Raw genomic sequence first — 72,089 nt, forward strand, 5'->3', positions numbered from 1 at the left:
CATCAGAACATATCTTCAAGCTATCAGCCCAAAAAAAAGCGCCGCACCACCACCGGGTGGGCTCGCACCTCCAACTTTTCGGTTAACAGCCGATCACGCTAGCCAATTGCGCCACGGAGACAGTCCTGCTTCACTCTCACCACCATCATAACATATCTTCAAAGCTATCAGCCCAAAGAAAAAAAAGCGATGCACCACCACCGGGTGGGCTCAAAACTCCAACCTTTCGGTTAACTGCCGATCGCACTAGCCAATGGCGCCACGGAGACAGTCCTGCTCCACTCTTACCACCATTAGAACATATCTTGAAAGCTATCAGCCCAAAGAAAAAAAAGCGCCGCACCACCAACGCGTGGGCTCGAACCTCCAACATTCCGGTTAACAGGCGATTACGCTAGCCAATTGCGCGACGGAGACAGTCCTGCTCCACTCTCACCACCATCAGAACATATCTTGAAAGCTATCAGCCCAAAAAAAAGCGCCGCACCACCACCGGGTGGGCTCGAACCTCCAACTTTTCGGTTAACAGCCGATCACCCTAGCCCATTGCGAAACGGAGACAGTCCTGCTTCACTCTCACCACCATCATAACATATCTTCAAAGCTATCAGCCCAAAGAAAAAAAAGCGCCGCACCACCACCGGGTGGGCTCGAAACTCCAACCTTTCGGTTAACTGCCGATCGCGCTAGCCAATGGCGCCACGGAGACAGTCCTGCTCCACTCTTACCACCATTAGAACATATCTTGAAAGCTATCAGCCCAAAGAAAAAAAAGCGCCGCACCACCAACGCGTGGGCTCGAACCTCCAACATTCCGGTTAACAGCTGATCACGCTAGCCAATTGCGCCACAGAGACAGTCCTGCTCCACTCTCACCACCATCAGAACATATCTTAAAGCTATCAGCCCACAGAAAAAAATCGCCACACCACCACCGGGAGAGCTCGAACCTCCAACTTTTTGGTTAACAGCCGATCGCGCTAGCCAATTGCGCCACGGAGACAGTCCTGCTCCACTCTCACCACCATCAGAACATATCTTCAAAGCTATCAGCCCAAAGAAAAAAAAGCGCCGCACCACCACCAGTTGGGCTCGAACCTCCAACGTTTCGGTTAACAGCAGATCGCGCTAGCCAATTGCGCCACGGAGACAATCGTGCTCCACTCTCACCACCATCAGAACATATCTTCAAAGATCAGCCCAAAAAAAAGCGCCGCACCACCACCGGGTGGGCTCGAACCTCCAACTTTTCGGTTAACAGCCGATCACGCTAGCCAATTGCGCCACGCAGACAGTCCTGCTTCACTCTCATCCACCATGATAACATATCTTCAAAGCTATCAGCCCAAAGAAAAAAAAGCGATGCACCACCACCGGGTGGGCTCAAAACTCCAACCTTTCGGTTAACTGCCGATCGCGCTAGCCAATGGCGCCACGGAGACAGTCCTGCTCCACTCTTACCACCATTAGAACATATCTTGAAAGCTATCAGCCCAAAGAAAAAAAAGCACCGCACCACCAACGCGTGGGCTCGAACCTCCAACATTCCGGTTAACAGCTGATCACGCTAGCCAATTGCGCCACGGAGACAGTCCTGCTCCACTCTTACCGCCATCAGAACATATCTTAAAGCTATCAGCCCACAGAAAAAAAGCGCCACACCACCACCGGGAGAGCTCGAACCTCCAACTTTTCGGTTAACAGCCGATCGCGCTAGCCAATTGCGCCACGGAGACAGTCCTGCTCCACTCTCACCACCGTCAGAACATTTCATCAGAGCTATCAGCCCAAAGAAAAAAAAAGCGCCGCACCACCACTCGGGTAGGATCGAACCTCCAACCTTTCGGTTAACAGCCGATCGCGCTAGCCAATTGCCCCACGGAGACAGTCGTGCTCCACTCTCACCACCGTCAGAACATTTCTTCATAGCTATCACCCCAAAGAAAAAAAACGCTGCACCACCACCGGTTGCGCTCGAACCTCCAACCTTTCGGTTTACAGCCGATCGCGCTAGCCGATTGCGCCACGAAGACAGTCCTGCTCCACTCTCACCACCATCAGAACATATCTTCAAAGATCAGCCCAAAAAAAGCGCCGCACCACCACCGGGTGGGCTCGAACCTCCAACTTTTCGGTTAACAGCCGATCGCGCTAGCCAATGGCGCCACGGAGACAGTCCTGCTCCACTCTTACCACCATTAGAACATATCTTGAAAGCTATCAACCCAAAGAAAAAAAAGCGCCGCACCACCAACGCGTGGGCTCGAACCTCCAACATTCCGGTTAACAGCCGATCACGCTAGCCAATCGCGCCACGGAGACAGTCCTGCTCCACTCTCACCACCATCAGAACATATCTCAAAGCTATCAGCCCACAGAAAAAAGCGCCACACCACCACCGGGAGAGCTCGAACCTCCAACTTTTCGGTTAACAGCCGATCGCGCTAGCCAATTGCGCCACGAAGACAGTCCTGCTCCACTCTCACCACCATCAGAACATATCTTCAAAGCTATTACCGCAAAGAAAAAAGCAACACACCACTCCCGGGAGGGCTCAAAACTCTAACCTTTCGGTTAACAGCCGATCGCGCTAGCCCATTGCGCCACGGAGACAGTCCTGCTCTACTCTCACCACCATCAGAACATATCTTCAAAGCTATCAGCCCAAAGAAAAAGAAGCGCCATACCACCACCGGGTGGGCTCGAACCACCGACCTATTGGTTAACAGCCGATCGCGCTAGCCGATTGCGCCATGAAGACAGTCCTGCTCCACTCTCTTCACCATCAGAACATATCTTCAAAGCTATCATTCCAAAGAAAAAAAACGCCGCACCACCACCGGGTGGGCTCGAACTACCAACTTTTCGGTTAACAGCCGATCACGCTAGCCAATTGCGCCTCGGAGACAGTCCTGCTTCACTCTCACCACCATCATAACATATCTTCAAAGCTATCAGCCCAAAGAAAAAAAAGCGATGCACCACCACCGGGTGGGCTCAAAACTCCAACCTTTCGGTTAACTGCCGATCGCACTAGCCAATGGCGCCACGGAGACAGTCCTGCTCCACTCTTACCACCATTAGAACATATCTTGAAAGCTATCAGCCCAAAGAAAAAAAAGCGCCGCACCACCAACGCGTGGGCTCGAACCTCCAACATTCCGGTTAACAGGCGATTACGCTAGCCAATTGCGCGACGGAGACAGTCCTGCTCCACTCTCACCACCATCAGAACATATCTTGAAAGCTATCAGCCCAAAAAAAAGCGCCGCACCACCACCGGGTGGGCTCGAACCTCCAACTTTTCGGTTAACAGCCGATCACCCTAGCCAATTGCGAAACGGAGACAGTCCTGCTTCACTCTCACCACCATCATAACATATCTTCAAAGCTATCAGCCCAAAGAAAAAAAAGCGCCGCACCACCACCGGGTGGGCTCGAAACTCCAACCTTTCGGTTAACTGCCGATCGCGCTAGCCAATGGCGCCACGGAGACAGTCCTGCTCCACTCTTACCACCATTAGAACATATCTTGAAAGCTATCAGCCCAAAGAAAAAAAAGCGCCGCACCACCAACGCGTGGGCTCGAACCTCCAACATTCCGGTTAACAGCTGATCACGCTAGCCAATTGCGCCACAGAGACAGTCCTGCTCCACTCTCACCACCATCAGAACATATCTTAAAGCTATCAGCCCACAGAAAAAAATCGCCACACCACCACCGGGAGAGCTCGAACCTCCAACTTTTTGGTTAACAGCCGATCGCGCTAGCCAATTGCGCCACGGAGACAGTCCTGCTCCACTCTCACCACCATCAGAACATATCTTCAAAGCTATCAGCCCAAAGAAAAAAAAGCGCCGCACCACCACCAGTTGGGCTCGAACCTCCAACGTTTCGGTTAACAGCAGATCGCGCTAGCCAATTGCGCCACGGAGACAATCGTGCTCCACTCTCACCACCATCAGAACATATCTTCAAAGCTATCAGCGCAAAAAAAGCAACACACCCCACCCGGGAGGGCTCGAACCTCCAAATTTTCGGTTAACAGCCGATCGCGCTAGCCAATTGCGCCACGCGGACCGTCCTGCTCCACTCTCACCACCGTCAGACCATTTCTTCAGAGCTACTACCCCAAAGAAAAAAAAAGCGCCGCACCACCACCGGGTGGGCTCGAACCTCCAAACTTTCGGTTAACAGACGATCGCGCTAGCCAATTGCCCCACGGAGACTGTCGTGCTCCACTCTCACCACCGTCAGAACATTTCTTCAGAGCTATCACCCCAAAGATAAAAAAGCGCCGCACCACCACCGGTTGGGCTCGAACCTCCAACCTTTCGGTTAACAGCCGATCGCGCTAGCCAATTGCGCCACGAAGACGGTCCTGCTCCACTCTCACCACCATCAGAACATATCTTCAAAGCTATTACCGCAAAGAAAAAAGCAACACACCACTCCCGGGAGGGCTCAAAACTCTAACCTTTCGGTTAACAGCCGATCGCGCTAGCCCATTACGCCACAGAGGCAGTCTTGCTCCACTCTCACCATCATCAGAACTTATCTTCAAAGCTATGAGCGCAAAGAAAAAGAAGCGCTGCACCACCACCACCAGGTGGGCTCGAACCTCCAACCTTTCGGTTAACAGCCGATCGCGCTAGCCGATTGCGCCATGAAGACAGTCCTGCTCCACTCTCTTCACCATCAGAACATATCTTCAAAGCTATCATTCCAAAGAAAAAAAACGCCGCACCACCACCGGGTGGGCTCGAACTACCAACTTTTCGGTTAACAGCCGATCACGCTAGCCAATTGCGCCTCGGAGACAGTCCTGCTCCACTCTCACCACCATCAGAACATATCTTCAAGCTATCAGCCCAAAAAAAAGCGCCGCACCACCACCGGGTGGGCTCGCACCTCCAACTTTTCGGTTAACAGCCGATCGCGCTAGCAAATTGCGCCACGAAGACAGTCCTGCTCCATTCTCACCACCATCAGAACATATCTTCAAAGCTATTACCGCAAAGAAAAAAGCAACACACCACTCCCGGGAGGGCTCAAAACTCTAACCTTTCGGTTAACAGCCGACCGCGCTAGCCAATGGCGCCACGGAGACAGTCCTGCTCCACTCTTACCACCATTAGAACATATCTTGAAAGCTATCAACCCAAAGAAAAAAAAGCGCCGCACCACCAACGCGTGGGCTCGAACCTCCAACATTCCGGTTAACAGCCGATCACGCTAGGCAATCGCGCCACGGAGACAGTCCTGCTCCACTCTCACCACCATCAGAACATATCTTGAAAGCTATCAGCCCAAAGAAAAAAAAGTGCTGCACCACCACCGGGTGGGCTTGAAATACCAACTTTTCGGTTAACAGCCGATCACGCTAGCCAATTGCGCCACGGAGACAGTCCTGCTCCACTCTCACCACCATCAGAACATATCTTCAAAGCTATCAGCCCAAAAAAAAGCGCCGCACCACCACCGGGTGGGCTCGAACCTCCAACTTTTCGGTTAACCGCCGATCACGCTAGCCAATTGCGCCACGGAGACAGTCCTGCTTAACTCTCACCACCATCATAACATATCTTCAAAGCTATCAGCCCAAAGAAAAAAAAAGCGCCTCACCACCACCGGGTGGGCTCGAAACTCCAACCTTTCGGTTAACTGCCGATCGCGCTAGCCAATGGCGCCACGGAGACAGTCCTGCTCCACTCTTACCACCATTAGAACATATCTTGAAAGCTATCAACCCAAAGAAAAAAAAGCGCCGCACCACCAACGCGTGGGCTCGAACCTCCAACATTCCGGTTAACAGCCGATCACGCTAGCCAATCGCGCCACGGAGACAGTCCTGCTCTACTCTCACCACCATCAGAACATATCTTCAAAGCTATCAGCCCAAAGAAAAAGAAGCGCCATACCACCACCGGGTGGGCTCGAACCACCGACCTATTGGTTAACAGCCGATCGCGCTAGCCGATTGCGCCATGAAGACAGTCCTGCTCCACTCTCTTCACCATCAGAACATATCTTCAAAGCTATCATTCCAAAGAAAAAAAACGCCGCACCACCACCGGGTGGGCTCGAACTACCAACTTTTCGGTTAACAGCCGATCACGCTAGCCAATTGCGCCTCGGAGACAGTCCTGCTCCACTCTCACCACCATCAGAACATATCTTCAAAGCTATCAGCCCAAAAAAAAGCGCCGCACCACCACCGGGTGGGCTCGAACCTCCAACTTTTCGGTTAACAGCCGATCACGCTAGCCAATTGCGCCACGGAGACAGTCCTGCTTAACTCTCACCACCATCATAACATATCTTCAAAGCTATCAGCCCAAAGAAAAAAAAAGCGCCGCACCACCACCGGGTGGGCTCGAAACTCCAACCTTTCGGTTAACTGCCGATCGCGCTAGCCAATGGCGCCACGGAGACAGTCCTGCTCCACTCTTACCACCATTAGAACATATCTTGAAAGCTATCAACCCAAAGAAAAAAAAGCGCCGCACCACCAACGCGTGGGCTCGAACCTCCAACATTCCGGTTAACAGCCGATCACGCTAGCCAATCGCGCCACGGAGACAGTCCTGCTCCACTCTCACCACCATCAGAACATATCTCAAAGCTATCAGCCCACAGAAAAAAGCGCCACACCACCACCGGGAGAGCTCGAACCTCCAACTTTTCGGTTAACAGCCGATCGCGCTAGCCAATTGCGCCACGAAGACAGTCCTGCTCCACTCTCACCACCATCAGAACATATCTTCAAAGCTATTACCGCAAAGAAAACAGCAACACACCACTCCCGGGAGGGCTCAAAACTCTAACCTTTCGGTTAACAGCCGATCGCGCTAGCCCATTGCGCCACGGAGACAGTCCTGCTCTACTCTCACCACCATCAGAACATATCTTCAAAGCTATCAGCCCAAAGAAAAAGAAGCGCCATACCACCACCGGGTGGGCTCGAACCACCGACCTATTGGTTAACAGCCGATCGCGCTAGCCGATTGCGCCATGAAGACAGTCCTGCTCCACTCTCTTCACCATCAGAACATATCTTCAAAGCTATCATTCCAAAGAAAAAAAACGCCGCACCACCACCGGGTGGGCTCGAACTACCAACTTTTCGGTTAACAGCCGATCACGCTAGCCAATTGCGCCTCGGAGACAGTCCTGCTCCACTCTCACCACCATCAGAACATATCTTCAAGCTATCAGCCCAAAAAAAAGCGCCGCACCACCACCGGGTGGGCTCGCACCTCCAACTTTTCGGTTAACAGCCGATCACGCTAGCCAATTGCGCCACGGAGACAGTCCTGCTTCACTCTCACCACCATCATAACATATCTTCAAAGCTATCAGCCCAAAGAAAAAAAAGCGATGCACCACCACCGGGTGGGCTCAAAACTCCAACCTTTCGGTTAACTGCCGATCGCACTAGCCAATGGCGCCACGGAGACAGTCCTGCTCCACTCTTACCACCATTAGAACATATCTTGAAAGCTATCAGCCCAAAGAAAAAAAAGCGCCGCACCACCAACGCGTGGGCTCGAACCTCCAACATTCCGGTTAACAGGCGATTACGCTAGCCAATTGCGCGACGGAGACAGTCCTGCTCCACTCTCACCACCATCAGAACATATCTTGAAAGCTATCAGCCCAAAAAAAAGCGCCGCACCACCACCGGGTGGGCTCGAACCTCCAACTTTTCGGTTAACAGCCGATCACCCTAGCCAATTGCGAAACGGAGACAGTCCTGCTTCACTCTCACCACCATCATAACATATCTTCAAAGCTATCAGCCCAAAGAAAAAAAAGCGCCGCACCACCACCGGGTGGGCTCGAAACTCCAACCTTTCGGTTAACTGCCGATCGCGCTAGCCAATGGCGCCACGGAGACAGTCCTGCTCCACTCTTACCACCATTAGAACATATCTTGAAAGCTATCAGCCCAAAGAAAAAAAAGCGCCGCACCACCAACGCGTGGGCTCGAACCTCCAACATTCCGGTTAACAGCTGATCACGCTAGCCAATTGCGCCACAGAGACAGTCCTGCTCCACTCTCACCACCATCAGAACATATCTTAAAGCTATCAGCCCACAGAAAAAAATCGCCACACCACCACCGGGAGAGCTCGAACCTCCAACTTTTTGGTTAACAGCCGATCGCGCTAGCCAATTGCGCCACGGAGACAGTCCTGCTCCACTCTCACCACCATCAGAACATATCTTCAAAGCTATCAGCCCAAAGAAAAAAAAGCGCCGCACCACCACCAGTTGGGCTCGAACCTCCAACGTTTCGGTTAACAGCAGATCGCGCTAGCCAATTGCGCCACGGAGACAATCGTGCTCCACTCTCACCACCATCAGAACATATCTTCAAAGCTATCAGCGCAAAAAAAGCAACACACCCCACCCGGGAGGGCTCGAACCTCCAAATTTTCGGTTAACAGCCGATCGCGCTAGCCAATTGCGCCACGCGGACCGTCCTGCTCCACTCTCACCACCGTCAGACCATTTCTTCAGAGCTTCTACCCCAAAGGAAAAAAAAGCGCCGCACCACCACCGGGTGGGCTCGAACCTCCAAACTTTCGGTTAACAGACGATCGCGCTAGCCAATTGACCCACGGAGACTGTCGTGCTCCACTCTCACCACCGTCAGAACATTTCTTCAGAGCTATCACCCCAAAGATAAAAAAGCGCCAGCACCACCACCGGTTGGGCTCGAACCTCCAACCTTTCGGTTAACAGCCGATCGCGCTAGCCAATTGCGCCACGAAGACGGTCCTGCTCCACTCTCACCACCATCAGAACATATCTTCAAAGCTATTACCGCAAAGAAAAAAGCAACACACCACTCCCGGGAGGGCTCAAAACTCTAACCTTTCGGTTAACAGCCGATCGCGCTAGCCCATTACGCCACAGAGGCAGTCTTGCTCCACTCTCACCATCATCAGAACTTATCTTCAAAGCTATGAGCGCAAAGAAAAAGAAGCGCTGCACCACCACCACCAGGTGGGCTCGAACCTCCAACCTTTCGGTTAACAGCCGATCGCGCTAGCCGATTGCGCCATGAAGACAGTCCTGCTCCACTCTCTTCACCATCAGAACATATCTTCAAAGCTATCATTCCAAAGAAAAAAAACGCCGCACCACCACCGGGTGGGCTCGAACTACCAACTTTTCGGTTAACAGCCGATCACGCTAGCCAATTGCGCCTCGGAGACAGTCCTGCTCCACTCTCACCACCATCAGAACATATCTTCAAGCTATCAGCCCAAAAAAAAGCGCCGCACCACCACCGGGTGGGCTCGCACCTCCAACTTTTCGGTTAACAGCCGATCGCGCTAGCAAATTGCGCCACGAAGACAGTCCTGCTCCATTCTCACCACCATCAGAACATATCTTCAAAGCTATTACCGCAAAGAAAAAAGCAACACACCACTCCCGGGAGGGCTCAAAACTCTAACCTTTCGGTTAACAGCCGACCGCGCTAGCCAATGGCGCCACGGAGACAGTCCTGCTCCACTCTTACCACCATTAGAACATATCTTGAAAGCTATCAACCCAAAGAAAAAAAAGCGCCGCACCACCAACGCGTGGGCTCGAACCTCCAACATTCCGGTTAACAGCCGATCACGCTAGGCAATCGCGCCACGGAGACAGTCCTGCTCCACTCTCACCACCATCAGAACATATCTTGAAAGCTATCAGCCCAAAGAAAAAAAAGTGCCGCACCACCACCGGGTGGGCTTGAAATACCAACTTTTCGGTTAACAGCCGATCACGCTAGCCAATTGCGCCACGGAGACAGTCCTGCTCCACTCTCACCACCATCAGAACATATCTTCAAAGCTATCAGCCCAAAAAAAAGCGCCGCACCACCACCGGGTGGGCTCGAACCTCCAACTTTTCGGTTAACAGCCGATCACGCTAGCCAATTGCGCCACGCAGACAGTCCTGCTTCACTCTCATCCACCATGATAACATATCTTCAAAGCTATCAGCCCAAAGAAAAAAAAGCGATGCACCACCACCGGGTGGGCTCAAAACTCCAACCTTTCGGTTAACTGCCGATCGCGCTAGCCAATGGCGCCACGGAGACAGTCCTGCTCCACTCTTACCACCATTAGAACATATCTTGAAAGCTATCAGCCCAAAGAAAAAAAAGCACCGCACCACCAACGCGTGGGCTCGAACCTCCAACATTCCGGTTAACAGCTGATCACGCTAGCCAATTGCGCCACGGAGACAGTCCTGCTCCACTCTTACCGCCATCAGAACATATCTTAAAGCTATCAGCCCACAGAAAAAAAGCGCCACACCACCACCGGGAGAGCTCGAACCTCCAACTTTTCGGTTAACAGCCGATCGCGCTAGCCAATTGCGCCACGGAGACAGTCCTGCTCCACTCTCACCACCGTCAGAACATTTCATCAGAGCTATCAGCCCAAAGAAAAAAAAAGCGCCGCACCACCACTCGGGTAGGATCGAACCTCCAACCTTTCGGTTAACAGCCGATCGCGCTAGCCAATTGCCCCACGGAGACAGTCGTGCTCCACTCTCACCACCGTCAGAACATTTCTTCATAGCTATCACCCCAAAGAAAAAAAACGCTGCACCACCACCGGTTGCGCTCGAACCTCCAACCTTTCGGTTTACAGCCGATCGCGCTAGCCGATTGCGCCACGAAGACAGTCCTGCTCCACTCTCACCACCATCAGAACATATCTTCAAAGCTATTACCGCAAAGAAAAAAGCAACACACTACTCCCGGGAGGGCTCGAAACTCCAAGCTTTCGGTTAACAGCTGATCGCGCTAGCCCATTGCGCCACGGAGGCAGTCTTGCTCCACTCTCAGCATCATCAGAACATATCTTCAAAGCTATCAGCGCAAAGAAAAAAAAGCGCTGCACCACAACGGGTGGGCTCGAACCTCCAACCTTTCGGTTAACTGCCGATCGCACTAGCCCATTGCGCCACGGAGACAGTCTTGCTCCACTCTCACCACCATCAGAACATATCTTCAAAGCTATCAGCGCAAAGAAAAAAGCAACACACCACTCCCGGGAGGGCTCGAAACTCCAACCTTTCGGTCAAAAGCCAATCGCGCTAGCGCATTGCGCCACGGAGACAGTCTTGCTCCCCTCTCACCACCATCAGAACATATCTTCAAAGCTATCAGCCCAAAGAAAAAAAAGCACCGCACCACCACCGGGTGGGCTCGAACCTCCAACCTTTCGGTTAACAGCCGATCGCGCTAGCCAATTGCGCCACGGAGACAGGCGTGCTTCACTCTCACCACCATCAGAACATATTTTCAAAGCTATCAGCGCAAAAAAAAGCAAATCACCACTCCCGGGAGGGCTCGAACCTCAAACTTTTCGGTTAACAGCCGATCGCGCTGGCCAATTGCGCCACGGGGACAGTCCTGCTCAACTCTCACCACCGTTAGACCATTTCTTCAGAGCTATCACCCCAAAGAAAAAAAAGCGCCGCACCACCACCGGGTGGGCTCGAACCTCCAACCTTTCGGTTAACAGCCGATCGCGCTAGCCAATTGCCCCACGGAGACAGTCGTGCTCTACTCTCACCACCGTCAGAACATTTCTTCAGAGCTATCAGCCCAAAGAAAAAAAAGCGCCGCACCACCACTCGGGTGGGCTCGAACCTCCAACCTTTCGGTTAACAGCCGATCGCGCTAGCCAATTGCGCCACGAAGAAAGTCCTGCTTCACTTTCCCCACCATCAGAACATATCTTCAAAGCTATTACCGCAAAAAAAGCAACACACCACTCCCGGGAGGGCTCAAAACTTTAACCTTTCGGTTAACAGCCGATCGCGCTAGCCCATTGCGCCATGGAGGCAGTCTTGCTCCACTCTCACCATCATCAGAACATATCTTCAAAGCTATGAGCGCAAAGAAAAAGAAGCGCTGCACTACCACCGGGTGGGCTTGAACCTCCAACCTTTCGGTTAACGGCCGATCGCGCTAGCCAATTGCGCCACGGAGACAATAGTGCTCCACTCTCACCACCATCAGAACATATCTTAAAGCTATCAGCCCACAGAAAAAAGCGCCACACCACCACCGGGAGAGCTCGAACCTCCAACTTTTCGGTTAACAGCCGATTGCGCTAGCCAATTGCGCCACGGAGACAGTCCTGCTCCACTCTCACCACCGTCAGAACATTTCTTCAGAGCTATCAGCCCAAAGAAAAAAAAGCGCCGCACCACCACTCGGGTGGGCTCGAACCTCCAACCTTTCGGTTAACAGCCGATCGCGCTAGCCAATTGCCCCACGGAGACAGTCGTGCTCCACTCTCACCACCGTCAGAACATTTCTTCAGAGCTATCACCCCAAAGAAAAAAAAGCGCTGCGCCACCACCGGTTGGCCTCGAACCTCCAACCTTTCGGTTAACAGCCGATCGCGCTAGCCAATTGCGCCACGAAGACAGTCCTGCTCCACTCTCACCACCATCAGAACATATCTTCAAAGCTATTACCGCAAAGAAAAAAGCAACACACCATTCCCGGGAGGGCTCGAAACTCCAAGCTTTCGGTTAACAGCCGATCGCGCTAGCCCATTGCGCCACGGAGGCAGTCTTGCTCCACTCTCAGCATCATCAGAACATATCTTCAAAGCTATCAGCGCAAAGAAAAAAAAGCGCTGCACCACAACGGTTGGGCTCGAACCTCCAACCTTTCGGTTAACAGCCGATCGCACTAGCCCATTGCGCCACGGAGACAGTCTTGCTCCACTCTCACCACCATCAGAACATATCTTCAAAGCTATCAGGGCAAAGAAAAAAGCAACACACCATTCCCGGGAGGGCTCGAAACTCCAAGCTTTCGGTTAACAGCCGATCGCGCTAGCCCATTGCTCCACGGAGGCAGTCTTGCTCCACTCTCAGCATCATCAGAACATATCTTCAAAGCTATCAGCGCAAAAAAAAAGCGCTGCACCACAACGGGTGGGCTCGAACCTCCAACCTTTCGGTTAACAGCCGATCACGCTAGCCAATTGCGCCACGGAGACAGTCCTGCTTCACTCTCACCACCATCATAACATATCTTCAAAGCTATCAGCCCAAAGAAAAAAAAGCGATGCACCACCACCGGGTGGGCTCAAAACTCCAACCTTTCGGTTAACTGCCGATCGCACTAGCCAATGGCGCCACGGAGACAGTCCTGCTCCACTCTTACCACCATTAGAACATATCTTGAAAGCTATCAGCCCAAAGAAAAAAAAGCGCCGCACCACCAACGCGTGGGCTCGAACCTCCAACATTCCGGTTAACAGGCGATTACGCTAGCCAATTGCGCGACGGAGACAGTCCTGCTCCACTCTCACCACCATCAGAACATATCTTGAAAGCTATCAGCCCAAAAAAAAGCGCCGCACCACCACCGGGTGGGCTCGAACCTCCAACTTTTCGGTTAACAGCCGATCACCCTAGCCAATTGCGAAACGGAGACAGTCCTGCTTCACTCTCACCACCATCATAACATATCTTCAAAGCTATCAGCCCAAAGAAAAAAAAGCGCCGCACCACCACCGGGTGGGCTCGAAACTCCAACCTTTCGGTTAACTGCCGATCGCGCTAGCCAATGGCGCCACGGAGACAGTCCTACTCCACTCTTACCACCATTAGAACATATCTTGAAAGCTATCAGCCCAAAGAAAAAAAAGCGCCGCACCACCAACGCGTGGGCTCGAACCTCCAACATTCCGGTTAACAGCTGATCACGCTAGCCAATTGCGCCACAGAGACAGTCCTGCTCCACTCTCACCACCATCAGAACATATCTTAAAGCTATCAGCCCACAGAAAAAAATCGCCACACCACCACCGGGAGAGCTCGAACCTCCAACTTTTTGGTTAACAGCCGATCGCGCTAGCCAATTGCGCCACGGAGACAGTCCTGCTCCACTCTCACCACCATCAGAACATATCTTCAAAGCTATCAGCCCAAAGAAAAAAAAGCGCCGCACCACCACCAGTTGGGCTCGAACCTCCAACGTTTCGGTTAACAGCAGATCGCGCTAGCCAATTGCGCCACGGAGACAATCGTGCTCCACTCTCACCACCATCAGAACATATCTTCAAAGCTATCAGCGCAAAAAAAGCAACACACCCCACCCGGGAGGGCTCGAACCTCCAAATTTTCGGTTAACAGCCGATCGCGCTAGCCAATTGCGCCACGCGGACCGTCCTGCTCCACTCTCACCACCGTCAGACCATTTCTTCAGAGCTACTACCCCAAAGGAAAAAAAAGCGCCGCACCACCACCGGGTGGGCTCGAACCTCCAAACTTTCGGTTAACAGACGATCGCGCTAGCCAATTGCCCCACGGAGACTGTCGTGCTCCACTCTCACCACCGTCAGAACATTTCTTCAGAGCTATCACCCCAAAGATAAAAAAGCGCCGCACCACCACCGGTTGGGCTCGAACCTCCAACCTTTCGGTTAACAGCCGATCGCGCTAGCCAATTGCGCCACGAAGACGGTCCTGCTCCACTCTCACCACCATCAGAACATATCTTCAAAGCTATTACCGCAAAGAAAAAAGCAACACACCACTCCCGGGAGGGCTCAAAACTCTAACCTTTCGGTTAACAGCCGATCGCGCTAGCCCATTACGCCACAGAGGCAGTCTTGCTCCACTCTCACCATCATCAGAACTTATCTTCAAAGCTATGAGCGCAAAGAAAAAGAAGCGCTGCACCACCACCACCAGGTGGGCTCGAACCTCCAACCTTTCGGTTAACAGCCGATCGCGCTAGCCGATTGCGCCATGAAGACAGTCCTGCTCCACTCTCTTCACCATCAGAACATATCTTCAAAGCTATCATTCCAAAGAAAAAAAACGCCGCACCACCACCGGGTGGGCTCGAACTACCAACTTTTCGGTTAACAGCCGATCACGCTAGCCAATTGCGCCTCGGAGACAGTCCTGCTCCACTCTCACCACCATCAGAACATATCTTCAAGCTATCAGCCCAAAAAAAAGCGCCGCACCACCACCGGGTGGGCTCGCACCTCCAACTTTTCGGTTAACAGCCGATCGCGCTAGCAAATTGCGCCACGAAGACAGTCCTGCTCCATTCTCACCACCATCAGAACATATCTTCAAAGCTATTACCGCAAAGAAAAAAGCAACACACCACTCCCGGGAGGGCTCAAAACTCTAACCTTTCGGTTAAAAGCCGACCGCGCTAGCCAATGGCGCCACGGAGACAGTCCTGCTCCACTCTTACCACCATTAGAACATATCTTGAAAGCTATCAACCCAAAGAAAAAAAAGCGCCGCACCACCAACGCGTGGGCTCGAACCTCCAACATTCCGGTTAACAGCCGATCACGCTAGGCAATCGCGCCACGGAGACAGTCCTGCTCCACTCTCACCACCATCAGAACATATCTTGAAAGCTATCAGCCCAAAGAAAAAAAAGTGCCGCACCACCACCGGGTGGGCTTGAAATACCAACTTTTCGGTTAACAGCCGATCACGCTAGCCAATTGCGCCACGGAGACAGTCCTGCTCCACTCTCACCACCATCAGAACATATCTTCAAAGCTATCAGCCCAAAAAAAAGCGCCGCACCACCACCGGGTGGGCTCGAACCTCCAACTTTTCGGTTAACAGCCGATCACGCTAGCCAATTGCGCCACGCAGACAGTCCTGCTTCACTCTCATCCACCATGATAACATATCTTCAAAGCTATCAGCCCAAAGAAAAAAAAGCGATGCACCACCACCGGGTGGGCTCAAAACTCCAACCTTTCGGTTAACTGCCGATCGCGCTAGCCAATGGCGCCACGGAGACAGTCCTGCTCCACTCTTACCACCATTAGAACATATCTTGAAAGCTATCAGCCCAAAGAAAAAAAAGCACCGCACCACCAACGCGTGGGCTCGAACCTCCAACATTCCGGTTAACAGCTGATCACGCTAGCCAATTGCGCCACGGAGACAGTCCTGCTCCACTCTTACCGCCATCAGAACATATCTTAAAGCTATCAGCCCACAGAAAAAAAGCGCCACACCACCACCGGGAGAGCTCGAACCTCCAACTTTTCGGTTAACAGCCGATCGCGCTAGCCAATTGCGCCACGGAGACAGTCCTGCTCCACTCTCACCACCGTCAGAACATTTCATCAGAGCTATCAGCCCAAAGAAAAAAAAAGCGCCGCACCACCACTCGGGTAGGATCGAACCTCCAACCTTTCGGTTAACAGCCGATCGCGCTAGCCAATTGCCCCACGGAGACAGTCGTGCTCCACTCTCACCACCGTCAGAACATTTCTTCATAGCTATCACCCCAAAGAAAAAAAACGCTGCACCACCACCGGTTGCGCTCGAACCTCCAACCTTTCGGTTTACAGCCGATCGCGCTAGCCGATTGCGCCACGAAGACAGTCCTGCTCCACTCTCACCACCATCAGAACATATCTTCAAAGCTATCAGCGCAAAGAAAAAAGCAACACACCACTCCCGGGAGGGCTCGAAACTCCAACCTTTCGGTCAAAAGCCAATCGCGCTAGCGCATTGCGCCACGGAGACAGTCTTGCTCCCCTCTCACCACCATCAGAACATATCTTCAAAGCTATCAGCCCAAAGAAAAAAAAGCACCGCACCACCACCGGGTGGGCTCGAACCTCCAACCTTTCGGTTAACAGCCGATCGCGCTAGCCAATTGCGCCACGGAGACAGGCGTGCTTCACTCTCACCACCATCAGAACATATTTTCAAAGCTATCAGCGCAAAAAAAAGCAAATCACCACTCCCGGGAGGGCTCGAACCTCAAACTTTTCGGTTAACAGCCGATCGCGCTGGCCAATTGCGCCACGGGGACAGTCCTGCTCAACTCTCACCACCGTTAGACCATTTCTTCAGAGCTATCACCCCAAAGAAAAAAATGCGCCGCACCACCACCGGGTGGGCTCGAACCTCCAACCTTTCGGTTAACAGCCGATCGCGCTAGCCAATTGCCCCACGGAGACAGTCGTGCTCTACTCTCACCACCGTCAGAACATTTCTTCAGAGCTATCAGCCCAAAGAAAAAAAAGCGCCGCACCACCACTCGGGTGGGCTCGAACCTCCAACCTTTCGGTTAACAGCCGATCGCGCTAGCCAATTGCGCCACGAAGAAAGTCCTGCTTCACTTTCCCCACCATCAGAACATATCTTCAAAGCTATTACCGCAAAAAAAGCAACACACCACTCCCGGGAGGGCTCAAAACTTTAACCTTTCGGTTAACAGCCGATCGCGCTAGCCCATTGCGCCACGGAGGCAGTCTTGCTCCACTCTCACCATCATCAGAACATATCTTCAAAGCTATGAGCGCAAAGAAAAAGAAGCGCTGCACTACCACCGGGTGGGCTTGAACCTCCAACCTTTCGGTTAACGGCCGATCGCGCTAGCCAATTGCGCCACGGAGACAATAGTGCTCCACTCTCACCACCATCAGAACATATCTTAAAGCTATCAGCCCACAGAAAAAAGCGCCACACCACCACCGGGAGAGCTCGAACCTCCAACTTTTCGGTTAACAGCCGATTGCGCTAGCCAATTGCGCCACGGAGACAGTCCTGCTCCACTCTCACCACCGTCAGAACATTTCTTCAGAGCTATCAACCCAAAGAAAAAAAAGCGCCGCACCACCACTCGGGTGGGCTCGAACCTCCAACCTTTCGGTTAACAGCCGATCGCGCTAGCCAATTGCCCCACGGAGACAGTCGTGCTCCACTCTCACCACCGTCAGAACATTTCTTCAGAGCTATCACCCCAAAGAAAAAAAAGCGCTGCGCCACCACCGGTTGGCCTCGAACCTCCAACCTTTCGGTTAACAGCCGATCGCGCTAGCCAATTGCGCCACGAAGACAGTCCTGCTCCACTCTCACCACCATCAGAACATATCTTCAAAGCTATTACCGCAAAGAAAAAAGCAACACACCATTCCCGGGAGGGCTCGAAACTCCAAGCTTTCGGTTAACAGCCGATCGCGCTAGCCCATTGCGCCACGGAGGCAGTCTTGCTCCACTCTCAGCATCATCAGAACATATCTTCAAAGCTATCAGCGCAAAGAAAAAAAAGCGCTGCACCACAACGGTTGGGCTCGAACCTCCAACCTTTCGGTTAACAGCCGATCGCACTAGCCCATTGCGCCACGGAGACAGTCTTGCTCCACTCTCACCACCATCAGAACATATCTTCAAAGCTATCAGCGCAAAGAAAAAAGCAACACACCATTCCCGGGAGGGCTCGAAACTCCAAGCTTTCGGTTAACAGCCGATCGCGCTAGCCCATTGCTCCACGGAGGCAGTCTTGCTCCACTCTCAGCATCATCAGAACATACCTTCAAAGCTATCAGCGCAAAAAAAAGCGCTGCACCACAACGGGTGGGCTCGAACCTCCAACCTTTCGGTTAACAGCCGATCGCACTAGCCCATTGCGCCACGGAGGCAGTCTTGCTCCACTCTCACCACCATCAGAACATATCTTCAAAGCTATCAGCGCAAAGAAAAAAGCAACACACCACTCCCGGGAGGGCTCGAAACTCCAACCTTTCGGTCAAAAGCCGATCGCGCTAGCGCATTGCGCCACGGAGACAGTCTTGCTCCCCTCTCACCACCATCAGAACATATCTTCAAAGCTATCAGCCCAAAGAAAAAAAAAAGCACCGCACCACCACAGGGTGGGCTCGAACCTCAAACCTTTCGGTTAACAGCCGATCGCGCTAGCCAATTGCGCCACGGAGACAGTCGTGCTCCACTCTCACCACCATCAGAACATATCTTCAAAGCTATCAGCGCAAAAAAAAAGCAAAACACCACTCCCAGGAGGGCTCGAACCTCAAACTTTTCGGTTAACAGCCGATCGCGCTGGCCAATTGCGCCACGGAGACAGTCCTGCGCCCCTCTCACCACAATTAGAACATATCTTCAAAGCTATCAGCCCAAAGAAAAAAAAGCGCCGCACCATCAACGCGTGGGCTCGAACCTCCAACTTTCCGGTTAACAGCCGATCACGCTAGCCAATTGCGCCACGGAGACAGTCCTGCTCCACTCTCACCACCATCAGAACATATCTTAAAGCTATCAGCCCAAAAAAAAGCGCCGCACCACCACCGGGTGGGCTCGAACCTCCAACTTTTCGGTTAACAGCCGATCACCCTAGCCAATTGCGAAACGGAGACAGTCCTGCTTCACTCTCACCACCATCATAACATATCTTCAAAGCTATCAGCCCAAAGAAAAAAAAGCGCCGCACCACCACCGGGTGGGCTCGAAACTCCAACCTTTCGGTTAACTGCCGATCGCGCTAGCCAATGGCGCCACGGAGACAGTCCTGCTCCACTCTTACCACCATTAGAACATATCTTGAAAGCTATCAGCCCAAAGAAAAAAAAGCGCCGCACCACCAACGCGTGGGCTCGAACCTCCAACATTCCGGTTAACAGCTGATCACGCTAGCCAATTGCGCCACAGAGACAGTCCTGCTCCACTCTCACCACCATCAGAACATATCTTAAAGCTATCAGCCCACAGAAAAAAATCGCCACACCACCACCGGGAGAGCTCGAACCTCCAACTTTTTGGTTAACAGCCGATCGCGCTAGCCAATTGCGCCACGGAGACAGTCCTGCTCCACTCTCACCACCATCAGAACATATCTTCAAAGCTATCAGCCCAAAGAAAAAAAAGCGCCGCACCACCACCAGTTGGGCTCGAACCTCCAACGTTTCGGTTAACAGCAGATCGCGCTAGCCAATTGCGCCACGGAGACAATCGTGCTCCACTCTCACCACCATCAGAACATATCTTCAAAGCTATCAGCGCAAAAAAAGCAACACACCCCACCCGGGAGGGCTCGAACCTCCAAATTTTCGGTTAACAGCCGATCGCGCTAGCCAATTGCGCCACGCGGACCGTCCTGCTCCACTCTCACCGCCGTCAGACCATTTCTTCAGAGCTACTACCCCAAAGGAAAAAAAAGCGCCGCACCACCACCGGGTGGGCTCGAACCTCCAAACTTTCGGTTAACAGACGATCGCGCTAGCCAATTGCCCCACGGAGACTGTCGTGCTCCACTCTCACCACCGTCAGAACATTTCTTCAGAGCTATCACCCCAAAGATAAAAAAGCGCCGCACCACCACCGGTTGGGCTCGAACCTCCAACCTTTCGGTTAACAGCCGATCGCGCTAGCCAATTGCGCCACGAAGACGGTCCTGCTCCACTCTCACCACCATCAGAACATATCTTCAAAGCTATTACCGCAAAGAAAAAAGCAACACACCACTCCCGGGAGGGCTCAAAACTCTAACCTTTCGGTTAACAGCCGATCGCGCTAGCCCATTACGCCACAGAGGCAGTCTTGCTCCACTCTCACCATCATCAGAACTTATCTTCAAAGCTATGAGCGCAAAGAAAAAGAAGCGCTGCACCACCACCACCAGGTGGGCTCGAACCTCCAACCTTTCGGTTAACAGCCGATCGCGCTAGCCGATTGCGCCATGAAGACAGTCCTGCTCCACTCTCTTCACCATCAGAACATATCTTCAAAGCTATCATTCCAAAGAAAAAAAACGCCGCACCACCACCGGGTGGGCTCGAACTACCAACTTTTCGGTTAACAGCCGATCACGCTAGCCAATTGCGCCTCGGAGACAGTCCTGCTCCACTCTCACCACCATCAGAACATATCTTCAAGCTATCAGCCCAAAAAAAAGCGCCGCACCACCACCGGGTGGGCTCGCACCTCCAACTTTTCGGTTAACAGCCGATCGCGCTAGCAAATTGCGCCACGAAGACAGTCCTGCTCCATTCTCACCACCATCAGAACATATCTTCAAAGCTATTACCGCAAAGAAAAAAGCAACACACCACTCCCGGGAGGGCTCAAAACTCTAACCTTTCGGTTAACAGCCGACCGCGCTAGCCAATGGCGCCACGGAGACAGTCCTGCTCCACTCTTACCACCATTAGAACATATCTTGAAAGCTATCAACCCAAAGAAAAAAAAGCGCCGCACCACCAACGCGTGGGCTCGAACCTCCAACATTCCGGTTAACAGCCGATCACGCTAGGCAATCGCGCCACGGAGACAGTCCTGCTCCACTCTCACCACCATCAGAACATATCTTGAAAGCTATCAGCCCAAAGAAAAAAAAGTGCCGCACCACCACCGGGTGGGCTTGAAATACCAACTTTTCGGTTAACAGCCGATCACGCTAGCCAATTGCGCCACGGAGACAGTCCTGCTCCACTCTCACCACCATCAGAACATATCTTCAAAGCTATCAGCCCAAAAAAAAGCGCCGCACCACCACCGGGTGGGCTCGAACCTCCAACTTTTCGGTTAACAGCCGATCACGCTAGCCAATTGCGCCACGCAGACAGTCCTGCTTCACTCTCATCCACCATGATAACATATCTTCAAAGCTATCAGCCCAAAGAAAAAAAAGCGATGCACCACCACCGGGTGGGCTCAAAACTCCAACCTTTCGGTTAACTGCCGATCGCGCTAGCCAATGGCGCCACGGAGACAGTCCTGCTCCACTCTTACCACCATTAGAACATATCTTGAAAGCTATCAGCCCAAAGAAAAAAAAGCACCGCACCACCAACGCGTGGGCTCGAACCTCCAACATTCCGGTTAACAGCTGATCACGCTAGCCAATTGCGCCACGGAGACAGTCCTGCTCCACTCTTACCGCCATCAGAACATATCTTAAAGCTATCAGCCCACAGAAAAAAAGCGCCACACCACCACCGGGAGAGCTCGAACCTCCAACTTTTCGGTTAACAGCCGATCGCGCTAGCCAATTGCGCCACGGAGACAGTCCTGCTCCACTCTCACCACCGTCAGAACATTTCATCAGAGCTATCAGCCCAAAGAAAAAAAAAGCGCCGCACCACCACTCGGGTAGGATCGAACCTCCAACCTTTCGGTTAACAGCCGATCGCGCTAGCCAATTGCCCCACGGAGACAGTCGTGCTCCACTCTCACCACCGTCAGAACATTTCTTCATAGCTATCACCCCAAAGAAAAAAAACGCTGCACCACCACCGGTTGCGCTCGAACCTCCAACCTTTCGGTTTACAGCCGATCGCGCTAGCCGATTGCGCCACGAAGACAGTCCTGCTCCACTCTCACCACCATCAGAACATATCTTCAAAGCTATTACCGCAAAGAAAAAAGCAACACACTACTCCCGGGAGGGCTCGAAACTCCAAGCTTTCGGTTAACAGCTGATCGCGCTAGCCCATTGCGCCACGGAGGCAGTCTTGCTCCACTCTCAGCATCATCAGAACATATCTTCAAAGCTATCAGCGCAAAGAAAAAAAAGCGCTGCACCACAACGGGTGGGCTCGAACCTCCAACCTTTCGGTTAACAGCCGATCGCACTAGCCCATTGCGCCACGGAGACAGTCTTGCTCCACTCTCACCACCATCAGAACATATCTTCAAAGCTATCAGCGCAAAGAAAAAAGCAACACACCACTCCCGGGAGGGCTCGAAACTCCAACCTTTCGGTCAAAAGCCAATCGCGCTAGCGCATTGCGCCACGGAGACAGTCTTGCTCCCCTCTCACCACCATCAGAACATATCTTCAAAGCTATCAGCCCAAAGAAAAAAAAGCACCGCACCACCACCGGGTGGGCTCGAACCTCCAACCTTTCGGTTAACAGCCGATCGCGCTAGCCAATTGCGCCACGGAGACAGGCGTGCTTCACTCTCACCACCATCAGAACATATTTTCAAAGCTATCAGCGCAAAAAAAAGCAAATCACCACTCCCGGGAGGGCTCGAACCTCAAACTTTTCGGTTAACAGCCGATCGCGCTGGCCAATTGCGCCACGGGGACAGTCCTGCTCAACTCTCACCACCGTTAGACCATTTCTTCAGAGCTATCACCCCAAAGAAAAAAAAGCGCCGCACCACCACCGGGTGGGCTCGAACCTCCAACCTTTCGGTTAACAGCCGATCGCGCTAGCCAATTGCCCCACGGAGACAGTCGTGCTCTACTCTCACCACCGTCAGAACATTTCTTCAGAGCTATCAGCCCAAAGAAAAAAAAGCGCCGCACCACCACTCGGGTGGGCTCGAACCTCCAACCTTTCGGTTAACAGCCGATCGCGCTAGCCAATTGCGCCACGAAGAAAGTCCTGCTTCACTTTCCCCACCATCAGAACATATCTTCAAAGCTATTACCGCAAAAAAAGCAACACACCACTCCCGGGAGGGCTCAAAACTTTAACCTTTCGGTTAACAGCCGATCGCGCTAGCCCATTGCGCCACGGAGGCAGTCTTGCTCCACTCTCACCATCATCAGAACATATCTTCAAAGCTATGAGCGCAAAGAAAAAGAAGCGCTGCACTACCACCGGGTGGGCTTGAACCTCCAACCTTTCGGTTAACGGCCGATCGCGCTAGCCAATTGCGCCACGGAGACAATAGTGCTCCACTCTCACCACCATCAGAACATATCTTAAAGCTATCAGCCCACAGAAAAAAGCGCCACACCACCACCGGGAGAGCTCGAACCTCCAACTTTTCGGTTAACAGCCGATTGCGCTAGCCAATTGCGCCACGGAGACAGTCCTGCTCCACTCTCACCACCGTCAGAACATTTCTTCAGAGCTATCAACCCAAAGAAAAAAAAGCGCCGCACCACCACTCGGGTGGGCTCGAACCTCCAACCTTTCGGTTAACAGCCGATCGCGCTAGCCAATTGCCCCACGGAGACAGTCGTGCTCCACTCTCACCACCGTCAGAACATTTCTTCAGAGCTATCACCCCAAAGAAAAAAAAGCGCTGCGCCACCACCGGTTGGCCTCGAACCTCCAACCTTTCGGTTAACAGCCGATCGCGCTAGCCAATTGCGCCACGAAGACAGTCCTGCTCCACTCTCACCACCATCAGAACATATCTTCAAAGCTATTACCGCAAAGAAAAAAGCAACACACCATTCCCGGGAGGGCTCGAAACTCCAAGCTTTCGGTTAACAGCCGATCGCGCTAGCCCATTGCGCCACGGAGGCAGTCTTGCTCCACTCTCAGCATCATCAGAACATATCTTCAAAGCTATCAGCGCAAAGAAAAAAAAGCGCTGCACCACAACGGTTGGGCTCGAACCTCCAACCTTTCGGTTAACAGCCGATCGCACTAGCCCATTGCGCCACGGAGACAGTCTTGCTCCACTCTCACCACCATCAGAACATATCTTCAAAGCTATCAGCGCAAAGAAAAAAGCAACACACCATTCCCGGGAGGGCTCGAAACTCCAAGCTTTCGGTTAACAGCCGATCGCGCTAGCCCATTGCTCCACGGAGGCAGTCTTGCTCCACTCTCAGCATCATCAGAACATACCTTCAAAGCTATCAGCGCAAAAAAAAGCGCTGCACCACAACGGGTGGGCTCGAACCTCCAACCTTTCGGTTAACAGCCGATCGCACTAGCCCATTGCGCCACGGAGGCAGTCTTGCTCCACTCTCACCACCATCAGAACATATCTTCAAAGCTATCAGCGCAAAGAAAAAAGCAACACACCACTCCCGGGAGGGCTCGAAACTCCAACCTTTCGGTCAAAAGCCGATCGCGCTAGCGCATTGCGCCACGGAGACAGTCTTGCTCCCCTCTCACCACCATCAGAACATATCTTCAAAGCTATCAGCCCAAAGAAAAAAAAAAGCACCGCACCACCACAGGGTGGGCTCGAACCTCAAACCTTTCGGTTAACAGCCGATCGCGCTAGCCAATTGCGCCACGGAGACAGTCGTGCTCCACTCTCACCACCATCAGAACATATCTTCAAAGCTATCAGCGCAAAAAAAAAGCAAAACACCACTCCCAGGAGGGCTCGAACCTCAAACTTTTCGGTTAACAGCCGATCGCGCTGGCCAATTGCGCCACGGAGACAGTCCTGCGCCCCTCTCACCACAATTAGAACATATCTTCAAAGCTATCAGCCCAAAGAAAAAAAAGCGCCGCACCATCAACGCGTGGGCTCGAACCTCCAACTTTCCGGTTAACAGCCGATCACGCTAGCCAATTGCGCCACGGAGACAGTCCTGCTCCACTCTCACCACCATCAGAACATATCTTAAAGCTATCAGCCCACAGAAAAAAAGCGCCACACCACCACCGGCAGAGCTCGAACCTCCAACTTTTCGGTTAACAGCCGATCGCGCTAGCCAATTGCCCCACGGAGACAGTCGTGCTCCACTCTCACCACCGTCAGAACATTTCTTCAGAGCTATCAACCCATAGAAAAAAAAGCGCTGCACCACCACCGGTTGGGCTCGAACCTCCAACCTTTCGGTTAACAGCCGATCGCGCTAGCCAATTGCGCCACGAAGACAGTCCTGCTTCACTCTCACCACCATCAGAACATATCTTCAAAGCTATTACCGCAAAGAAAAAAGCAACACACCACTCCCGCGAGGGCTGGAAACTCCAAGCTTTCGGTGAACAGCCGATCGCCCTAGCCCATTGTGCCACGGAGGCAGTCTTGCTGCACTCTCAGCATCATCAGAACATATCTTCAAAGCTATCAGCGCAAAGAAAAAAGCAACACACCACTCCCAGGAGGGCTCGAAACTCCAACCTTTCGGTCAACAGCCGATCGCGCTAGCGCATTGCGCCACGGAGACAGTCTTGCTCCCCTCTCACCACCATCAGAACATATCTTCAAAGCTATCAGCCCAAAGAAAAAAAAGCACCGCACCACAACCGGGTGGGCTCGAACCTCCAACTTTTCGGTTAACAGCCGATCGCGCTAGCCAATTGCGCCACGGAGACAGTCGTGCTCCACTCTCACCACCATCAGAACATATCTTCAAAGCTATCAGCGCAAAGAAAAAAGCAAAACACCACTCCCGGGAGGGTTCGAACCTCAAACTTTTCGGTTAACAGCCGACCGCGCTGGCCAATTGCGCCACGGAGACAGTCCTGCGCCACTCTCACCACAATTAGAACATATCTTCAAAGCTATCAGCCCAAAGAAAAAAAGCGCCGCACCACCACCGGGTGGGCTCGAACCTCCAACCTTTCGGTTAACAGCAGATCGCGCTAGCCAATTACGCCACGGAGACAATCGTGCTCCACTCTCACCACCATCAGAACATATCTTCAAAGCTATCAGCGCAAAGAAAAAAGCAACACACCCCCACCCGGGAGGGCTCGAACCTCCAACTTTTCGGTTAACAGCCGATCGTGCTAGCCAATTTCGCCACGGGGACAGTCCTGCTCCACTCTCACCACCGTCAGAACATATCTTCAAAACTATTTCCGCAAAAAAAGCAACACACCACTCCCGGGAGGGCTCAAAACTTTAACCTTTCAGTTAACAGCCGATCGCGCTAGCCCATTGCCCCACGGAGACAGTCGTGCTCCACTCTCACCACCGTCAGAACATTTCTTCAGAGCTATCACCCCAAAGAAAAAAAAAACGCCGCACCACCACCAGTTGGGCTCGAACCTCCAACCTTTCGGTTAACAGCCGATCGCGCTAGCCAATTGCGCCACGAAGACAGTCCTGCTCCACTCTCACCAACATCAGAACATATCTTCAAAACTATTACCGCAAAAAAAAAAGCAACACACCACTCCCGGGAGGGCTCAAAACTTTAACCTTTCGGTTAACAGCCGATCGCGCTAGCCCATTGCGCCACGGAGGCAGTCTTGCTCCACTCTCACCATCATCAGCACATATCTTCAAAGCTATGAGCGCAAAGAAAAAGAAGCGCTGCACTGCCACCGGGTGGGCTTGAACCTCCAACCTTTCGGTTAACGGCCGATCGCGCTAGCCAATTGCGCCACGGACACAATAGTGCTCCACGCTCACCACCATCAGAACATATCTTCAAAGCTATCAGCGCAAAGAAAAAAGCAACACACCCCACCCGGGAAGGCTCGAACCTTCAACTTTTCGGTTAACAGCCGATCGCGCTAGCCAATGGCGCCACGGGGACAGTCCTGCTCCACTCTGACCACCGTCAGAACATTTCTTCAGAGCTATCAGCCCAAAGAAAAAAAAGCGCCGCACCACCACCGGGTGGGCTCGAACCTCCAACCTTTCGGTTAACGGCCGATCGCGCTAGCCAATTGCCCCACGGAGACAGTCGTGCTCCACTCTCACCACCGTCAGAACATTTCTTCAGAGCTATCACCCCAACGAAAAAAAAGCGCCGCACCACCACCGGTTGGGCTCGAACCTCCAACCTTTCGGTTAACAGTTGATCGCGCTAGCCAATTGCGCCACGAAGACAGTCCTGCTCCCCTCTCACCACCATCAGAACATATCTTCAAAGCTATTACCGCAAAGAAAAAAGCAACACACTACTCCCGCGAGGGCTCGAAACTCCAACCTTTCGGTTAACAGCCGATCGCGCTAGCCCATTGCGCCACGGAGGCAGTCTTGCTCCACTCTAACCATCATCAGAACATATCTTCAAAGCTATCAGCGCAAAGAAAAAAAAGCGCTGCACCACCAACGGGTGGTCTCGAACCTCCAACCTTTCAGTTAACAGCCGATCGCGCTAGCCCATTGCGCCACGGAGACACTTGCTCCATTCTCACCACCATCAGAACATATCTTCAAAGCTATTACCGCAAAGAAAAAAGCAACACACCACTCCCGCGAGGGCTGGAAACTCCAAGCTTTCGGTGAACAGCCGATCGCGCTAGCCCATTGCGCCACGGAGGCAGTCTTGCTGCACTCTCAGCATCATCAGAACATATCTTCAAAGCTATCAGCGCAAAGAAAAAAGCAACACACCACTCCCAGGAGGGCTCGAAACTCCAACCTTTCGGTCAACAGCCGATCGCGCTAGCGCATTGCGCCACGGAGACAGTCTTGCTCCCCTCTAACCACCATCAGAACATATCTTCAAAGCTATCAGCCCAAAGATAAAAAAGCACCGCACCACAACCGGGTGGGCTCGAACCTCCAACTTTTCGGTTAACAGCCGATCGCGCTAGCCGATTGCGCCACGGAGACAGTCGTGCTCCACTCTCACCACCATCAGAACATATCTTCAAAGCTATCAGCGCAAAGAAAAAAGCAAAACACCACTCCCGGGAGGGTTCGAACCTCAAACTTTTCGGTTAACAGCCGATCGCGCTGGCCAATTGCGCCACGGAGACAGTCCTGCGCCACTCTCACCACAATTAGAACATATCTTCAAAGCTATCAGCCCAAAGAAAAAAAAGCGCCGCACCACCACCGGGTGGGCTCGAACCTCCAACCTTTCGGTTAACAGCAGATCGCGCTAGCCAATTACGCCACGGAGACAATCGTGCTCCACTCTCACCACCATCAGAACATATCTTCAAAGCTATCAGCGCAAAGAAAAAAGCAACACACCCCCACCCGGGAGGGCTCGAACCTCCAACTTTTCGGTTAACAGCCGATCGTGCTAGCCAATTGCGCCACGGGGACAGTCCTGCTCCACTCTCACCACCGTCAGAACATATCTTCAAAACTATTTCCGCAAAAAAAGCAACACACCACTCCCGGGAGGGCTCAAAACTTTAACCTTTCAGTTAACAGCCGATCGCGCTAGCCCATTGCCCCACGGAGACAGTCGTGCTCCACTCTCACCACCGTCAGAACATTTCTTCAGAGCTATCACCCCAAAGAAAAAAAAACGCCGCACCACCACCGGTTGGGCTCGAACCTCCAACCTTTCGGTTAACAGTTGATCGCGCTAGCCAATTGCGCCACGGAGACAGTCGTGCTCCACTCTCACCACCGTCAGAACATTTCTTCAGAGCTATCAACCCATAGAAAAAAAAGCGCTGCACCACCACCGGTTGGGCTCGAACCTCCAACCTTTCGGTTAACAGCCGATCGCGCTAGCCAATTGCGCCACGAAGACAGTCCTGCTTCACTCTCACCACCATCAGAACATATCTTCAAAGCTATTACCGCAAAGAAAAAAGCAACACACCACTCCCGCGAGGGCTGGAAACTCCAAGCTTTCGGTGAACAGCCGATCGCCCTAGCCCATTGTGCCACGGAGGCAGTCTTGCTGCACTCTCAGCATCATCAGAACATATCTTCAAAGCTATCAGCGCAAAGAAAAAAGCAACACACCACTCCCAGGAGGGCTCGAAACTCCAACCTTTCGGTCAACAGCCGATCGCGCTAGCGCATTGCGCCACGGAGACAGTCTTGCTCCCCTCTCACCACCATCAGAACATATCTTCAAAGCTATCAGCCCAAAGAAAAAAAAGCACCGCACCACAACCGGGTGGGCTCGAACCTCCAACTTTTCGGTTAACAGCCGATCGCGCTAGCCAATTGCGCCACGGAGACAGTCGTGCTCCACTCTCACCACCATCAGAACATATCTTCAAAGCTATCAGCGCAAAGAAAAAAGCAAAACACCACTCCCGGGAGGGTTCGAACCTCAAACTTTTCGGTTAACAGCCGACCGCGCTGGCCAATTGCGCCACGGAGACAGTCCTGCGCCACTCTCACCACAATTAGAACATATCTTCAAAGCTATCAGCCCAAAGAAAAAAAGCGCCGCACCACCACCGGGTGGGCTCGAACCTCCAACCTTTCGGTTAACAGCAGATCGCGCTAGCCAATTACGCCACGGAGACAATCGTGCTCCACTCTCACCACCATCAGAACATATCTTCAAAGCTATCAGCGCAAAGAAAAAAGCAACACACCCCCACCCGGGAGGGCTCGAACCTCCAACTTTTCGGTTAACAGCCGATCGTGCTAGCCAATTTCGCCACGGGGACAGTCCTGCTCCACTCTCACCACCGTCAGAACATATCTTCAAAACTATTTCCGCAAAAAAAGCAACACACCACTCCCGGGAGGGCTCAAAACTTTAACCTTTCAGTTAACAGCCGATCGCGCTAGCCCATTGCCCCACGGAGACAGTCGTGCTCCACTCTCACCACCGTCAGAACATTTCTTCAGAGCTATCACCCCAAAGAAAAAAAAAACGCCGCACCACCACCAGTTGGGCTCGAACCTCCAACCTTTCGGTTAACAGCCGATCGCGCTAGCCAATTGCGCCACGAAGACAGTCCTGCTCCACTCTCACCAACATCAGAACATATCTTCAAAACTATTACCGCAAAAAAAAAAGCAACACACCACTCCCGGGAGGGCTCAAAACTTTAACCTTTCGGTTAACAGCCGATCGCGCTAGCCCATTGCGCCACGGAGGCAGTCTTGCTCCACTCTCACCATCATCAGCACATATCTTCAAAGCTATGAGCGCAAAGAAAAAGAAGCGCTGCACTGCCACCGGGTGGGCTTGAACCTCCAACCTTTCGGTTAACGGCCGATCGCGCTAGCCAATTGCGCCACGGACACAATAGTGCTCCACGCTCACCACCATCAGAACATATCTTCAAAGCTATCAGCGCAAAGAAAAAAGCAACACACCCCACCCGGGAAGGCTCGAACCTTCAACTTTTCGGTTAACAGCCGATCGCGCTAGCCAATGGCGCCACGGGGACAGTCCTGCTCCACTCTGACCACCGTCAGAACATTTCTTCAGAGCTATCAGCCCAAAGAAAAAAAAGCGCCGCACCACCACCGGGTGGGCTCGAACCTCCAACCTTTCGGTTAACGGCCGATCGCGCTAGCCAATTGCCCCACGGAGACAGTCGTGCTCCACTCTCACCACCGTCAGAACATTTCTTCAGAGCTATCACCCCAACGAAAAAAAAGCGCCGCACCACCACCGGTTGGGCTCGAACCTCCAACCTTTCGGTTAACAGTTGATCGCGCTAGCCAATTGCGCCACGAAGACAGTCCTGCTCCCCTCTCACCACCATCAGAACATATCTTCAAAGCTATTACCGCAAAGAAAAAAGCAACACACTACTCCCGCGAGGGCTCGAAACTCCAACCTTTCGGTTAACAGCCGATCGCGCTAGCCCATTGCGCCACGGAGGCAGTCTTGCTCCACTCTAACCATCATCAGAACATATCTTCAAAGCTATCAGCGCAAAGAAAAAAAGCGCTGCACCACCAACGGGTGGTCTCGAACCTCCAACCTTTCAGTTAACAGCCGATCGCGCTAGCCCATTGCGCCACGGAGACACTTGCTCCATTCTCACCACCATCAGAACATATCTTCAAAGCTATTACCGCAAAGAAAAAAGCAACACACCACTCCCGCGAGGGCTGGAAACTCCAAGCTTTCGGTGAACAGCCGATCGCGCTAGCCCATTGCGCCACGGAGGCAGTCTTGCTGCACTCTCAGCATCATCAGAACATATCTTCAAAGCTATCAGCGCAAAGAAAAAAGCAACACACCACTCCCAGGAGGGCTCGAAACTCCAACCTTTCGGTCAACAGCCGATCGCGCTAGCGCATTGCGCCACGGAGACAGTCTTGCTCCACTCTCACCACCATCAGAACATATCTTCAAAGCGATCAGCGCAAAGAAAAAAGCAACACACCACTCCCGGGAGGGCTCGAAACTCCAACCTTTCGGTCAACAGCCGATCGCGCTAGCCCATTGCGCCACGAAGACAGTCCTGCTCCACTCTCACGACCATTAGAACATATCTTCAAAGCTATCAGCCAAAAAAAAAGCGCCGCACCACCACCGGGTGGGCTCGAACCTCCAACCTTAAGGTTTACGGCCGATCGCGCTAGCCAATTGATCCACGGAGACAATAGTGCTCCACGCTCACCACCATCAGAACATATCTTCAAAGCTATCAGCGCAAAGAAAAAAGCAACACATCCCACCCGGGAGGGCTCGAACCTCCAACTTTTCGGTTAACAGCCGATCGCGCTAGCCTATTGCGCCAAAGAGACAGTCGTGCTCCACTCTCACCACCGTCAGACCATTTCTTCAGAGCTATCACCCCAAAGAAAAAAAAAGCGCCGCACACCACCGGGTTGGCTCGAACCTCCAACCTTTCGGTTAACAGCCGATCGCGCTAGCCAACTGCGCCACGGAGACAATCGTGCTCCACTCTCACCACCATCAGAACATATCTTCAAAGCTATCAGCCCAAAGAAAAAAAAGCACCGCACCACAACCGGGTGGGCTCGAACCTCCAACTTTTCGGTTAACAGCCGATCGCGCTAGCCAATTGCGCCACGGAGACAGTCGTGCTCCACTCTCACCACCTTCAGAACATATCTTCAAAGCTATCAGCGCAAAGAAAAAAGCAAAACACCACCACCGGGTGGGCTCGAACCTCCAACCTTTCGGTTAACAGCAGATCGCGCTAGCCAATTACGCCACGGAGACAATCGTGCTCCACTCTCACCACCATCAGAACATATCTTCAAAGCTATCAGCGCAAAGAAAAAAGCAACACACCCCCACCCGGGAGGGCTCGAACCTCCAACTTTTCGGTTAACAGCCGATCGTGCTAGCCAATTGCGCCACGGGGACAGTCCTGCTCCACTCTCACCACCGTGAGAACAAATCTTCAAAACTATTTCCGCAAAAAAAGCAACACACCACTCCCGGGAGGGCTCAAAACTTTAACCTTTCAGTTAACAGCCGATCGCGCTAGCCCATTGCCCCACGGAGACAGTCGTGCTCCACTCTCACCACCGTCAGAACATTTCTTCAGAGCTATCACCCCAAAGAAAAAAAACGCCGCACCACCACCGGTTGGGCTCGAACCTCCAACCTTTCGGTTAACAGCCGATCGCGCTAGCCAATTGCGCCACGAAGACAGTCCTGCTCCACTCTCACCAACATCAGAACATATCTTCAAAACTATTACCGCAAAAAAAAGCAACACACCACTCCAGGGAGGGCTCAAAACTTTAACCTTTCGGTTAACAGCCGATCGCGCTAGCCCATTGCGCCACGGAGGCAGTCTTGCTCCACTCTCACCATCATCAGCACCTATCTTCAAAGCTATGAGCGCAAAGAAAATGAAGCGCTGCACTGCCACCGGGTGGGCTTGAACCTCCAACCTTTCGGTTAACGGCCGATCGCGCTAGCCAATTGCGCCACGGAGACAATAGTGCTCCACGCTCACCACCATCAGAACATATCTTCAAAGCTATCAGCGCAAAGAAAAAAGCAACACACCCCACCCGGGAAGGCTCGAACCTTCAACTTTTCGGTTAACAGCCGATCGCGCTAGCCAATGGCGCCACGGGGACAGTCCTGCTCCACTCTGACCACCGTCAGAACATTTCTTCAGAGCTATCAGCCCAAAGAAAAAAAAGCGCCGCACCACCACCGGGTGGGCTCGAACCTCCAACCTTTCGGTTAACGGCCGATCGCGCTAGCCAATTGCCCCACGGAGACAGTCGTGCTCCACTCTCACCACCGTCAGAACATTTCTTCAGAGCTATCACCCCAACGAAAAAAAAGCGCCGCACCACCACCGGTTGGGCTCGAACCTCCAACCTTTCGGTTAAGAGTTGATCGCGCTAGCCAATTGCGCCACGAAGACAGTCCTGCTCCCCTCTCACCACCATCAGAACATATCTTCAAAGCTATTACCGCAAAGAAAAAAGCAACACACTACTCCCGCGAGGGCTCGAAACTCCAACCTTTCGGTTAACAGCCCATCGCGCTAGCCCATTGCGCCACGGAGGCAGTCTTGCTCCACTCTAACCATCATCAGAACATATCTTCAAAGCTATCAGCGCAAAGAAAAAAAAGCGCTGCACCACCAACGGGTGGTCTCGAACCTCCAACCTTTCAGTTAACAGCCGATCGCGCTAGCCCATTGCGCCACGGAGACACTTGCTTCACTCTCACCACCATCAGAACATATCTTCAAAGCTATCAGCGCAAAGAGAAAAGCAACACACCACTCCCGAGAGGGCTCGAAACTCACACCTTTCGGTCAACAGCCGATCGCGCTAGCCCATTGCGCCACGGAGACAGGCTTGCTCCACTCTCACCACCATCAGTACATATCTTCAAAGCTATCAGCCCAAAGAAAAAAAAGCACCGCACCACCACCGGGTGGGCTCGAACCTCCAACCTTTCGGTTAACAGCCGATCGCGCTAGCAAATTGCGCCACGGAGACAGTCTTGCTCCACTCTCACCACCATCAGAACATATCTTCAAAGCGATCAGCGCAAAGAAAAAAGCAACACACCACTCCCGGGAGGGCTCGAAACTCCAACCTTTCGGTCAACAGCCGATCGCGCTAGCCCATTGCGCCACGAAGACAGTCCTGCTCCACTCTCACGACCATTAGAACATATCTTCAAAGCTATCAGCCAAAAAAAAAGCGCCGCACCACCACCGGGTGGGCTCGAACCTCCAACCTTAAGGTTAACGGCCGATCGCGCTAGCCAATTGATCCACGGAGACAATAGTGCTCCACGCTCACCACCATCAGAACATATCTTCAAAGCTATCAGCGCAAAGAAAAAAGCAACACATCCCACCCGGGAGGGCTCGAACCTCCAACGTTTCGGTTAACAGCCGATCGCGCTAGCCAATGGCGCCACGGGGACAGTCCTGCTCCACTCTCACCACCGTCAGAACATTTCTTCAGAGCTATCAGTCCAAAGAAAAAAAAGCGCCGCACCACCACCGGGTGGGCTTGAACCTCCAACGTTTCGGTTAACAGCCGATCGCGCTAGCCTATTGCGCCAAAGAGACAGTCGTGCTCCACTCTCACCACCGTCAGACCATTTCTTCAGAGCTATCACCCCAAAGAAAAAAAAAGCACCGCACACCACCGGGTTGGCTCGAACCTCCAACCTTTCGGTTAACAGCCGATCGCACTAGCCAATTGCGCCACGAAGACAGTCCTGCTCCACTCTCACCGCCATCAGAACATATCTTCAAAGCTATTACCGCAAAGAAAAAAGCCACACACCACTCCCGGGAGGGCTCGAAACTCCAACCTTTCAGTTAACAGCCGATCGCGCTAGCCCAATGCGCCAAGGAGACAGGGTTGCTCCACTCTCAACACCATCAGAACATATCTTCAAAGCTATCAGCGCAAAGAAAAAAAGCGCCGCACCACGACCGGGTTGGCTCGAACCTCCAACCTTTCGGTTAACAGCCGATCGCGCTAGCCAATTGCGCCATGGAGACAGTCCTGCTCCACTCTCACCACCATCCGAACATATCTTCAAAGCTATCAGCATAAACAAAAAAGCAACACACCACTCCCGGGAGGGCTCGAAACTCCAACCTTTCGGTTAACAGCCGATCACGCTAGCCCATTGCGCCACAGGGACAGTCTTGCTCCACTCTCACCTGCATCAGAACATATCTTCAAAGCTATCAGCGCAAAGAAAAAAAAGCCCCGCACCACCACCGGGTGGGCTCGAACCTCCAACCTTTCGGTTAACAGCCGATCGCGCTAGCCAATTGCGCCACGGAGACAGTCCTGCTCCACTCTCACCACCATCCGAACATATCTTCAAAGCTATCAGCATAAACAAAAAAGCAACACACCACTCTCGGGAGGGCTCGAAACTCCAACCTTTCGGTTAACAGCCGATCACGCTAGCCCATTGCGCCACAGGGACAGTCTTGCTCCACTCTCACCTGCATCAGAACATATCTTCAAAGCTATCAGCGCAAAGAAAAAAAAGCGCCGCACCACCACCAGGTGGGCTCGAACCTCCAACCTTTCGGTTAACAGCAGATCGCGCAAGCCAATTGCACCACGGAGACAGTCCTGCTCCACTCTCACCACCATCAGAACATATCTTCAAAGCTATCAGCGCAAAGAAAAATGCAAACCACCACTTCCGGGAGGGCTCGAACCTCCAACTTTTCGGTTAACAGCCGATCGCGCTGGCCAATTGCGCCACGGAGAAAGTCCTGCTCAACTCTCACCACAATTAGAACATATCTTCAAAGCTATCAGCCCAATTAAAAAAAAGCGCCGCACCACCACCGGGTGGGCTCGAACCTCCAACCTTTCGGTTAACCGCAGATCGCGCTAGCCAATTGCGCCACAAAGACAATCGTGCTCCACTCTCACCACCATCAGAACATATCTTCAAAGCTATCATCGCAAAAAAAAGCAACACACCCCACCCGGGAGGGCTCGAACCTTCAAATTTTCAGTTAACAGCCGATCGCGCTAGCCAATTGCGCCACGCGGACCGTCCTGCTCCACTCTCACCACAATTAGAACATATCTTCAAAGCTATCAGCCCAAAGAATAAAAAGCGCCGCACCACCATCGGTAGGGCTCGAACCTCCAACCTTTCGGTTAACAGCAGATCGCGCTAGCTAACTGCGCCACGGAGACAATCGTGCTCCACTCTCACCACCATCAGAACATATCTTCAAACCTATCAGCGCAAAAAAAAGCAACACACCCTACCCGGGAGGGCTCGAACCTCCAAATTTTCGGTTAACAGCCGATCGCGCTAGCCAATTGCGCCACACGGACCGTCCTGCTCCACTCTCACCACCGTCAGACCATTTCTTCAGAGCTACCACCCCAAAGAAAAAAAAAGCGCCGCACCACCACCGGGTGGGCTCGAACCTTCAACCTTTCGGTTAACAGACGATTGCGCTAGCCAATTGCCCCACGGAGACAGTCGTGCTCCACTCTCACCACCGTCAGAACATTTCTTCAGAGCTATCACCCCAAAGAAAAAAAAGCGCCGCACCACCACCGGTTGGGCTCGAACCTCCAACCTTTCGGTTAACAGCCGATCGCGCTAGCCAATTGCGCCACGAAGACGGTCCTGCTCCACTCTCACCACCATCAGAACATATCTTCAAAGCTATTACCGCAAAGAAAAAAGCAACACACCACTCCCTGGAGGGCTCAAAACTCTAACCTTTCGGTTAACAGCCGATCGCGCTAGCCCATTGCGCCACGGAGGCAGTCTTGCTCCACTCTCACCATCATCAGAACTTATCTTCAAAGCTATGAGCGCAGAGAAAAAGAAGCGCTGCACCACCACCAGGTGGGCTTGAACCTCCAACCGTTCGGTTAACAGCCGATCGGGCTAGCGAATTGCGCCACGGAGACAGTCTTGCTCCACTCTCACCACCATCAGAACATATCTTCAAAGCGATCAGCGCAAAGAAAAAAGCAACACACCACTCCCGGGAGGGCTCGAAACTCCAACCTTTCGGTCAACAGCCGATCGCGCTAGCCCATTGCGCCACGAAGGCAGTCCTGCTCCACTCTCACGACCATTAGAACATATCTTCAAAGCTATCAGCCAAAAAAAGCGCCGCACCACCACCCGGGAGGGCTCGAACCTCCAACTTTTCGGTTAACAGCCGATCGCGCTAGCCAATGGCGCCACGGGGACAGTCCTGCTCCACTCTCACCACCGTCAGAACATTTCTTCAGAGCTATCAGCCCAAAGAAAAAAAAAGCGCCGCACCACCACCGGGTGGGCTCGAACCTCCAACCTTTTGGTTAACAGCCGATCGCGCTACCCTATTGCGCCAAAGAGACAGTCGTGCTCCACTCTCACCACCGTCAGACCATTTCTTCAGAGCTATCACCCCAAAGAAAAAACAAGCGGCGCACACCTCCGGGTTGGCTCGAACCTCCAACTTTTCGGTTAACAGCCGATCGCGCTAGCCAATTGCGCCACGAAGACAGTCCTGCTCCACTCTCACCGCCATCAGAACATATCTTCAAAGCTATTACCGCAAAGAAAAAAGCCACACACCACTCCCGAGAGGGCTCGAAACTCCAACCTTTCAGTTAACAGCCGATCGCGCTAGCCCAATGCGCCAAGGAGACAGGGTTGCTCCACTCTCAACACCATCAGAACATATCTTCAAAGCTATCAGCGCAAAGAAAAAAAGCGCCGCACCACGACCGGGTTGGCTCGAACCTCCAACCTTTCGGGTAACAGCCGATCGCGCTAGCCAATTGCGCCACGGAGACAGTCCTGCTCCATTCTCACCACCATCCGAACATATCTTCAAAGCTATCAGCATAAACAAAAAAGCAACACACCACTCTCAGGAGGGCTCGAAACTCCAACCTTTCGGTTAACAGCCTATCACGCTAGCCCATTGCGCCACGGGGACAGTCTTGCTCCACTCTCACCTGCATCAGAACATATCTTCAAAGCTATCAGCGCAAAGAAAAAAAGCGCCGCACCACCACCGGGTGGGCTCGAACCTCCAACCTTTCGGTTAACAGCCGATCGCGCAAGCCAATTGCGCCACGGAGAAAGTCCTGCTCCACTCTCACCACCATCAGAAGATATCTTCAAAGCTATCAGCGCACAGAAAAAAGCAAACCACCACTCCCGGGAGGGCTCGAACCTCCAACTTTTCGGTTAACAGCCGACCGCGCTGGCCAATTGCGCCACGGAGACAGTCCTGCTCCACTCTCACCACCGTCAGACCATTTCTTCAGAGCTATCACCCCAAAGAAAAATCAAGCGGCGCACACCTCCGGGTTGGCTCGAACCTCCAACTTTTCGGTTAACAGCCGATCGCGCTAGCCAATTGCGCCACGAAGACAGTCCTGCTCCACTCTCACCGCCATCAGAACATATCTTCAAAGCTATCTGCGCAAAGAAAAAAACGCGCCGCACCACCACCGGGTGGGCTCGAACCTCCAACCTTTCGGTTAACAGCCGATCGCGCAAGCCAATTGCGCCACGGAGACAGTCCTGCTCCACTCTCACCACCATCAGAACATATCTTCAAAGGTATCAGCGCAAAGAAAAAAAAGCGCCGCACCACCACCGGGTGAGCTCGAACCTCCGACTTTTCGATTGACAGCCGATCGCGCTAGCCAATTGCGCCACGGAGACAGTCCTGCTCCACTCTCACCACCATCAAAACATATCTTCAAAGCTATCAGCGCAAAGAAAAAAGCAACACACCACTCCCGGGAGGGATCGAAACTCAAACCTTTCGGTTAACAGCCGATCGCGCTAGCCAATTGCGCCACAGAGACAGTCCTGCTCTACTCTCACCACCATCAGAACATATCTTCAAAGCTATCAGCCCAAAGAAAAAAACGCGCCGCACCACCGCCGGGTGGGCTCGAAACTCCAACCTTTCGGTTAACAGCCGATCGCGCAAGCCAATTGCGCCACGGAGACAGTCCTGCTCCACTCTCACCACCATCAGAACATATCTTCAAAGCTGTCAGCCCAAAAAAAAGCGCCATACCACCACCGGGTGGGCTCGAACCTCCGACCTTTTGGTTAACAGCCGATCGCGCTAGCCAATTGCGCCATGAAGACAGTCCTGCTCCACTCTCACCACCATCAGAACATATCTTCAAAGCTATCAGCCCAAAGTAAAAAAAGCGCCGCACCACCACCGGGTGGGCTCGAACCTCCAACTTTTCGGTTAACAGCTGATCACGCTAGCCAATTGCGCCACGGAGACAGTCCTGCTCCACTCTCACCACCATCAGAACATATCTTCAAAGCTATCAGCCCACAGGAAAAAAGCGCCGCACAACCACCGGGTAGGCTCGAACCTCCAACTTTTCGGTTAACAGCCGATCGTGCTAGCCAATTGCGCCACGGAGACAGTCCTGCTCCACTCTCACCATCATAAGAACATATCTTCAAAGCTATCAGCCCAAATAAAAAAAAGCGCCGCACCATGACTGGGTGGGCTGGAACCTCCAACCTTTTGGTTAACAGCCGATCGCGCTAGCCAATCGCGCCACGGAGACGGTCCTGCTCCACTCTCACCATCATCAGAACATATCTTCAAAGCTAACAGCCCAAAGAAAAAAAAGCGCAGCACCACCACCGGGTGGGCTCGAACCTCCAACTTTTCGGTTAACAGCCGATCACGCTAGCCAATTGCGCCACGGAGACAGTCCTGCTCCACTCTCACCACCATAAGAACATATCTTGAAAGCTATCAGCCCACAGAAAAAAAAGCGCCGCACAACCACCGGGTAGGCTCGAACCTCCAACTTTTCGGTTAACAGCCGATCGCGCAAGCCAATTGCGCCACGGAGACAGTCCTGCTCCACTCTCACCACCATCAGAACATATCTTCAAAGCTGTCAGCCCAAAAAAAAGCGCCATACCACCACCGGGTGGGCTCGAACCTCCGACCTTTTGGTTAACAGCCGATCGCGCTAGCCAATTGCGCCATGAAGACAGTCCTGCTCCACTCTCACCACCATCAGAACATATCTTCAAAGCTATCAGCCCAAAGTAAAAAAAGCGCCGCACCACCACCGGGTGGGCTCGAACCTCCAACTTTTCGGTTAACAGCTGATCACGGTAGCCAATTGCGCCACGGAGACAGTCCTGCTCCACTCTCACCACCATCAGAACATATCTTCAAAGCTATCAGCCCACAGGAAAAAAGCGCCGCACAACCACCGGGTAGGCTCGAACCTCCAACTTTTCGGTTAACAGCCGATCGTGCTAGCCAATTGCGCCACGGAGACAGTCCTGCTCCACTCTCACCACCATAAGAACATATCTTCAAAGCTATCAGCCCAAATAAAAAAAAGCGCCGCACCATGACTGGGTGGGCTGGAACCTCCAACCTTTTGGTTAACAGCCGATCGCGCTAGCCCATTGCGCCACAGGGACAGTCTTGCTCCACTCTCACCTGCATCAGAACATATCTTCAAAGCTATCAGTGCAAAGAAAAATGCAAACCACCACTTCCGGGAGGGCTCGAACCTCCAACTTTTCGGTTAACAGCCGATCGCGCTGGCCAATTGCGCCACGGAGAAAGTCCTGCTCAACTCTCACCACAATTAGAACATATCTTCAAAGCTATCAGCCCAATTAAAAAAAAAGCGCCGCACCACCACCGGGTGGGCTCGAACCTCCAACCTTTCGGTTAACCGCAGATCGCGCTAGCCAATTGCGCCACAAAGACAATCGTGCTCCACTCTCACTACCATCAGAACATATCTTCAAAGCTATCAGCGCAAAAAAAAGCAACACACCCCACCCGGGAGGGCTCGAACCTTCAAATTTTCGGTTAACAGCCGATCGCGCTAGCCAATTGCGCCACGCGGACCGTCCTGCTCCACTCTCACCACAATTAGAACATATCTTCAAAGCTATCAGCCCAAAGAAAAAAAAGCGCCGCACCACCATCGGTAGGGCTCGAACCTCCAACCTTTCGGTTAACAGCAGATCGCGCTAGCCAACTGCGCCACGGAGACAATCGTGCTCCACTCTCACCACCATCAGAACATATCTTCAAACCTATCAGCGCAAAAAAAAAGCAACACACCCCACCCGGGAGGGCTCGAACCTCCAAATTTTCGGTTAACAGCCGATCGCGCTAGCCAATTGCGCCACACGGACCGTCCTGCTCCACTCTCACCACCGTCAGACCATTTCTTCAGAGCTACCACCCCAAAGAAAAAAAAAGCGCCGCACCACCACCGGGTGGGCTCGAACCTTCAACCTTTCGGTTAACAGACGATTGCGCTAGCCAATTGCCCCACGGAGACAGTCGTGCTCCACTCTCACCACCGTCAGAACATTTCTTCAGAGCTATCACCCCAAAGAAAAGAAAGCGCCGCACCACCACCGGTTGGGCTCGAACCTCCAACCTTTCGGTTAACAGCCGATCGCGCTAGCCAATTGCGCCACGAAGACGGTCCTGCTCCACTCTCACCACCATCAGAACATATCTTCAAAGCTATTACCGCAAAGAAAAAAGCAACACACCACTCCCTGGAGGGCTCAAAACTCTAACCTTTCGGTTAACAGCCGATCGCGCTAGCCCATTGCGCCACGGAGGCAGTCTTGCTCCACTCTCACCATCATCAGAACTTATCTTCAAAGCTATGAGCGCAAAGAAAAAGAAGCGCTGCACCACCACCAGGTGGGCTTGAACCTCCAACCGTTCGGTTAACAGCCGATCGGGCTAGCGAATTGCGCCACGGTGACAGTCTTGCTCCACTCTCACCACCATCAGAACATATCTTCAAAGCGATCAGCGCAAAGAAAAAAGCAACACACCACTCCCGGGAGGGCTCGAAACTCCAACCTTTCGGTCAACAGCCGATCGCGCTAGCCCATTGCGCCACGAAGGCAGTCCTGCTCCACTCTCACGACCATTAGAACATATCTTCAAAGCTATCAGCCAAAAAAAGAGCCGCACCACCACCAGGGAGGGCTCGAACCTCCAACTTTTTCGTTAACAGCCCATCGCGCTAGCCAATGGCGCCACGGGGACAGTCCTGCTCCACTCTCACCACCGTCAGAACATTTCTTCAGAGCTATCAGCCCAAAGAAAAAAAAGCGCCGCACCACCACCGGGTGGGCTCGAACCTCCAACCTTTTGGTTAACAGCCGATCGCGCTAGCCCAATGCGCCAAGGAGACAGGGTTGCTCCACTCTCAACACCATCAGAACATATCTTCAAAGCTATCAGCGCAAAGAAAAAAAGCGCCGCACCACGACCGGGTTGGCTCGAACCTCCAACCTTTCGGGTAACAGCCGATCGCGCTAGCCAATTGCGCCACGGAGACAGTCCTGCTCCACTCTCACCACAATTAGAACATATCTTCAAAGCTATCAGCCTAAAGAAAAAAAAAGCGCCGCACCACCGCCGGGTGGGCTCGAACCTCCAACCTTTCGGTTAACAGCAGATCGCGCTAGCCAATTCCGCCACGGAGACAATCGTGCTCCACTATCACCACCATCAGAACATATCTTCAAAGCTATCTGCGCAAAGAAAAAAACGCGCCGCACCACCACCGGGTGGGCTCGAACCTCCAACCTTTCAGTTAACAGCCGATCGCGCAAGCCAATTGCGCCACGGAGACAGTCCTGCTCCACTCTCACCACCATCAGAACATATCTTCAAAGGTATCAGCCCAAAGAAAAAAAAGCGCCGCACCACCACCGGGTGAGCTCGAACCTCCGACTTTTCGATTAACAGCCGATCGCGCTAGCCAATTGCGCCACGGAGACAGTCCTGCTCCACTCTCACCACCATCAAAACATATCTTCAAAGCTATCAGCGCAAAGAAAAAAGCAACACACCACTCCCGGGAGGGATCGAAACTCAAACCTTTCGGTTAACAGCCGATCGCGCTAGCCAATTGCGCCACGGAGACAGTCCTGCTCTACTCTCACCACCATCAGAACATATCTTCAAAGCTATCAGCCCAAAGAAAAAAACGCGCCGCACCACCGCCGGGTGGGCTCGAAACTCCAACCTTTCGGTTAACAGCCGATCGCGCAAGCCAATTGCGCCACGGAGACAGTCCTGCTCCACTCTCACCACCATCAGAACATATCTTCAAAGCTGTCAGCCCCAAAAAAAAGCGCCATACCACCACCGGGTGGGCTCGAACCTCCGACCTTTTGGTTAACAGCCGATCGCGCTAGCCAATTGCGCCATGAAGACAGTCCTGCTCCACTCTCACCACCATCAGAACATATCTTCAAAGCTATCAGCCCAAAGTAAAAAAAGCGCCGCACCACCACTGGGTGGGCTCGAACCTCCAACTTTTCGGTTAACAGCCGATCACGCTAGCCAATTGCGCCACGGAGACAGTCCTGCTCCACTCTCACCACCATCAGAACATATCTTCAAAGCTATCAGCCCACAGGAAAAAAGCGCCGCACAACCACCGGGTAGGCTCGAACCTCCAACTTTTCGGTTAACAGCCGATCGTGCTAGCCAATTGCGCCACGGAGACAGTCCTGCTCCACTCTCACCACCATAAGAACATATCTTCAAAGCTATCAGCCCAAATAAAAAAAAGCGCCGCACCATGACTGGGTGGGCTGGAACCTCCAACCTTTTGGTTAACAGCCGATCGCGCTAGCCAATCGCGCCACGGAGACGGTCCTGCTCCACTCTCACCACCATCAGAACATATCTTCAAAGCTAACAGCCCAAAGAAAAAAAAGCGCAGCACCACCACCGGGTGGGCTCGAACCTCCAACTTTTCGGTTAACAGCCGATCACGCTAGCCAATTGCGCCACGGAGACAGTCCTGCTCCACTCTCACCACCATAAGAACATATCTTGAAAGCTATCAGCCCACAGAAAAAAAAGCGCCGCACAACCACCGGGTAGGCTCGAACCTCCAACTTTTCGGTTAACAGCCGATCGCGCTAGCCAATTGCGCCACGGAGACAGTCCTGCTCCACTCTCACCACCATAAGAACATATCTTCGAAGCTATCAGCCCAAAGAAAAAAAAGCGCCGCACCACCACCGGGTGGGCTCGAACCTCCAACCTTTCGGTTAACAGCCGATCGCGCTAGCCAATTGCCCCACGGAGACAGTCGTGCTCCGCTCTCACCACCGTCAGAACATTTCTTCAGAGCTATAACCCCAAAGAAAAAAAAGCGCCGCACCACCACCGGTTGGGCTCGAACCTCCAACATTTCGGTTAACAGCCGATCGCGCTAGCCAATTGCGCCACGGAGACAGTCCTGCTCCACTCTCACCACCATCAGAACATATCTTCAAACTATCAGCCCAAAGAAAAAAAAGCGCCATACCACCACCAGGTGGGCTCGAACCTCCGACCTTTTGGTTAACAGTCGATCGCGCTAGCCAATCGCGCCACGGAGGCAGTCTTGCTCCACTCTCACCATCATCAGAACATATCTTCAAAGCTATCAGCGCAAAGAAAAAAAAAGCGCCGCACCACCACCGGTTGGGCTCGAACCTCCAACCTTTCGGTTAACAGCCGATCGCGCTAGCCAATTGCGCCATGGAGACAGTCCTGCTCCACTCTCTCCACCATCAGAACATATCTTCAAAGTTATCAGCCCAAAGAAAAAAAAGCGCCATACCACCACCTGGTGGGCTCGAACCTCCGACCTTTTGGTTAACAGCCGATCGCGCTTGCCAATCGCGCCATGAAGACAGTCCTGCTCCACTCTCACCACCATCAGAACATATCTTCAAAGCTATCAGCCCACAGAAAAAAAAGCGCCGCACAACCACTGTGTAGGCTCGAACCTACAACTTTTCGGTTAACAGCCGATCGCGCTAGCCAATTGCGCCACGGAGACAGTCCTGCTCCACTCTCACCACCATAAGAACATATCTTCAAAGCTATCAGCCCAAAGAAAAAAAAGCGCCGCACCACCACCGGGTGGGCTCGAACCTCCGACCTTTTGGATAACAGCCGATCGCTCTAGCTAATTGCGCCACGGAGACAGTCCTGCTCCACTCTCACCACCATCAGAACATATCTTCAAAGCTATCAGCCCAAAGAAAAAAAAGCGCCGCACCACCACCGGGTGGGCTCGAACCTCCAACTTTTCGGTTAACAGCCGATCACGCTAGCCAATTGCGCCACGGAGACAGTCCTGCTCCACTCTCACCACCGCCATAACATATCTTCAAAGCTATCAGCCCAAAGAAAAAAAAGCGCCGCACCACCACCGGGTGGGCTCGAACCTCCAACTTTTCTGTTAACAGCCGATCACGCTAGCCAATTGCGCCACGGAGACAGTTCTGCTCCACTCTCACCACCATCAGAACATATCTTCAAAGCTATCAGCCCACAGAAAAAAAAGCGCCGCACAACTACCGGGTAGGCTCGAACCTCCAACATTTCGGTTAACAGCCGATCGCGCTAGCCAATTGCGCCACGGAGACAGTCCTGCTCCACTCTCACCACCATAAGAACATATCTTCAAAGCTATAAGCCCAAAGAAAAAAAAGCGCCGCACCACCACCGGGTGGGCTCGAACCTCCAACCTTTCGGTTAACAGCCAATCGCGCTAGCCAATTGCCCCACGGAAACAGTCGTGCTCCACTCTCACCACCGTCAGAACATTTCTTCAGAGCTATCACCCCAAAGAAAAAAAAGCACCGCACCACCACCGGTTGGGCTCGAACCTCCAACCTTTCGGTTAACAGCCGATCGCGCTAGCCCATTGCGCCACGGAGACAGCCCTGCTCCGCTCTCACCACCATCAGAACATATCTTCAAAGCTATCAGCCCAAAGAAAAAAAAGCGCCATACCACCACCGGGTGGGCTCGAACCTCCGACATTTTGGTTAACAGCCGATCGCGCTAGCCAATTGCGCCACGGAGACAGTTCTGCTCCACTCTCACCACCATCAGAACATATCTTCAAAGCTATCAGCCCACAGAAAAAAAGCGCCATACCACCACCGGGTGGGCTCGAACCTCCGACATTTTGGTTAACAGCCGATCGCGCTAGCCAATTGCGCCACGGAGACAGTTCTGCTCCACTCTCACCACCATCAGAACATATCTTCAAAGCTATCAGCCCACAGAAAAAAAGCGCCGCACAACCACCGGGTAGGATCGAACCTCCAACTTTTCGGTTAACAGCCGATCGCGCTAGCCAATTGCGCCACGGAGACAGTCCTGCTCCACTCTCACCACCGCCATAACATATCTTCGAAGCTATCAGCCCAAAGAAAAAAAAGCGCCGCACCACCACCGGGTGGGCTCGAACCTCCAACTTTTCGGTTAACAGCCGATCACGCTAGCCAATTGCGCCACGGAGACAGTTCTGCTCCACTCTCACCACCATCAGAACATATCTTCAAAGCTATCAGCCCACAGAAAAAAAAGCGCCGCACAACTACCGGGTAGGCTCGAACCTCCGACATTTCGGTTAACAGCCGATCGCGCTAGCCAATTGCGCCACGGAGACAGTCCTGCTCCACTCTCACCACCATCAGAACATATCTCAAAGCTATCAGCCCAAAGAAAAAAAAGCGCCGCACCACCACCGGGTGGGCTCGAACCTCCAACTTTTCGGTTAACAGCCGATCACGCTAGCCAATTGCGCCATGGAGACAGTCCTGCTCCACTCTCACCACCATCAGAACATATATTCAAAGCTATCAGCCCACAGAGAAAAAAGCGCCGCACAACCACCGGGTAGGCTCGAACCTCCAACTTTTCGGTTAACAGCCGATCGCGCTAGCCAATTGCGCCACGGAGACAGTCCTGCTCCACTCTCACCACCATAAGAACATATCTTCAAAGCTATCAGCCCAAAGAAAAAAAAGCGCCGCACCACCACTGGGTGGGCTCGAACCTCCGACCTTTTGGTTAACAGCCGATCGCGCTAGCCAATTCGGCCAAGGAGACGGTCCTGCTCGTCTCACCACCATCAGAACATATCTTCAAAGCTATCAGCCCAAAGAAAAAAAAGCGCCGCACCACCACCGGGTAGGCTCGAACCTTCAACTTTTCGGTTAACAGCCGATCGCGCTAGCCAACTGCGCCACGGAGACAGTCCTGCTCCACTCTCACCACCATAAGAACATATCTTCAAAGCTATCAGCCCAAAGAAAAAAAAGCGCCGCACCACCACGGGGTGGGCTCGAACCTCCAACCTTTTGGTTAACAGCCGATCGCGCTAGCCAATTGCCCCACGGAGACAGTCGTGCTCCACTCTCACCACCGTCAGATCATTTCTTCAGAGCTATCACCCCAAAGAAAAAAAAAGCGCCGCACCACCACCGGGTGGGCTCGAACCTCCAACTTTTCGGTTAACAGCCGATCACGCTAGCCAATTGCGCCACGGAGACAGTCCTGCTCCACTCTCACCACCATCAGAACATATCTTCGAAGCTATCAGCCCACAGAAAAAAAAGCGCCGCACAACCACCGGGTAGGCTCGAACGTCCAACGTTTCGGTTAACAGCCGATCGCGCTAGCCAATTGCGCCACGGAGACAGTCCTGCTCCACTCTCACCACCATCAGAACATATCTTCAAAGCTATTACCGCAAAGAAAAAAGCAACACACCACTCCCGGGAGGGCTCGAAACTCCAACCTTTCGGTTAACAGCCGATCGCGCTAGCCCATTGCGCCACGGAGGCAGTCCTGCTTCACTCTCACCACAATACGAACATATCTTCAAAGCTATCAGCCCAAAGAAAAAAAAGCGCCGCACCACCACCGGGTGGGCTCGAACCTCCAACCTTTCGGTTAACTGCAGATCGCGCTAGCCAGTTGCGCCACGGAGACAATCGTGCTCCACTATCACCACCATCAGAACATATCTTCAAAGGTATCAGCGCAAAGTAAAAAAAGCGCCGCACCACCACCGGGTGGGCTCGAACCTCCAACCTTTCGGTTAACAGCCGATCGCGCAAGCCAATTGCGCCACGGAGACAGTCCTGCTCCACTCTCACCACCATCAGAACATATCTTCAAAGGTATCAGCCCAAAGAAAAAAAAGCGCCACACCACCACTGGGTGGGCTCGAACCTCCGACTTTTCGGTTAACAGCCGATCGCGCTAGCCAATTGCGCCACGGAGACAGTCCTGCTCCACTCTCACCACCATCAGAACATATCTTCAAAGCTATCAGCCCAAAGAAAAAAAAGCGCCGCACCACCACTGGGTGGGCTCGAACCTCCGACCTTTTGGTTAACAGCCGATCGCGCTAGCCAATTGCGCCACGGAGACGGTCCTGCTCCACTCTCACCACCATCAGAACATATCTTCAAAGCTATCAGCCCAAAGAAAAAAAAGCGCCGCACCACCACCGGGTGGGCTCGAACCTCCAACTTTTCGGTTAACAGCCGATCACGCTAGCCAATTGCGCCACGGAGACAGTTCTGCTCCACTCTCACCACCATCAGAACATATCTTCAAAGCTATCAGCCCACAGAAAAAAAGCGCCGCACAACCACCGGGTAGGATCGAACCTCCAACTTTTCGGTTAACAGCCGATCGCGCTAGCCCATTGCGCCACGGAGACAGTCCTGCTCTACTCTCACCACCATCAGAACATATCTTCAAAGGTATCAGCCCAAAGAAAAAAAAGCGCCGCACCACCACTGGGTGGGCTCGAACCTCCGACTTTTCGGTTAACAGCTGATCGCGCTAGCCAATTGCGCCACGGAGACAGTCCTGCTTCACTCTCACCACCATCAGAACATATCTTTAGAGCTATCAGCCCAAAGAAAAAAACCACCGCACCACCACCGGGTGGGCTCGAACCTCCAACCTTTCGGTTAACAGCCAATCGCGCTAGCCAATTGCGCCACGGAGACAGTCCTGCTCCACTCTCACCACCATCAGAACATATCTTCAAAGCTATCAGCACAAAAAAAAAGCACTGCACCACCACCGATTGGGCTCGAACCTCCAACCTTTCGGTTAACAGCCAATCGCGCCAGCCAATTGCGCCACGGAGACACTCCTGCTCCACTCTCACCACCATCAGAACATATCTTCAAAGCTATCAGCCCAAAGAAAAAAAAGCGCCGCACCACCCCCGGGTGGGCTCGAACCTCCAACTTTTCGGTTAACAGCCGATCACGCTAGCCAATTGCGCCACGGAGACAGTCCTGCTCCACTCTCACCACCATCAGAACATATCTTCAAAGCTATCAGCCCCAAGAAAAAAAGCGCCGCACCACCACCGGGTGGGCTCGAACCTCCAACCTTTCGGTTAACAGCCAATCGCGCCAGCCAATTGCGCCACGGAGACACTCCTGCTCCACTCTCACCACCATCAGAACATATCTTCAAAGCTATCAGCACAAAGAAAAAAAAGCGCCCCAGCATCACCGGGTGGGCTCGAACTTCCAACCTTTCGGTTAACAGCCGATCGCGCTAGCCAACTGCGCCAAGGAGACAGTCGTGCTCCACTCTCACCACCATCAGAACATATCTTCAAAGCTATCAACCCAACGAAAAAAAAGCGCCATACCACCACCGGGTGGGCTCGAACCACCGACTTTTGGTTAACAGCCCATCGCGCTAGCCAATTGTGCCATGGAGACAGTCCTGCTCTACTCTCACCACCATCAGAACATATCTTCATAGCTATCAGCCCAAAGAAAAAAAAGCGCTGCACCACCACCGGGTGGGCTCGAACCTCCAAATTTTCGGTTAACAGCCGATCACGCTAGCCAATTGCGCCACGGAGACAGTCCTGCTCCACTCTCACCACCATCAGAACATATCTTCAAAGCTATCAGCAAACAGAACAAAAAGCGCCGCACCACCACCGGGTGGGCTCGAATCTCCAACCTTTCGGTTAACAGCCGATCGCGCAAGCCAATTGCGCCACGGAGACAGTCCTGCTGAACTCTCACCATCACCAGAACATATCTTCAAAGCTATCAGCCCAAAGAAAAAAAAGCACCGCACCACCACCGGGAGGGCTCGAACCTCCAACCTTTCGGTTAACAGCATATCGAGCCAGCCAATTGCGCCACGGAGACAGTCCTGCTTCACTCTCACCACCATCAGAACATATCTTCAAAGCTATCAGCACAAAGAAAAAAGCAACACACCACTCCAGGGAGGGCTCGAAACTTCAACCTTTCGGTTAACAGCCGATCGCGCTAGCCAATGGCGCCACGCAGACAGTCCTGCTCCACTCTTACCACCATTAGAACATATCTTCAAAGCTATCAGCCCAAAGAAAAAAAAGCGCCGCACCACCACCGGGTGGGCTCGAGCCTCCAACTTTTCGGTTAACATTCGATCACGCTAGCCAATTGCGCCACGGAGACAGTCCTGCTCCACTCTCACCACCATCAAAACATATCTTCAAAGCTATCAGCCCACACTATCAGCCCACTCTCACCACCATCAAAACATATCTTCAAAGCTATCAGCCCACAGAAAAAAAGCGCCGCACCACCACCGGGTGGGCTCGAACCTCCAACTTTTCGGTTAACAGCCGATCACGCTAGCCAATTGCGCCACTGAGACAGTCCTGCTTCACTCTCACCACCATCATAACATATCTTCAAAGCTATCAGCCCAAAGAAAAAAAAAGCGCCGCACCACCACCGGGTGGGCTCAAACTACCAACTTTTCGGTTAACAGGTGATCACGCCAGCGAATTGCGCCACGGAGACAGTCCTGCTCCACTCTCACCACCATCAGAACATATCTTCAAAGCTATCAGCCCAAAGAAAAAAAAGCGCCGCAGCACCACCGGGTGGGCTCGAACCTCCAACTTTTCGGTTAACAGCCGATCACGCTAGCCAATTGCGCCACGGAGACAGTCCTGCTGCACTCTCACCACCATCATAACATATCTTCAAAGCTATCAGCCCAAAGAAAAAAAAAAGCGCCGCACCACCACCGGGTGGGCTCGAAACTCCAACCTTTCGGTTAACTGCCGATCGCGCTAGCCAATGGCGCCACGGAGACAGTCCTGCTCCACTCTTACCACCATTAGAACATATCTTCAAAGCTATCAGCCCAAAGAAAAAAAAGCGCCGCACCACCAACGGGTGGACTCGAACCTCAAACTTTCCGGTTAACAGCCGATCACGCTAGCCAATTGCGCCACGGAGACAGTCCTGCTCCACTCTCACCACCATCAGAACATATCTTCAAAGCTATCAGCACAAAGAAAAAAAGCGCCCCAGCATCACCGGGTGAGCTCGAACTTCCAACCTTTCGGTTAACAGCCGATCGCGCTAGCCAACTGCGCCAAGGAGACAGTCGTGCTCCACTCTCACCACCATCAGAACATATCTTCAAAGCTATCAGCGCAAAGAAAAAAGCAACACACAATTCCAGGGAGGGCTCGAAACTCCAATCTTTCGGTTAACAGCCGATCGCGCTAGCCAATGGCGCCACGGAGACAGTCCTGCTCCACTCTTACCACCATTAGAACATATCTTCAAAGCTATCAGCCCAAAGAAAAAAAAGCGCCGCACCACCAACGGGTGGGCTCGAACCTCCAACTTTCCGGTTAACAGCCGATCACGCTAGCCCACTGGGCCACGGAGACAGTCCTGCTCCACTCTCACCACCATCAGAAAATATCTTCAAAGCGATCAGCCCAAAGAAAAAAAAGCGCCGCACCACCACCGGGTGGGCTCAAACCTCCAACTTTTCGGTTAACAGCCAATCACGCTAGCCAATTGCGCCACGGAGACAGTCCTGCTCAACTCTCACCACCATAGGAACATATCTTCAAAGCTATCAGCCCAAAGAAAAAAAAGCGCCGCACCACCACCGGGTGGGCTCGAACATCCAACCTTTCGGTTAACAGCCGATCGCGCTAGCCAATTGCCCCACGGAGACAGTCGTTCTCCACTCTCACCACCGTCAAAACATTTCTTCAGAGCTATCACCCCAAAGAAAAAAAAAGCGCCGCACCACCACCGGTTGTGCTCGAACCTCCAACCTTTCGGTTAGCAGCCGATCGCGCTAGCCAATTGCGCCAAGAAGACAGTCCTGCTCCACTCTCACCACCATCAGAACATATCTTCAAAGCTATTACCGCAAAGAAAAAAACAACACACCACTCCCGGGAGGGCTCGAAACTCCAACCTTTCGGTTAACACCCGATCGCGCTAGCCCATTGCGCTACGGAGGCAGTCTTGCTTCACTCGCACCACCATCAGAACATATCTTCAAAGCTATCAGCGCAAAGAAAAAAGCAACACACCACTCCCGGGAGGGCTCGAAACTCCAACCTTTCGGTAAACAGCCGATCGCGCTAGCCAATTGCGCCACGGCGACAGTACTGCTCCACTCTCACCACCATCAGAACATGTCTTCAAAGCTATCAGCCCAAAGAAAAAAAAGCGCCATACCACCACCGGGTGGGCTCGAACCTCCGACCTTTTGATTAACAGCCCATCGCGCTAGCCAATTGCGCCATGGAGACAGTCCTGCACCACTCTCACCACCATCAGAACGTATCTTCAAAGCTATCAGCCCAAAGAAAAAAAAGCGCCGCACCACCACCGGGTGGGCTCGAGCCTCCCACTTTTCGGTTAACAGCCGATCACGCTAGCCAATTGCGCCACGGAGACAGTCCTGCTTCACTCTCACCACCATCAGAACATATCTTCAAAGCTATCAGCACAAAGAAACAAAAGCGCCCCAGCACCACCGGGTGGGCTCGAACCTCCAACTTTTCGGTTAACAGCCGATCACGCTAGCCAATTGCGCCACGGAGACAGTCCTGCTTCACTCTCACCACCATCATAACATATCTTCAAAGCTATCAGCCCAAAGAAAAAAAAGCGCCGCACCACCACCGGGTGGGCTCAAACTACCAACTTTTCGGTTAACAGGCGATCACGCCAGCGAATTGCGCCACGGAGACAGTCCTGCTCCACTCTCACCACCATCAGAACATATCTTCAAAGCTATCAGCCCAAAGAAAAAAAAGCGCCGCAGCACCACCGGGTGGGCTCGAACCTCCAACTTTTCGGTTAACAGCCGATCACGCTAGCCAATTGCGCCACGGAGACAGTCCTGCTTCACTCTCACCACCATCATAACATATCTTCAAAGCTATCAGCCCAAAGAAAAAAAAAGCGCCGCACCACCACCGGGTGGGTTTGAAACTCCAACCTTTCGGTTAACTGCCGATCGCGCTAGCCAGTGGCGCCACGGAGACAGTCCTGCTCCACTCTTACCACCATAAGAACATATCTTCAAAGCTATCAGCCCAAAGAAAAAAAAGCGCCGCACCACCACCGGGTGGGCTCAAACATCCAACCTTCCGGTTAACAGCCGATCGCGCTAGCCAATTGCCCCACGGAGACAGTCGTGCTCCACTCTCACCACCGTCAAAACATTTCTTCAGAGCTATCACCCCAAAGAAAAAAAAAGCGCCGCACCACCACCGGTTGTGCTCGAACCTCCAACCTTTCGGTTAACAGCCGATCGCGCTAGCCCACTGCGCCACGGAGACAGTCTTGCTTCACTCTCACCACCATCAGAACATATCTTCAAAGTTATCAGCGCAAAGAAAAAAGCAACACACCACTCCCGGGAGGGCATGAAACTCCAACCTTTCGGTCAACAGCCGATCGCGCTAGCCAATTGCGCCACGGAGACAGTACTGCTCCACTCTCACCACCATCAGAACATGTCTTCAAAGCTATCAGCCCAAAGAAAAAAAAGCGCCTTACCACCACCGGGTGGGCTCGAATCTCCGACCTTTTGATTAACAGCCCATCGCGCTAGCCAATTGTGCCATGGAGACAGTCCTGCACCACTCTCACCACCATAAGAACATATCTTCAAAGCTATCAGCCCAAATAAAAAAAAGCGCCGCACCATGACTGGGTGGGCTGGAACCTCCAACCTTTTGGTTAACAGCCGATCGCGCTAGCCAATCGCGCCACGGAGACGGTCCTGCTCCACTCTCACCACCATCAGAACATATCTTCAAAGCTAACAGCCCAAAGAAAAAAAAGCGCAGCACCACCACCGGGTGGGCTCGAACCTCCAACTTTTCGGTTAACAGCCGATCACGCTAGCCAATTGCGCCACGGAGACAGTCCTGCTCCACTCTCACCACCATAAGAACATATCTTGAAAGCTATCAGCCCACAGAAAAAAAAGCACCGCACAACCACCGGGTAGGCTCGAACCTACAACTTTTCGGTTAACAGCCGATCGCGCTAGCCAATTGCGCCACGGAGACAGTCCTGCTCCACTCTCACCACCATAAGAACATATCTTCGAAGCTATCAGCCCAAAGAAAAAAAAGCGCCGCACCACCACCGGTTGGGCTCGAACCTCCAACATTTCGGTTAACAGCCGATCGCGCTAGCCAATTGCGCCACGGAGACAGTCCTGCTCCACTCTCACCACCATCAGAACATATCTTCAAACTATCAGCCCAAAGAAAAAAAAGCGCCATACCACCACCGGGTGGGCTCGAACCTTCGACCTTTTGGTTAACAGTCGGTCGCGCTAGCCAATCGCGCCACGGAGGCAGTCTTGCTCCACTCTCACCATCATCAGAACATATCTTCAAAGCTATCAGCGCAAAGAAAAAAAAAGCGCCGCACCACCACCGGTTGGGCTCGAACCTCCAACCTTTCGGTTAACAGCCGATCGCGCTAGCCAATTGCGCCACGGAGACAGTCCTGCTCCACTCTCTCCACCATCAGAACATATCTTCAAAGTTATCAGCCCAAAGAAAAAAAGCGCCATACCACCACCTGGTGGGCTCGAACCTCCGACCTTTTGGTTAACAGCCGATCGCGCTTGCCAATCGCGCCATGAAGACAGTCCTGCTCCACTCTCACCACCATCAGAACATATCTTCAAAGCTATCAGCCCACAGAAAAAAAAGCGCCGCACAACCACTGTGTAGGCTCGAACCTCCAACTTTTCGGTTAACAGCCGATCGCGCTAGCCAATTGCGCAGCGGAGACAGTCCTGCTCCACTCTCACCACGATAAGAACATATCTTGAAAGCTATCAGCCCAAAGAAAAAAAAGCGCTGCACCACCACCGGGTTGGCTCGAACCTCCGACCTTTTGGATAACAGCCGATCGCTCTAGCTAATTGCGCCAAGGAGACAGTCCTGCTCCACTCTCACCACCTTCAGAACATATCTTCAAATCTATCAGCCCAAAGAAAAAAAAGCGCCGCACCACCACCGGGTGGGCTCGAACCTCCAACTTTTCGGTTAACAGCCGATCACGCTAGCCAATTGCGCCACGGAGACAGTCGTGCTTCACTCTCACCACCGTCAGAACATTTCTTAAGAGCTATCACCCCAAAGAAAAAAAAGCACCGCACCACCACCGGTTGGGCTCGAACCTCCAACCTTTCGGTTAACAGCCGATCGCGCTAGCCAATTGCGCTACGGAGACAGTCCTGCTCCACTCTCACCACCATCAGAACATATCTTCAAAGCTATCAGCCCACAGAAAAAAAAGCGCCGCACAACCACCGGGTAGGCTCGAACCTCCAACTTTTCGGTTAACAGCCGATCGCGCTAGCCAATTGCGCCACGGAGACAGTCCTGCTCCACTCTCACCACCATAAGAACATATCTTCAAAGCTATCAGCCCAAAGAAAAAAAAGCGCCGCACCACCACCGGGTGGGCTCGAACCTCCGACCTTTTGGATAACAGCCGATCGCTCTAGCTAATTGCGCCACGGAGACAGTCCTGCTCCACTCTCACCACCATCAGAACATATCTTCAAAGCTATCAGCCCAAAGAAAAAAAAGCGCCGCACCACCACCGGGTGGGCTCGAACCTCCAACTTTTCGGTTAACAGCCGATCACGCTAGCCAATTGCGCCACGGAGACAGTCCTGCTCCACTCTCACCACCGCCATAACATATCTTCAAAGCTATCAGCCCAAAGAAAAAAAAGCGCCGCACCACCACCGGGTGGGCTCGAACCTCCAACTTTTCGGTTAACAGCCGATCACGCTAGCCAATTGCGCCACGGAGACAGTTCTGCTCCACTCTCACCACCATCAGAACATATCTTCAAAGCTATCAGCCCACAGAAAAAAAAGCGCCGCACAACTACCGGGTAGGCTCGAACCTCCAACATTTCGGTTAACAGCCGATCGCGCTAGCCAATTGCGCCACGGAGACAGTCCTGCTCCACTCTCACCACCATAAGAACATATCTTCAAAGCTATAAGCCCAAAGAAAAAAAAGTGCCGCACCACCACCGGGTGGGCTCGAACCTCCAACCTTTCGGTTAACAGCCAATCGCGCTAGCCAATTGCCCCACGGAAACAGTCGTGCTCCACTCTCACCACCGTCAGAACATTTCTTCAGAGCTATCACCCCAAAGAAAAAAAAGCACCGCACCACCACCGGTTGGGCTCGAACCTCCAACCTTTCGGTTAACAGCCGATCGCGCTAGCCCATTGCGCCACGGAGACAGTCCTGCTCCGCTCTCACCACCATCAGAACATATCTTCAAAGCTATCAGCCCAAAGAAAAAAAAGCGCCATACCACCACCGGGTGGGCTCGAACCTCCGACATTTTGGTTAACAGCCGATCGCGCTAGCCAATTGCGCCACGGAGACAGTTCTGCTCTACTCTCACCACCATCAGAACATATCTTCAAAGCTATCAGCCCACAGAAAAAAAGCGCCGCACAACCACCGGGTAGGATCGAACCTCCAACTTTTCGGTTAACAGCCGATCGCGCTAGCCCATTGCGCCACGGAGACAGTCCTGCTCTACTCTCACCACCATCAGAACATATCTTCAAAGGTATCAGCCCAAAGAAAAAAAAGCGCTGCACCACCACTGGGTGGGCTCGAACCTCCGACTTTTCGGTTAACAGCTGATCGCGCTAGCCAATTGCGCCATGGAGACAGTCCTGCTCCACTCTCACCACCATCAGAACATATCTCAAAGCTATCAGCCCAAAGAAAAAAAGCGCCGCACCACCACCGGGTGGGCTCGAACCTCCAACTTTTCGGTTAACAGCCGATCACGCTAGCCAATTGCGCCATGGAGACAGTCCTGCTCCACTCTCACCACCATCAGAACATATATTCAAAGCTATCAGCCCACAGAGAAAAAAGCGCCGCACAACCACCGGGTAGGCTCGAACCTCCAACTTTTCGGTTAACAGCCGATCGCGCTAGCCAATTGCGCCACGGAGACAGTCCTGCTCCACTCTCACCACCATAAGAACATATCTTCAAAGCTATCAGCCCAAAGAAAAAAAAGCGCCGCACCACCACTGGGTGGGCTCGAACCTGCGACCTTTTGGTTAACAGCCGATCGCGCTAGCCAATTCGGCCACGGAGACGGTCCTGCTCGTCTCACCACCATCAGAACATATCTTCAAAGCTATCAGCCCAAAGAAAAAAAAGCGCCGCACCACCACCGGGTAGGCTCGAACCTTCAACTTTTCGGTTAACAGCCGATCGCGCAAGCCAATTGCGCCACGGAGACAGTCCTGCTCCACTCTCACCACCATAAGAACATATCTTCAAAGCTATCAGCCCAAAGAAAAAAAAGCGCCGCACCACCACGGGGTGGGCTCGAACCTCCAACCTTTTGGTTAACAGCCGATCGCGCTAGCCAATTGCCCCACGGAGACAGTCGTACTCCACTCTCACCACCGTCAGATCATTTCTTCAGAGCTATCACCCCAAAGAAAAAAAAGCGCCGCACCACCACCGGGTGGGCTCGAACCTCCAACTTTTCGGTTAACAGCCGATCACGCTAGCCAATTGCGCCACGGAGACAGTCCTGCTCCACTCTCACCACCATCAGAACATATCTTCGAAGCTATCAGCCCACAGAAAAAAAAGCGCCGCACAACCACCGGGTAGGCTCGAACGTCCAACGTTTCGGTTAACAGCCGATCGCGCTAGCCAATTGCGCCACGGAGACAGTCCTGCTCCACTCTCACCACCATCAGAACATATCTTCAAAGCTATTACCGCAAAGAAAAAAGCAACACACCACTCCCGGGAGGGCTCGAAACTCCAACCTTTCGGTTAACAGCCGATCGCGCTAGCCCATTGCGCCACGGAGGCAGTCCTGCTTCACTCTCACCACAATACGAACATATCTTCAAAGCTATCAGCCCAAAGAAAAAAAAGCGCCGCACCACCACCGGGTGGGCTCGAACCTCCAACCTTTCGGTTAACAGCAGATCGCGCTAGCCAGTTGCGCCACGGAGACAATCGTGCTCCACTATCACCACCATCAGAACATATCTTCAAAGCTATCAGCGCAAAGGAAAAAAAGCGCCGCACCACCACCGGGTGGGCTCGAACCTCCAACCTTTCGGTTAACAGCCGATCGCGCAAGCCAATTGCGCCACGGAGACAGTCCTGCTCCACTCTCACCACCATCAGAACATATCTTCAAAGGTATCAGCCCAAAGAAAAAAAAGCGCCACACCACCACTGGGTGGGCTCGAACCTCCGACTTTTCGGTTAACAGCCGATCGCGCTAGCCAATTGCGCCACGGAGACAGTCCTGCTCCACTCTCACCACCATCAGAACATAACTTCAAAGCTATCAGCCCAAAGAAAAAAAAGCGCCGCACCACCACTGGGTGGGCTCGAACCTCCGACCTTTTGGTTAACAGCCGATCGCGCTAGCCAATTGCGCCACGGAGACGGTCCTGCTCCACTCTCACCACCATCAGAACATATCTTCAAAGCTATCAGCCCAAAGAAAAAAAAGCGCCGCCCCACCACCGGGTGGGCTCGAACCTCCAACTTTTCGGTTAACAGCCGATCACGCTAGCCAATTGCGCCACGGAGACAGTTCTGCTCCACTCTCACCACCATCAGAACATATCTTCAAAGCTATCAGCCCACAGAAAAAAGCGCCGCACAACCACCGGGTAGGATCGAACCTCCAACTTTTCGGTTAACAGCCGATCGCGCTAGCCCATTGCGCCACGGAGACAGTCCTGCTCTACTCTCACCACCATCAGAACATATCTTCAAAGGTATCAGCCCAAAGAAAAAAAAGCGCCGCACCACCACTGGGTGGGCTCGAACCTCCGACTTTTCGGTTAACAGCTGATCGCGCTAGCCAATTGCACCACGGAGACAGTCCTGCTTCACTCTCACCACCATCAGAACATATCTTCAGAGCTATCAGCCCAAAGAAAAAAACCACCGCACCACCACCGGGTGGGCTCGAACCTCCAACCTTTCGGTTAACAGCCAATCGCGCTAGCCAATTGCGCCCCGGAGACAGTCCTGCTCCACTCTCACCACCATCAGAACATATCTTCAAAGCTATCAGCACAAAGAAAAAAAAGCACCGCACCACCACCGATTGGGCTCGAACCTCCAACCTTTCGGTTAACAGCCAATCGCGCCAGCCAATTGCGCCACGGAGACACTCCTGCTCCACTCTCACCACCATCAGAACATATCTTCAAAGCTATCAGCCCAAAGAAAAAAAAGAGCCGCACCACCCCCGGGTGGGCTCGAACCTCCAACTTTTCGGTTAACAGCCGATCACGCTAGCCAATTGCGCCACGGAGACAGTCCTGCCCCACTCTCACCACCATCAGAACATATCTTCAAAGCTATCAGCCCCAAGAAAAAAAGCGCCGCACCACCACCGGGTGGGCTCGAACCTCCAACCTTTCGGTTAACAGCCGATCGCGCAAGCCATTTGCGCCACGGAGACAGTCCTGCTCCACTCTCACCACCATCAGAACATATCTTCAAAGCTATTAGCCCAAAGAAAAAAAAGCACCGCACCACCACCGATTGGGCTCGAACCTCCAACCTTTCGGTTAACAGCCAATCGCGCCAGCCAATTGCGCCACGGAGACACTCCTGCTCCACTCTCACCACCATCAGAACATATCTTCAAAGCTATCAGCACAAAGAAAAAAAAGCGCCCCAGCATCACCGGGTGGGCTCGAACTTCCAACCTTTCGGTTAACAGCCGATCGCGCTAGCCAACTGCGCCAAGGAGACAGTCGTGCTCCACTCTCACCACCATCAGAACATATCTTCAAAGCTATCAACCCAACGAAAAAAAAGCGCCATACCACCACCGGGTGGGCTCGAACCACCGACTTTTGGTTAACAGCCCATCGCGCTAGCCAATTGCGCCATGGAGACAGTCCTGCTCCACTCTCACCACCATCAGAACATATCTTCATAGCTATCAGCCCAAAGAAAAAAAAGCGCTGCACCACCACCGGGTGGGCTCGAACCTCAAACTTTCCGGTTAACAGCCGATCACGCTAGCCAATTGCGCCACGGAGACAGTCCTGCTCCACTCTCACCACCATCAGAACATATCTTCAAAGCTATCAGCACAAAGAAAAAAAGCGCCCCAGCATCACCGGGTGAGCTCGAACTTCCAACCTTTCGGTTAACAGCCGATCGCGCTAGCCAACTGCGCCAAGGAGACAGTCGTGCTCCACTCTCACCACCATCAGAACATATCTTCAAAGCTATCAGCGCAAAGAAAAAAGCAACACACAATTCCAGGGAGGGCTCGAAACTCCAATCTTTCGGTTAACAGCCGATCGCGCTAGCCAATGGCGCCACGGAGACAGTCCTGCTCCACTCTTACCACCATTAGAACATATCTTCAAAGCTATCAGCCCAAAGAAAAAAAAGCGCCGCACCACCAACGGGTGGGCTCGAACCTCCAACTTTCCGGTTAACAGCCGATCACGCTAGCCCATTGGGCCACGGAGACAGTCCTGCTCCACTCTCACCACCATCAGAAAATATCTTCAAAGCGATCAGCCCAAAGAAAAAAAAGCGCCGCACCACCACCGGGTGGGCTCAAACCTCCAACTTTTCGGTTAACAGCCGATCACGCTAGCCAATTGCGCCACGGAGACAGTCCTGGTCAACTCTCACCACCATAGGAACATATCTTCAAAGCTATCAGCCCAAAGAAAAAAAAGCGCCGCACCACCACCGGGTGGGCTCGAACATCCAACCTTTCGGTTAACAGCCGATCGCGCTAGCCAATTGCCCCACGGAGACAGTCGTGCTCCACTCTCACCACCGTCAAAACATTTCTTCAGAGCTTTCACCCCAAAGAAAAAAAAAAGCGCCGCACCACCACCGGTTGTGCTCGAACCTCCAACCTTTCGGTTAGCAGCCGATCGCGCTAGCCAATTGCGCCAAGAAGACAGTCCTGCTCCACTCTCACCACCATCAGAACATATCTTCAAAGCTATTACCGCAAAGAAAAAAACAACACACCACTCCCGGGAGGGCTCGAAACTCCAACCTTTCGGTTAACACCCGATCGCGCTAGCCCATTGCGCTACGGAGGCAGTCTTGCTTCACTCGCACCACCATCAGAACATATCTTCAAAGCTATCAGCGCAAAGAAAAAAGCAACACACCACTCCCGGGAGGGCTCGAAACTCCAACCTTTCGGTCAACAGCCGATCGCGCTAGCCAATTGCGCCACGGCGACAGTACTGCTCCACTCTCACCACCATCAGAACATGTCTTCAAAGCTATCAGCCCAAAGAAAAAAAAGCGCCATACCACCACCGGGTGGGCTCGAACCTCCGACCTTTTGATTAACAGCCCATCGCGCTAGCCAATTGCGCCATGGAGACAGTCCTGCACCACTCTCACCACCATCAGAACGTATCTTCAAAGCTATCAGCCCAAAGAAAAAAAAGCGCCGCACCACCACCGGGTGGGCTCGAGCCTCCAACTTTTCGGTTAACAGCCGATCACGCTAGCCAATTGCGCCACGGAGACAGTCCTGCTTCACTCTCACCACCATCATAACATATCTTCAAAGCTATCAGCCCAAAGAAAAAAAAGCGCCGCACCACCACCGGGTGGGTTCGAAACTCCAACCTTTCGGTTAACTGCCGATCGCGCTAGCCAGTGGCGCCACGGAGACAGTCCTGCTCCACTCTTACCACCATTAGAACCTATCTTCAAAGCTATCAGCCCAAAGAAAAAAAAGCGCCGCACCACCAACGGGTGGACTCGAACCTCAAACTTTCCGGTTAACAGCCGATCACGCTAGCCAATTGCGCCACGGAGACAGTCCTGCTCCACTCTCACCACCATCAGAACATATCTTCAAAGCTATCAGCACAAAGAAAAAAAGCGCCCCAGCATCACCGGGTGGGCTTGAACTTCCAACCTTTCGGTTAACAGCCGATCGCGCTAGCCAACTGCGCCAAGGAGACAGTCGTGCTCCACTCTCACCACCATCAGAACATATCTTCAAAGCTATCAGCGCAAAGAAAAAAGCAACACACCACTCCAGGGAGGGCTCGAAACTCCAACCTTTCGGTTAACAGCCGATCGCGCTACCAATGGCGCCACGGAGACAGTCCTGCTCCACTCTTACCACCATTAGAACATATCTTCAAAGCTATCAGCCCAAAGAAAAAAAAGCGCCGCACCACGAACGGGTGGGCTCGAACCTCCAACTTTCCGGTTAACAGCCGATCACGCTAGCCCATTGGGCCACGGAGACAGTCCTGCTCCACTCTCACCACCATCAGAAAATATCTTCAAAGCGATCAGCCCAAAGAAGAAAAAGCGCCGCACCACCACCGGGTGGGCTCAAACCTCCAACTTTTCGGTTAACAGCCGATCACGCTAGCCAATTGCGCCACGGAGACAGTCCTGCTCCACTCTCACCCCCATCAGAACAGATCTTCAAAGCTATCAGCCCACAGAAAAAAAAAGCGCCGCGCAACCACCAGGTAGGCTCGCACCTCCAACTTTTAGGTTAACAGCCGATCGCGCTAGCCAATTGCGCCACGGAGACAGTCCTGCTTCACTCTCACCACCATCAGAACATATCTTCAAAGTTATCAGCGCAAAGAAAAAAGCAACACACCACTCCCGGGAGGGCATGAAACTCCAACCTTTCGGTCAACAGCCGATCGCGCTAGCCAATTGCGCCACGGAGACAGTACTGCTCCACTCTCACCACCATCAGAACATGTCTTCAAAGCTATCAGCCCAAAGAAAAAAAAGCGCCTTACCACCACCGGGTGGGCTCGAATCTCCGACCTTTTGATTAACAGCCCATCGCGCTAGCCAATTTCGCCGTGGAGACAGTCCTGCACCACTCTCACCACTATCAGAACATATCTTCAAAGCTATCAGCCCAAAGAAAAAAAAGCGCCGCACCACCACCGGGTGGGCTCGAACCTCCAACTTTTCGGTTAACAGCCGATCACGCTAGCCAATTGCGCCACGGAGACAGTCCTGCTTCACTCTCACCACCATCAGAACATATCTTCAAAGCTATCAGCCCAAAGAAAAAAAAGCGCCGCACCACCAACGGGTGGGCTCGAACCTCCAACTTTCCGGTTAACAGCCGATCACGCTAGCCCATTGGGCCACGGAGACAGTCCTGCTCCACTCTCACTACCATCAGAAAATATCTTCAAAGCGATCAGCCCAAAGAAAAAAAAAGCGCCGCACCACCACCGGGTGGGCTCAAACCTCCAACTTTTCGGTTAACAGCCGATCACGCTAGCCAATTGCGCCACGGAGACAGTCCTGCTCCACTCTCACCACCATCAGAACATATCTTCAAAGCTATCAGCCCACAGAAAAAAATCGCCGCGCAACCACCGGGTAGGCTCGAACCTCCAACTTTTAGGTTAACAGCCGATCGCGCTAGCCAATTGCGCTACGGAGACAGTCCTGCTCAACTCTCACCACCATAGGAACATATCTTCAAAGCTATCAGCCCAAAGAAAAAAAAGCGCCGCACCACCACCGGGTGGGCTCGAACATCCAACCTTTCGGTTAACAGCCGATCGCGCTAGCCAATTGCCCCACGGAGACAGTCGTGCTCCACTCTCACCACCGTCAAAACATTTCTTCAGAGCTATCACCCCAAAGAAAAAAAAAGCGCCGCACCACCACCGGTTGTGCTCGAACCTCCAACCTTTCGGTTAGCAGCCGATCGCGCTAGCCAATTGCGCCAAGAAGACAGTCCTGCTCCACTGTCACCACCATCAGAACATATCTTCAAAGCTATTACCGCAAAGAAAAAAACAACACACCACTCCCGGGAGGGCTCGAAACTCCAACCTTTCGGTTAACACCCGATCGCGCTAGCCCATTGCGATACGGAGGCAGTCTTGCTTCACTCGCACCACCATCAGAACATATCTTCAAAGCTATCAGCGCAAAGAAAAAAGCAACACACCACTCCCGGGAGGGCTCGAAACTCCAACCTTTCGGTCAACAGCCGATCGCGCTAGCCAATTGCGCCACGGCGACAGTACTGCTCCACTCTCACCACCATCAGAACATGTCTTCAAAGCTATCAGCCCAAAGAAAAAAAAGCGCCATACCACCACCGGGTGGGCTCGAACCTCCGACCTTTTGATTAACAGCCCATCGCGCTAGCCAATTGCGCCATGGAGACAGTCCTGCACCACTCTCACCACCATCAGAACGTATCTTCAAAGTTATCAGCCCAAAGAAAAAAAAGCGCCGCACCACCACCGGGTGGGCTCGAGCCTCCAACTTTTCGGTTAACAGCCGATCACGCTAGCCAATTGCGCCACGGAGACAGTCCTGCTTCACTCTCACCACCATCAGAACATATCTTCAAAGCTATCAGCACAAAGAAACAAAAGCGCCCCAGCACCACCGGGTGGGCTCGAACCTCCAACTTTTCGGTTAACAGCCGATCACGCTAGCCAATTGCGCCACGGAGACAGTCCTGCTTCACTCTCACCACCATCATAACATATCTTCAAAGCTATCAGCCCAAAGAAAAAAAAGCGCCGCACCACCACCGGGTGGGCTCAAACTACCAACTTTTCGGTTAACAGGCGATCACGCCAGCGAATTGCGCCACGGAGACAGTCCTGCTCCACTCTCACCACCATCAGAACATATCTTCAAAGCTATCAGCCCAAAGAAAAAAAAGCGCCGCAGCACCACCGGGTGGGCTCGAACCTCCAACTTTTCGGTTAACAGCCGATCACGCTAGCCAATTGCGCCACGGAGACAGTCCTGCTTCACTCTCACCACCATCATAACATATCTTCAAAGCTATCAGCCCAAAGAAAAAAAAGCGCCGCACCACCACCGGGTGGGTTCGAAACTCCAACCTTTCGGTTAACTGCCGATCGCGCTAGCCAATGGCGCCACGGAGACAGTCCTGCTCCACTCTTACCACCATTAGAACCTATCTTCAAAGCTATCAGCCCAAAGAAAAAAAAGCGCCGCACCACCAACGGGTGGACTCGAACCTCAAACTTTCCGGTTAACAGCCGATCACGGTAGCCAATTGCGCCACGGAGACAGTCCTGCTCCACTCTCACCACCATCAGAACATATCTTCAAAGCTATCAGCACAAAGAAAAAAAGCGCCCCAGCATCACCGGGTGGGCTCGAACTTCCAACCTTTCGGTTAACAGCCGATCGCGCTAGCCAACTGCGCCAAGGAGACAGTCGTGCTCCACTCTCACCACCATCAGAACATATCTTCAAAGCTATCAGCGCAAAGAAAAAAGCAACACACCACTCCAGGGAGGGCTCGAAACTCCAACCTTTCGGTTAACAGCCGATCGCGCTAGCCAATGGCGCCACGGAGACAGTCCTGCTCCACTCTTACCACCATTAGAACATATCTTCAAAGCTATCAGCCCAAAGAAAAAAAAGCGCCGCACCACGAACGGGTGGGCTCGAACCTCCAACTTTCCGGTTAACAGCCGATCACGCTAGCCCATTGGGCCACGGAGACAGTCCTGCTCCACTCTCACCACCATCAGAAAATATCTTCAAAGCGATCAGCCCAAAGAAGAAAAAGCGCCGCACCACCACCGGGTGGGCTCAAACCTCCAACTTTTCGGTTAACAGCCGATCACGCTAGCCAATGGCGCCACGGAGACAGTCCTGCTCCACTCTCACCCCCATCAGAACATATCTTCAAAGCTATCAGCCCACAGAAAGAAAAGCGCCGCGGAACCACCAGGTAGGCTCGCACCTCCAACTTTTAGGTTAACAGCCGATCGCGCTAGCCAATTGCGCTACGGAGACAGTCCTGCTCAACTCTCACCACCATAAGAACATATCTTCAAAGCTATCAGCCCAAAGAAAAAAAAGCGCCGCACCACCACCGGGTGGGCTCAAACATCCAACCTTTCGGTTAACAGCCGATCGCGCTAGCCAATTGCCCCACGGAGACAGTCGTGCTCCACTCTCACCACCGTCAAAACATTTCTTCAGAGCTATCACCCCAAAGAAAAAAAAAGCGCCGCACCACCACCGGTTGTGCTCGAACCTCCAACCTTTCGGTTAACAGCCGATCGCGCTAGCCCACTGCGCCACGGAGACAGTCTTGCTTCACTCTCACCACCATCAGAACATATCTTCAAAGTTATCAGCGCAAAGAAAAAAGCAACACACCACTCCCGGGAGGGCTCGAAACTCCAACCTTTCGGTCAACAGCCGATCGCGCTAGCCAATTGCGCCACCGAGACAGTACTGCTCCACTCTCACCACCATCAGAACATGTCTTCAAAGCTATCAGCCCAAAGAAAAAAAAGCGCCTTACCACCACCGGGTGGGCTCGAATCTCCGACCTTTTGATTAACAGCCCATCGCGCTAGCCAATTGCGCCATGGAGACAGTCCTGCACCACTCTCACCACCATCAGAACATATCTTCAAAGCTATCAGCACAAAGAAAAAAAAAGCGCCGCACCACCAACGGGTGGACTTGAACCTCAAACTTTCCGGTTTAACAGCCGATCGCGCTAGCCAACTGCGCCAAGGAGACAGTCGTGCTCCACTCTCACCACCATCAGAACATATTTTTAAAGCTATCAGCGCAAAGAAAAAAGCAACACACCACTCCAGGGAGGGCTCGAAACTCCAACCTTTCGGTTAACAGCCGATCGCGCTAGCCAATGGCGCCACGGAGACAGTCCTGCTCCACTCTTACCACCATTAGAACATATCTTCAAAGCTATCAGCCCAAAGAAAAAAAAGCGCCGCACCACCAACGGGTGGGCTCGAACCTCCAACTTTCCGGTTAAAAGCCGATCACGCTTGCCAATTGGGCCACGGAGACAGTCCTGCTCCACTCTCACCACCATCAGAAAATATCTTCAAAGCTATTACCGCAAAGAAAAAAGCAACACACCACTCCCGGGAGGGCTCGAAACTCCAACCTTTCGGTTAACAGCCGATCGCGCTAGCCCATTGCGCTACGGAGGCAGTCTTGCTCCACTCTCACCATCATCAGAACATATCTTCAAAGCTATCAGCGCAAGGAAAAAAAAGCGCTGCACCACCACCAGGTGGGCTCGAACCTCCACCCTTTCGGTTAACAGCCGATCACGCTAGCCAATTGCGCCACGGAGACAGTCCTGCTTCACTCTCACCACCATCATAACATATCTTCAAAGCTATCAGCCCAAAGAAAAAAAAGCACCGCACCACCACCGGGTGGGCTCGAAACTCCAACCTTTCGGTTAACTGCCGATCGCGCTAGCCAATGGCGCCACGGAGACAGTCCTGCTCCACTCTTACCACCATTAGAACATATCTTCAAAGCTATCAGCACAAAGAAAAAGAAAGCGCCGCACCACCACCGGGTGGGCTCGAACCTCCAACTTTTCGGTTAACAGCCGATCACGCTAGCCAATTGCGCCACGGAGACAGTCCTGCTTCACTCTCACCACCATCAGAACATATCTTCAAAGCTATCAGCCCAAAGAAAAAAAAGCGCCGCACCACCAACGGGTGGGCTCGAACCTCCAACTTTCCGGTTAACAGCCGATCACGCTAGCCCATTGGGCCACGGAGACAGTCCTGCTCCACTCTCACCACCATCAGAAAATATCTTCAAAGCGATCAGCCCAAAGAAAAAAAAGCGCCGCACCACCACCGGGTGGGCTCAAACCTCCAACTTTTCGGTTAACAGCCGATCACGCTAGCCAATTGCGCCACGGAGACAGTCCTGCTCCACTCTCACCCCCATCAGAACATATCTTCAAAGCTATCAGCCCACAGAAAAAAAGCGCCGCGCAACCACCGGGTAGGCTCGAACCTCCAACTTTTAGGTTAACAGCCGATCGCGCTAGCCAATTGCGCTACGGAGACAGTCCTGCTCAACTCTCACCACCATAGGAACATATCTTCAAAGCTATCAGCCCAAAGAAAAAAAAGCGCCGCACCACCACCGGGTGGGCTCGAACATCCAACCTTTCGGTTAACAGCCGATCGCGCTAGCCAATTGCCCCACGGAGACAGTCGTGCTCCACTCTCACCACCGTCAAAACATTTCTTCAGAGCTATCACCCCAAAGAAAAAAAAGCGCCACACCACCACCGGTTGTGCCCGAACCTCCAACCTTTCGGTTAGCAGCCGATCGCGCTAGCCAATTGCGCCAAGAAGACAGTCCTGCTCCACTCTCACCACCATCAGAACATATCTTCAAAGCTATTACCGCAAAGAAAAAAACAACACACCACTCCCGGGAGGGCTCGAAACTCCAACCTTTCGGTTAACACCCGATCGCGCTAGCCCATTGCGCTACGGAGGCAGTCTTGCTTCACTCGCACCACCATCAGAACATATCTTCAAAGCTATCAGCGCAAAGAAAAAAGCAACACACCACTCCCGGGAGGGCTCGAAACTCCAACCTTTCGGTCAACAGCCGATCGCGCTAGCCAATTGCGCCACGGCGACAGTACTGCTCCACTCTCACCACCATCAGAACATGTCTTCAAAGCTATCAGCCCAAAGAAAAAAAAGCGCCACACCACCACCGGGTGGGCTCGAACCTCCGACCTTTTGATTAACAGCCCATCGCGCTAGCCAATTGCGCCATGGAGACAGTCCTGCACCACTCTCACCACCATCAGAACGTATCTTCAAAGCTATCAGCCCAAAGAAAAAAAAGCGCCGCACCACCACCGGGTGGGCTCGAGCCTCCAACTTTTCGGTTAACAGCCGATCACGCTAGCCAATTGCGCCACGGAGACAGTCCTGCTTCACTCTCACCACCATCAGAACATATCTTCAAAGCTATCAGCACAAAGAAACAAAAGCGCCCCAGCACCACCGGGTGGGCTCGAACCTCCAACTTTTCGGTTAACAGCCGATCACGCTAGCCAATTGCGCCACGGAGACAGTCCTGCTTCACTCTCACCACCATCATAACATATCTTCAAAGCTATCAGCCCAAAGAAAAAAAAGTGCCGCACCACCACCGGGTGGGCTCAAACTACCAACTTTTCGGTTAACAGGCGATCACGCCAGCGAATTGCGCCACGGAGACAGTCCTGCTCCATTCTCACCACCATCAGAACATATCTTCAAAGCTATCAGCCCAAAGAAAAAAAAAGCGCCGCAGCACCACCGGGTGGGCTCGAACCTCCAACTTTTCGGTTAACAGCCGATCACGCTAGCCAATTGCGCCACGGAGACAGTCCTGCTTCACTCTCACCACCATCATAACATATCTTCAAAGCTATCAGCCCAAAGAAAAAAAAGCGCCGCACCACCACCGGGTGGGTTCGAAACTCCAACCTTTCGGTTAACTGCCGATCGCGCTAGCCAATGGCGCCACGGAGACAGTCCTGCTCCACTCTTAACACCATTAGAACCTATCTTCAAAGCTATCAGCCCAAAGAAAAAAAAGCGCCGCACCACCAACGGGTGGACTCGAACCTCAAACTTTCCGGTTAACAGCCGATCACGCTAGCCAATTGCGCCACGGAGACAGTCCTGCTCCACTCTCACCACCATCAGAACATATCTTCAAAGCTATCAGCACAAAGAAAAAAAGCGCCCCAGCATCACCGGGTGGGCTCGAACTTCCAACCTTTCGGTTAACAGCCGATCGCGCTAGCCAATGGCGCCACGGAGACAGTCCTGCTTCACTCTCACCACCATCACAACATATCTTCAAAGCTATCAGCCCAAAGAAAAAAAAGCGCCGCACCACCAACGGGTGGGCTCGAACCTCCAACTTTCCGGTTAACAGCCGATCACGCTAGCCCATTGGGCCACGGAGACAGTCCTGCTCCACTCTCACCACCATCAGAAAATATCTTCAAAGCGATCAGCCCAAAGAAAAAAAAAGCGCCGCACCACCACCGGGTGGGCTCAAACCTCCAACTTTTCGGTTAACAGCCGATCACGCTAGCCAATTGCGCCATGGAGACAGTCCTGCTCCACTCTCACCCCCATCAGAACATATCTTCAAAGCTATCAGCCCACAGAAAAAAAGCGCCGCGCAACCACCGGGTAGGCTCGAACCTCCAACTTTTAGGTTAACAGCCGATCGCGCTAGCCAATTGCGCTACGGAGACAGTCCTGCTCAACTCTCACCACCATAGGAACATATCTTCAAAGCTATCAGCCCAAAGAAAAAAAAGCGCCGCACCACCACCGGGTGGGCTCGAACATCCAACCTTTCGTTTAACAGCCGATCGCGCTAGCCAATTGCCCCACGGAGACAGTCGTGCTCCACTCTCACCACCGTCAAAACATTTCTTCAGAGCTATCACCCCAAAGAAAAAAAAGCGCCGCACCACCACCGGTTGTGCTCGAACCTCCAACCTTTCGGTTAGCAGCCGATCGCGCTAGCCAATTGCGCCAAGAAGACAGTCCTGCTCCACTCTCACCACCATCAGAACATATCTTCAAAGCTATTACCGCAAAGAAAAAAACAACACACCACTCCCGGGAGGGCTCGAAACTCCAACCTTTCGGTTAACACCCGATCGCGCTAGCCCATTGCGCTACGGAGGCAGTCTTGCTTCACTCGCACCACCATCAGAACATATCTTCAAAGCTATCAGCGCAAAAAAAAAGCAACACACCACTCCCGGGAGGGCTCGAAACTCCAACCTTTCGGTCAACAGCCGATCGCGCTAGCCAATTGCGCCACGGCGACAGTACTGCTCCACTCTCACCACCATCAGAACATGTCTTCAAAGCTATCAGCCCAAAGAAAAAAAAGCGCCATACCACCACCGGGTGGGCTCGAACCTCCGACCTTTGATTAACAGCCCATCGCGCTAGCCAATTGCGCCATGGAGACAGTCCTGCACCACTCTCACCACCATCAGAACGTATCTTCAAAGCTATCAGCCCAAAGAAAAAAAAGCGCCGCACCACCACCGGGTGGGCTCGAGCCTCCAACTTTTCGGTTAACAGCCGATCACGCTAGCCAATTGCGCCATGGAGACAGCCCTGCTTCACTCTCACCACCATCAGAACATATCTTCAAAGCTATCAGCACAAAGAAACAAAAGCGCCCCAGCACCACCGGGTGGGCTCGAACCTCCAACTTTTCGGTTAACAGCCGATCACGCTAGCCAATTGCGCCACAGAGACAGTCCTGCTTCACTCTCACCACCATCATAACATATCTTCAAAGCTATCAGCCCAAAGAAAAAAAAAGCGCCGCACCACCACCGGGTGGGCTCAAACTACCAACTTTTCGGTTAACAGGCGATCACGCCAGCGAATTGCGCCACGGAGACAGTCCTGCTCCATTCTCACCACCATCAGAACATATCTTCAAAGCTATCAGCCCAAAGAAAAAAAAGCGCCGCAGCACCACCGGGTGGGCTCGAACCTCCAACTTTTCGGTTAACAGCCGATCACGCTAGCCAATTGCGCCACGGAGACAGTCCTGCTTCACTCTCACCACCATCATAACATATCTTCAAAGCTATCAGCCCAAAGAAAAAAAAGCGCCGCACCACCACCGGGTGGGTTCGAAACTCCAACCTTTCGGTTAACTGCCGATCGCGCTAGCCAATGGCGCCACGGAGACAGTCCTGCTCCACTCTTACCACCATTAGAACCTATCTTCAAAGCTATCAGCCCAAAGAAAAAAAAGCGCCGCACCACCAACGGGTGGACTCGAACCTCAAACTTTCCGGTTAACAGCCGATCGCGCTAGCCCATTGGGCCACGGAGACAGTCCTGCTCCACTCTCCCCACCATCAGAAAATATCTTCAAAGCGATCAGCCCAAAGAAAAAAAAAGCGCCGCACCACCACCGGTTGTGCTCGAACCTCCAACCTTTCGGT

This window comes from Rhipicephalus microplus, unplaced genomic scaffold (genome assembly GCF_043290135.1).
Source record: "Rhipicephalus microplus isolate Deutch F79 unplaced genomic scaffold, USDA_Rmic scaffold_29, whole genome shotgun sequence".
Taxonomy (NCBI): Eukaryota; Metazoa; Arthropoda; class Arachnida; order Ixodida; family Ixodidae; genus Rhipicephalus; species Rhipicephalus microplus.